General features: G+C 34.4%; 7 protein-coding genes across 9 annotated transcripts in view; 4 read left to right on the top strand and 3 right to left on the bottom strand.

Moving 5' to 3' along the window:
- The window catches only part of LOC142633903 (hyperosmolality-gated Ca2+ permeable channel 1.2-like), a 9,214-nt gene extending 6,191 nt beyond the window's left edge, over window positions 1–3,023 (top strand). For both annotated transcript variants that reach the window (XM_075808164.1, XM_075808165.1), the window contains exons 11-12: window positions 706–939; window positions 2,353–3,023. In XM_075808164.1, the coding sequence (XP_075664279.1) occupies window positions 706–939; window positions 2,353–2,622 (504 nt within the window). In that variant the 3' untranslated portion in view covers window positions 2,623–3,023. The remainder of the gene's footprint in view (window positions 1–705; window positions 940–2,352) is intronic.
- A 9,695-nt stretch (window positions 3,024–12,718) lies between these two features.
- On the top strand, window positions 12,719–19,006 carry LOC142634484 (lysine-specific demethylase JMJ29-like). Of its 2 annotated transcripts, none has more exons than XM_075808775.1 (13): window positions 12,719–12,941; window positions 13,879–14,379; window positions 14,517–14,629; window positions 14,723–14,822; window positions 14,919–15,051; window positions 15,128–15,191; window positions 15,287–15,986; window positions 16,402–16,731; window positions 17,429–17,836; window positions 17,911–17,983; window positions 18,063–18,148; window positions 18,257–18,376; window positions 18,588–19,006. In XM_075808775.1, the coding sequence occupies exons 2-13, from the start codon at window positions 13,885–13,887 to the stop codon at window positions 18,660–18,662; spliced, it is 2,697 nt and encodes an 898-aa protein (XP_075664890.1). In that variant the 5' UTR covers window positions 12,719–12,941; window positions 13,879–13,884; the 3' UTR covers window positions 18,663–19,006. The 2 variants fall into 2 exon arrangements, with proteins under 2 accessions (XP_075664890.1, XP_075664891.1); XM_075808776.1 differs by lacking the exon at window positions 12,719–12,941 and adding an exon at window positions 13,150–13,287.
- Window positions 19,007–20,879: 1,873 nt separating this feature from the next.
- On the top strand, window positions 20,880–30,414 carry LOC142634483 (leucine--tRNA ligase, chloroplastic/mitochondrial). Its single transcript, XM_075808774.1, has 20 exons — window positions 20,880–21,381; window positions 21,810–21,954; window positions 22,070–22,126; window positions 22,730–22,849; window positions 22,930–23,034; window positions 23,158–23,381; window positions 23,529–23,595; window positions 23,680–23,834; window positions 24,065–24,329; window positions 24,450–24,644; window positions 25,453–25,532; window positions 25,817–25,879; window positions 26,014–26,095; window positions 26,400–26,477; window positions 26,549–26,650; window positions 26,779–26,951; window positions 27,100–27,277; window positions 28,128–28,205; window positions 28,548–28,679; window positions 29,719–30,414. Exons 1-20 carry the CDS (start codon window positions 20,996–20,998, stop codon window positions 29,959–29,961), a joined length of 2,928 nt encoding a protein of 975 aa, XP_075664889.1. The 5' UTR covers window positions 20,880–20,995; the 3' UTR covers window positions 29,962–30,414.
- An 888-nt stretch (window positions 30,415–31,302) lies between these two features.
- LOC142633446 (glycosyltransferase BC10-like) lies at window positions 31,303–36,490 on the top strand. The gene is made up of 11 exons (XM_075807687.1): window positions 31,303–31,487; window positions 31,602–31,906; window positions 32,004–32,120; window positions 32,692–32,792; window positions 32,977–33,048; window positions 33,192–33,273; window positions 33,467–33,547; window positions 34,265–34,306; window positions 34,877–34,936; window positions 35,182–35,328; window positions 35,889–36,490. Exons 2-11 carry the CDS (start codon window positions 31,625–31,627, stop codon window positions 36,051–36,053), a joined length of 1,149 nt encoding a protein of 382 aa, XP_075663802.1. The 5' UTR covers window positions 31,303–31,487; window positions 31,602–31,624; the 3' UTR covers window positions 36,054–36,490.
- Window positions 36,491–38,262: 1,772 nt separating this feature from the next.
- LOC142633447 (peroxidase 29-like) lies at window positions 38,263–41,582 on the bottom strand. Its single transcript, XM_075807688.1, has 3 exons — window positions 41,334–41,582; window positions 39,401–39,758; window positions 38,263–38,886 (listed from the first exon to the last, which is right to left on the bottom strand). Exons 1-3 carry the CDS (start codon window positions 41,544–41,546, stop codon window positions 38,483–38,485), a joined length of 975 nt encoding a protein of 324 aa, XP_075663803.1. The 5' UTR covers window positions 41,547–41,582; the 3' UTR covers window positions 38,263–38,482.
- A 5,740-nt stretch (window positions 41,583–47,322) lies between these two features.
- Window positions 47,323–50,125, bottom strand: LOC142636393 (pentatricopeptide repeat-containing protein At4g04370). Its single transcript, XM_075810601.1, has one exon. The coding sequence runs from the start codon at window positions 49,999–50,001 to the stop codon at window positions 47,746–47,748; it is 2,256 nt and encodes a 751-aa protein (XP_075666716.1). The 5' UTR covers window positions 50,002–50,125; the 3' UTR covers window positions 47,323–47,745.
- A 635-nt stretch (window positions 50,126–50,760) lies between these two features.
- Window positions 50,761–55,226, bottom strand: LOC142636394 (uncharacterized). Its single transcript, XM_075810603.1, has 7 exons — window positions 54,919–55,226; window positions 54,627–54,693; window positions 54,487–54,533; window positions 54,063–54,150; window positions 52,953–53,086; window positions 52,765–52,863; window positions 50,761–51,217 (listed from the first exon to the last, which is right to left on the bottom strand). Exons 1-7 carry the CDS (start codon window positions 55,147–55,149, stop codon window positions 51,137–51,139), a joined length of 747 nt encoding a protein of 248 aa, XP_075666718.1. The 5' UTR covers window positions 55,150–55,226; the 3' UTR covers window positions 50,761–51,136.
- Window positions 55,227–70,994: the final 15,768 nt, after the last annotated feature.

Genomic DNA, 70,994 nt, shown 5'->3' on the forward strand with positions numbered 1-70,994 from the left:
TGCTGCCCATTTGTGTAGAACACTAGTTAAATGTGTAATACTTGTGCCTTTTTAGGTTGAAACAAGTAAAACACAAAACCTTTTTTTTACCCAAAATTTGGGACTAAGGCTTTGTTTATTGTTATTGTTGTAGTAGAAGTTACTCATTTAACTAGCTAAACTTAAACCTATGGGAGAGCAACCAAAGTTTGTATCCAAAGGAAATTTTTCTATAGAAGAGTTTGTCTCTGAGAAAATAAGAAAAATAATAGAAATAAATTGTAATTTTAACCTTGTCTTTTTTTTTTCATATTGTTTTTTTTTCCCTCTTGCCAACAATGAACTAGCTTCACCTAATTTTATGTCTTAACCATAAAAGGCATACATGTGGACTCATCTTCTCAACATCTTTTACGTATAGCACATATGGTGTGTGCTTATAGATAAAAATTATCAGATGACAATATCTGATATATGCATTCCTGGTTATGAGAATTAGGTTTTCTCTTGAAATTCAGTTCTTCCTAGATGTGTTTTTTTTCTTTAATTACTTCCCTTCATGACAAATTTATTTTGTTTGTTAGATCTCAACGGCTTTGCTTATGTGTGTTGAGTGTGGGCATGTTCGTGTGTGTGAGGGTATTCAGTATTTAGCATAGAAATATATAATGTTAGTAAGATACCTTTCTTTCTGCCATATCTTACATCTTACTTTTGAAAATGCAGATCATAAATGTTTATAACCAAGAGTATGAGAGTGCTGCGGCATTTTGGCCTGATGTCCATGGGCGTGTTATAAGTGCGTTGGTCATTTCACAAGTGCTTCTAATGGGATTGATGAGCACAAAAAAAGCTGCCCTGACAACCCCATTTCTCATTGCACTTCCAATTCTAACCATATGGTTCAATAGGTTCTGCAAAGGCCGATATGAAGCAGCATTTGTTATATATCCACTAGAGGTTTGTTGAACTTACAAGTTGCAAAGTCGATGTTGTATTATTATTTAAAATTATTGCATGCATTCTGACAGAAACTCCTTGGCATGCCTGTCTTCATTGTGGTGATTAACATTCTTCTTTCCCCAATATATGATAGTTATGTCTATAATTAAGTCTTATACTTGGATAGATATGGTGAGTGTCATGCTTTGGTCTTTGATATGGAAGATACCTATGTCTGTGTGAATGCATCTGTTAGTGGATGTTTATTTGTATATCATCTTAGTCGTATGTGACTATTACTAATTAAATTTATTTGGTATTGTTTTAGTTAAACATGCAATTTTATATGATTGAGGTGTACTTTGGGTTGAAGCTGAATATGTTTTAAGCTATGGAGCAATAATCTAGTATTAAATTTGTGGAACCTTATAGAGGCAGCCCTCGTTGCTGCTAAATCCGATTCCACTGTGTCTTGAATCTTTACTCTTTTCTCTAAGGAATTATACATCTTCACTCAACGAGGTAATGCTCAAATTCTCTTGGGTAGATTAGATATGTTATGACCTAGATTCTGAAGATCTCTGGTTTTTTTATGTAGCATAGACCATGAGTATGCTTAATCATGAAAAAAAATTCTTATAAACATGGCTTTCATCTGGTGTGAGGCTTTAAATGCATAAAGCTGTCTTGTGGGAGTGAGCATTGAGGCATAAACCCACTTTCTGGAAGCTTTGAGTCTGATATTCAATATGTATTAGTCTGATTAATTCACGTTTCATGTCAAGAGTTTATTGATTAGCACCATGTTCTCTAGGCTTATAACATCACAACCTTAACAAAACATGATTATATCCTGGTTCTAGCTTTAGATGGACTTAGAGATTTAGTGGCTGTTTCTATTAGCCAGGGGAAATATGCTTCAGAACAAAAATTGAACTTTGTATCAGTCTACATTTTTTTATAAGATTTATAAAAATAGAGAAATGGGTATAGAACCTGAGACCTCTACCCCCATTAAGGCTTTGTATCAGTCTACATTATCTAGAATACTAGTGTGGCAATGGGCTTGAGTCTGTTAGTATTTATTGTATTAGTATGACAATGCGATGTGAAATGCAATGACCATATTTCTTGTTCCAAACCCCCCCCCCTCCTTTTTTTATAGTTCTTGAATAATATATAATCTTCATCTATGTTTTATATTGGCCATTATTGTTCCTTGATTCTTTGTACTCATTTCAGGTTTCCTTTAACACTATCTGTTACTTAACCAAAAAAAAAAAAGTGATATTGGTCATTATTGTCAAACAGAAAGCAAATTTTTCAGTTCTATTTATTTCTCCTCACACTTGATTTCAGCTCTCATTTATCTCTCTCTCACATTTAGGGATTTCACATCATTTTAATCATTATTTCATGCTGTGCGTTTAGGAAGCAATGAGGAAAGATACTTTAGAACGGGCAAAGGAACCAAACCTGAACTTGAAAGGCTTTCTTCAAAATGCATATGTACATCCAGTTTTTAAAGCTAGTGAAGACGAAGAAGATGATGAAATTAATGATGACAAATGGGAGAATGAGAGTGTGATTGTGCCCACAAAACGCCAGTCCCGAAGGAATACACCAGCTCCCAGCAAAATTAGTGGTGCATCTTCCCCCCCATCTCTGCCTGAGGCTGTTCAAGAGCTTCCACAGCCCTAAATTAGGCTGGAAACTTGGCATCTTACTGTTCGTTTCACCTTCACAGAACTGTACTAATGGGCAGGCTGGCACCGTAAATTAAAGAACAAGAATAGTGTATACAAACACAGAGAGACAGGAGGTCACGACAACCTTTAAGAACTCCAGCAAGAAAGCAAGTTGTCGTTGCAAGGTGGGCATGAAATGACTAGAGTGCACGCTGGTGAAATGTAGAAATTTTGTGTGTATTATTCCTAAACCGGCCTGTTAATTGTTGGATCCTCTATTTGATAATTCTATTGTGAATCCCTGTATTTTTATAGGCCTAAGTTAAACTTCATGTGGGAATTTTATCACAAAACATTTTTGTGTAAATAGTGTGAATAATCCGAATGAGAGATACAGTTTCATCTTCCAAGCTACATTAACTGTCAATGCTCCTTATCCAACAACTCTTACATGCGTCTTGGACCACCTTTGTATATATATCTATGTCTTATGTTCTGTTATTTTATGGTTAGTTGTATTCATGTATTGAAGTAGCCAAACTTGAGTCATTTTACTTCTAGGTTGACGAAGTTCTTGTCAAAAACACTTGGGCACTATCCAAGCGGTCTCAAAGTCAAAGGACGCGTCCTTATATTATTAGATTGAGCTGAAATTGTAACCCCTTAAAACAACAGCTTTTGAATCATCCCTAAAAGGAAAAGGGAAACCTAACATTTGCACCACAATTTAATTTAAAAAACGAAAAAGACCGGTATAAAATTTCACTCTCAATTCACTAAATAACATTATATACATCTTCATAGAAAGAATTATATACTAAATTCTAAATACAAAACAAGCATCGCTTTTTATTTGTCGCACAACATGAAATGGAAAGATTCATCTACCTGTAGGTATTTCAAATGATAACCATTTTGCGTTTAATGTTTAATATACGGAGGTTGAAGGTATCCTTATCTCTGTATTTTGGGAGTTTGTTTTTATCATGTAAAACTTGTTATCATGTAGAGAGACCCATATATTAACAAAAATCCCTTCGTTTTTTTTTTTTTTTGCCTTTCTAGGTGGCTGAAGATGTGGGATCAATATAACATTATATAACCCACCAGGAATTGAGAAACCAATTAAAGGAATGGCTATTAGCATCAACCAAAATCTTATCATCCAAACAAAAATTTTCATAAAAGAACAAAAGAATCATGTATTAAAATAATAATAAGAATAATTCAATCAAAAGATGAAATGCAAAGAACAATTCCATTAAAAAGGGGCATATAAACAAATACCTATAATCTATTGTGATTAAAGTATGAGATATATGCATATACACATTTTACATTGAGAGCTTACCTTGCACATTGGGTTTTCAATTGTAGCATCATGTGAAAGAGGCCAAATAACTTTCTCAGATGGAGTTGACTTAGATGGAGTTTTTTTTTTTTTTTTTTTTGAGAATGAAACTTTATTAACTTAAGGAAGCCAAAAGAGCTTGTACAAAATGCTGAATGTGTGGTGGAACATCCTCCATCCACACTAAAAGAGTTGATTAGACAATATGACGAAAAGAAATTATTTTTTTGGGTCATTACAATGTATTATCATTTTTTAGTTTAATCAATTTAAATGTGTATGTTATAAATGTTGGGCTATGTGAAGCCTAGTTGTTTTTAATTTGGATTATGACCCGTTCTGTATAAAAGTATTATGGTTTTTAATGGAAGATTTTATGAGGCTTAGTCTATGAAGTGAAAACATGAAGGGAAATTTTTTGGCCCATTTTTAGCCCATTGCAAATCCTTTATATATGATATAAAATACAGTTGTTTCAGATTAGGATTTTGTGTGTTGTGGTGAGAGAGAAAAACTTTACTACCGCATCTTATATTTTTTCTTGAAAATAGTGAAATTACTGCAATTCTATGAACCTAAACAAATTGCTGAATCACATAAATATGATCATGTGTAATTATTTTCTTTGACACATTTTTTTCTCTATTTTTGCATCTCACATAATTGGAAATTTCATAAATATTCCCTATAATAAACACAGGCTACTTTGATTTATTTAATTAGCTTGCATAAGTGATGAATAAATTAGTCTATATTCAAAATTTATAATTAATATATATACCCTTTATATATGTATTAGTTAGGGTGGCACGTGCAAGGTATGTGCTATCTCTTAAGTGAGAAAATTAAGATAAAATTTCTATTTAAAACTATATACATATATAAAAAATGTATGTCATACAAAGTTAATCTCATTTGTATAAGAATTTTGATAGTTAATCACACATAAAGTTATAGTAGCTATTTAACATATGAATGTTTATTTTACTATAATAGTTTCTTAGTACTGATTTGCTAAAAGTAATATTCACTCATTAAAAACTTCTAAGAATGATAACAAATATCATCATCTTCCAATAATAAGCAATTGATTTTTGCTAAGACATTGTCACATATTTAAATTTTTGTCATGAATGATGTCATATGCTACAATTGAAACTCTTCATCAAATACCTTCAACCATACATAATGAAAAATTTGTCATTCATACTTTCTTTTTTATCATTCTACATGAGTCTAGGTGCAATGTTTAGCTTACTTATTTTTTAATGAACACACATTTTAGGGCAAAAAAAAAAAGATAAAAAAAGGTATGTGTCATCGAATTTTCCATTAGATAAATTATAAATTTCGAAGGATTAAACCTAGAAAATCAATGTTCTCTAGGTAATAAATAAAATGACTTATATCACAATTTCAATTCCTCAGTGTGTTATCATGTAGCGTAGAAACTTTCCCCAACTGACCCCAAAAGAATAGTTAGATGCATTTAAGCGTTGAGCTAAGTGCTCTACAACTTACTTGCTCTTTATCACCATATCATCAATGTACACCTCCACGTTCCTCCCAATTTGTGACTCAAATATCCGTGTTACCATTTTTCGATATGTGGATTTGCATTCTTAAGGCCAAAGGGCATCACACGATAATGGTAATTTTCAGTGGGAGTGCGAAAAGCAGTTTTTTCCTGATCAAATAATGCTAAAAGAATCTAATGATATTCTTGGAAGGCATCCAAGAAACTCATCTGAGGACGTCCAACTGTGGCATCCACTAGTTGATCAATCTGAGGAACGGGGAAGGGGTCCTTCAGACAAACTTTATTCAAATCCGTGAAGTTCACACACACACGCCACTTCCCGTTCTTCTTCTTTACCACCAAGGTATTAGCCAACCAGTCAGGGTAAAAGATTTATTTGATTGCCCCTGCTTGCTTAAGTTTATACACTTCTACCCTTATTGCCTCAGTAAGCTTTTTTGATAAACGCCGAAGAGGTTGCTTTCGTGGAATCGCCTCTGGACTCACGTTCAACAGATAACATATAAACTTAGGATCTATCTCGTATGTCATAAATACTCCAAGCAAAAACATCAATATTATCTTCCAAAAATTTCACCAACACTGCCTTTTCCAAGGACGACAATTGAGACCTCACTTGAAAGTATTTTTCTTCATCCTGTCCAATCACAACCCTTTCAAGTTCCTCAGACAACACTCCATGTGACTCGGTCACAAGTCCCACTTTGGGACCTTCTAGTTGCTATTAGATTCGCTCCTCTTCCACCACAACAAGATCCACATGATGTTGTGTAATGGCTGCCACCAGATATTGCCTAACCATTGCTTGGCTACCAACTAGTTCCTCTACTCTTCCTCGTGTAGGATACTTGACTTTCAGATGCAGAGTTGAGGACACTGTACCCATAGCATAAAGCCATGGTTTGGCCAAAATAGCTATGTAAGGGGAATAGGCCATAACTACAATGAAACTAACCTGCACCTTCTCGTCTCTAGCAAGCACAGGTAACCTTATCATCCCACAAGGGACTACCATCCTCCCATCAAAGCCCACCAACAACGAGTCATATTTTTCTAGGTCCTCAGGCCTTAGGTTTAACCCTTTATATAGGTCAGGGTATATGATCTTCGCTCCACTTCCCTAGTCTACCAGTACCTTTTTTACATCATACCCACCAATCCTTATGGTAACTACTAAGGCATCATCATGCGGTTGGAATGTTCCCACCTTGTCCTCCTCTGAAAAACCCAAAGTGGGGGTGGCACCATCTTGGCCTTTTTGAGAGCCTGACTCCTATCATTAGAATCGGGGTCCACAACCACATACATGACCCCTAAATAGGTCCCAACATCGCCCCTAGGCTTAGCAAAAATCACATTAATTGTGCCTAAAGCTGGTCGAGAGCTACACCCCTTTAATACTTGGCTCTTGAATGCCCGATCTAACCTGTTGGCTGGTGCAAGAACTGACTTAGTTTTCCAACCTTCACCAGTAGACCCAGGTAATCTCACAAAATCTTGCAATCATTTGTTGTGTGCCTATTTTCCTGATAATAATGGCAGTAAAGGCTCTAGTTCCTTCTAGACGGATCCCCACCCATCCTATTGGGACACTTAAAGTATAGTTCATTTTTTTATCTTCTCCAATATCTGATAGACTAGCTCTTTAAACAATGAGTTAACCACCTGAGCCCCCGTTGATGATGTCTGATTGGGGAAGTCCCTTGTAGGACGGTTATTATGATATCTTGATCCTTTTTCTCTGGGAACACTTTAGCTTTACCCTTTCCCTGGGTCTAATCTTCCTCCACTCATTTATACTTATCATTGTGATCCATAAGCTAGCGCATACTGAGGGCAAGCTTCATGGTTAGTGACTTCCTCAACTCATACTATGTCGGGAGCCTTACCTTGAAAGCTGACACGTCCTCGAAATCTCCATCTATTTCATTGTGTCATTCCCCCTGTTATGGTGAGATGACCCTTGCTCGCACTTGTACTTTACCTTTTTTCGGTTTATCTTGATGTGAAGATGCTGAGAAGGATTCACTAGGTGGGGTTCTAGACCTCGGGCGGTATGAGCAATCTCTACTCCCTTCTGATCCATCGCTTGATGAGGGTGATGTATTCCTCCTACCACGCTCCCTACGTCGCAGTTTCTTGCGCAGGTGACCTATCTCACGCTGCAACTTTCGCATCCCATAATCGTGTGAAACTTGGCTCCCTGACCTTGAATGACCCTTCTCAGTGTGCTCCGTATGGTATGATTCTACCACAACACTTGGTGTATGGTGCCTATCTCTTCTCTGTTCCAGATTAACAAACGGATTCTCCCTCTATGAAGCAACAGATTCTTCACTATTCTGCTCTGGGTTAGCCATGAATTATCAAAATAAAGCCACAACAAAACTTTGTTCCCACAAACGACACCAATTGTAAGAGCATGAAATCTTGGTTGCCCAAGCCCACTTAGAATAGTGAGATTGATGTTTCCAAACCCGGCCCAAATCAATAGATATTTGTAAAGAGAATGGGGTGAACAAGTTTGGGCTTCACCCGAGGACACAAATAGAGAAGGAGGAATCAGAAGTCTAAGATTTAAATGGATAAATGGATCTTGACAAGCTTACTCGAGGACAATGTTCTTGGTTGTTACATACACTATTCACTCACTTTCTCTCAATTACTGTTCTAGCTTTGATACTTTTTCCTTGATTCTTTCTGGATCCATTTTATCTGAGAGTCTATTTCCTTTATATACTTCACGGCTTCTTGCATCCTAGCCCTCCATCTTTAATCCTCATAAATCTCCTTAGGACACTTGTCCCATTAGACTTCTGGTGAAGGTGGTGGAGGGAGCTACTGATCTATGGATCTACTATTCAGGTCATTTTCTCATTAATGTTGTTGATAAAGTTGTTGTCAGCCATTTAATGCAGAGGAACATGTGAGACTTTACAAGAAACCTCCAACAAATATTTTGTTTAACCCTTAATGCACCCACTTTCACCTCCTATACTTCCCAAGGACGCTTTGTCACTTCATATTCTCTCCTCGGGCTATAGATGCTTCTTTGTGAGGAACAACTGAAAGCTACAATGGTGCTTTCAATCTTTAGTCCTCGAGTCCCCACAGATGTCATATGCTACAATTGAAATTCTTAATCAAATACCTTTAACCATACATAATGAAAATTTTGTCATTCATACTTTCTTCTTTATCATTCTACATGATTCTAGGTGCAATGTTTAGCTTACTCACTTTTTAATGAACACCCATTTTAGGCAAAAAAAGAAAAAAAGAAAAAAAAAAAAGAGATAACAAAAGGCATGTGTCATCGAATTTTTCATTAGATAAATCATAAGTTTCAAAGGATTAAACCTAGAAAATCAATGTTCTTTAGGTAATAAATAAAATGACTTATATCACAATTTCAACTTTCTAAGTATTATTACTATCTAAAACTCGAAATATGTGAAAAAAAAAATTTTGGATGTTAAAATTTGGTTTGAGTATTTTAGACACTACACAATGGAATATTTTAAAAATCATAAGTTTTCATTAAGGTTTATTTGAGAGAATAACAATATGACATATTTGTTATTTTCCAAAATGTTAATGGAAAAATTTCTTGCTTTTAAAGTTTAAAGAGGAATTATGAACTACTCCAAATATAAAGGATGAAAAGTGTTTTTTATCCTAAGATTTTGATTTTGATTTTTTATTTTTTTGTGTGTGTGTGTGTAAAACTGTGTTCAAAATTCTGCGTAAAAATAAAAATACAAAAATTCAACTCAAGAAAAATGGATGCGAAATAGTGAATTTTGGCTTAGCAAAGTTGACTAAACCAAAAAGAATTTCTAGAAAAACAATAGCATGGTACAACATTTTCATAATAACAATAATACATTTATAATTTTGTTATATTTTATTTTGAATTGTAAAGAATTGACACTTTAGCAGTTGTGAATATAATATGACGACAACAAGATGTCTTAACATTTTCACAAAAGAAATCTTATATCTACAATATTTTTACAACAAATCATAAGTAGTAAGTTGTTGCAAGTTGTTATTGATTGGCAAAAAAATAATTTCATTGGCAAGTTTGAATTAGAACCAATAACAATTTACCATCTACGATTTGTTATGAAAGTGTTGCGAGAAATGTTATGGATGTAGTATTTCTTTTTTCACAATACTTTTATTTTTAGTTATGGTTGGTTCCAATATGATATTTTATTTTAACTTATAAGGAATTAACACATGAACAATTGTAAAAATATTGTGATAATTTCTTATTTTAACATATTATTATTTTATACATAAAGGGTTGAGTCAATTGACTAGTTAATATTACCAAAAAAATAAAGAAGGCCAGTGAACACTAAATAATGCCAATTGAACAAACCAAAAAAGCATTATAGCTACTGTAGATTTGCGCATTCGCATTTTATATATACAAATATATATAGTTTTTTTTATGAATTTTATTAAGTGTTATGTATCTTAGAAAAATAAAAAATTGATTCATGTTTTGACAATTATGTCGGTAAAAGAGAAGTGATTTTTTTTTAAAGATAATAAAAATGAATTTATAGTAACTAAATAACTTTTTTCTTTTGAAAATTTAGTAATAATTATATATAAGAGGACATTTTTTTTTTTGAGAAACACGTGCGCGCGCGCGCACACACACATATATATATATATATATATATAGGAGGACATTTGATTTTACCATGATGATAATTTAAAGATATGATATTTAATTTTATGTCAAAGTGGCTATTGATGCCTTGATATGGTAATAATAATCTATTAACATCAAAAGTACCTCAAAAAAAAAAAATGTCAAAGTCAATTTTTCTTTAAATTTTTTTTCCTTTTTAACATTTTTATGTCATCAGCTGCGTTTAGTTTGATGAGAACAAAACGCATGGGGATTCTAAAAACAAACACTGTAGATAACCTTTCTTTTTTAAGGAACTGTAGATAGCTATTAAGTGGAAAACCAGGGGCGCTCACAAAACAAAATACACTAATGCTTTATTATTATTTATTTATTGCAAAGGTCACACGCATTTTAAGGAAAATTCTCAATAATATAACTCTTATACTACCATATTTGCACCTCAAAATCCTACCATTATTTTTTGAATAAATGTAATCACACACATGACACAACTTGTTACAAATCTTGATTCTCAAAAACACTTGTTACAAATCTTTTTTAACAATTTGTTAAATGGGCAGATCTTGAAAGATAAAAGATTTAAAAAAAAAACCCATTACCGTATTATCAAATTTATGTAAAAGTGATTTTTCTTTTTGTGTATATGTCAACGAATCATTAAATAGTTTCTCAAAAAAAAAAAAAAAACTAATCATTAAATCACTTTTAATGGTTTTTTTTATTTTTTTATTTATGGCAAAAGTCACACACCCATTTTAAGGTAGATTCTTACCATATTTGCACCTAAAAATTTAATTATATCATTATTTTATGATACATGCTATTTTTCTAACTAACAAGACTAATTTACATTGCTCATTTAGGCAAAAGTCTCTTGTATGCACTGGGCACATATGACTTTTGCCTCAGTGATAAATAAGCCCCACAATTCAAATCATTTAGGCAGTAATGGAATTATTATACAATTACTAAATAAATCAAGAATTCAAAATTATCCCCACTAAAGTTTGAACTTTTTGAAGGGAATTCTTCCTTAATTGTTTTAGTATATTTTAGTAGTACTTTAAAATTCAACCCCATGGTCCACAACCCATAGCTTTCTGCCTTGCAAAATTTAGCTGTTTTTGCAGAAGCACTGTGTGTCTGTGACCACTGACTCCAATCCAAAACTGCAAATTCCATTTCCATGTGCTATTTAGTTCACAGTTTTTTTTTTTTATTAATTTTATTTTTGATTTGAAGAAGCTATTTCCGAGGTGGACGAGGACATATAGTAATAAAGTCTGGGCAATTTGTCATCATCAGCATGGCAATCAGATCAGAAGGAAAGCAAGTGGGGTCCATTATATCCTCCCTTCATATCAACGCCAACTTTTTATTATTTTTATTTTTTTTGTGGGAGTAAAAAAATGTAAAGTAAAGTAGATGAAAATAAATAATATACTATGATGTTTTTTTTGAGATGTAAAATAAAATTTTTACTTGAATACCGCTCTTGTCTCTTGTATTTTACAAATATTTATAATTGTGAGGTGTTTATCGTATCAATAATGTGTGGTGCTAATACCATAATATTTTAAAAATTATATATAAATTAAATAAACCAAATAAAAATAGAAATACTCTTTAGTTGACAAAAAAATTATATATATGATACATCTTAAATGAATAAGTATTAAGTATTACCAAATAAAAATTTATTTAGAGATTTGGTAGAAATTACTCACCTAATTGATTATAATTTATTATGAAAATATCAAAACAATTTAATTTAGAATCTAACATAGTTTTCCATTAAAAAAAACACACATCTCTTATGTAGTGGTTATCTATATATCAAAAAAAAAAAAAAAACACTCATTTTCTTGAGTTATTCTACCACCACAAAAAATTATATCAATAATAATTTAAGTTAGAAACTAACATAGTTTCCCATTAAAAAAACACACACTTATCTTATGTTAAGATTATTATGCAACCACTTCCTATAAAAAAAATAAAACTCATTTCTTTGAGTTCTTCTAAATCAAAAATAAATTTATAATTTTTGTCACAATTCTCTTACACATTAAATTATAATTGGTTGTTTATTACTTTCACACAGACAACTATTTTTTATCCACAAATTATAATTAGGGACAAGTGGAAATTGTGGCAAAACTTTACATATATTTTTTTTATCCACAACTTATCTTTTTGCATTTCTTTTGCTTCCCCTCCATGTCAAGCTAAGCACACACTTTTCACACTTTATCTTGAAATATTCATTTTTTATTATACTATGTTACCATCTACCAGACTACTAATACTACTCCTGCTAGTAGTATGATACAAGGAAAAAGACTCTTTCCTTTCCAACAAAGGATAAAACTTTCACTAAAAAACTTGAGTAAAAAAACAACTAACACCAAACCAAACCAAACCAAACCAAACCAAAACAGCAAAAAAGTGTCATTTTAACCCAATTCCCAATTTCCAATTCCCAATCTCACATGCACACACACACTCCTATATATACCCACCCTCTCATTTGCAAAAGTTTCAGTCCCTCGCTTTTTCTTTTTACCATTAAAAATCATGGCCCTCAAGTAATTTTAGAACCCTTTTTATTATATTTTACTTTTACACACCCAACCCAAGAAAAACAAAAAAACCCAAACAAACAAAACAACAAAAAGAAAATAGAATCGTTTTCCTCGTTTGATTCGCACCGACCCAAATTTCATGCTTTTATACATTGCTTTCCTTTGCCTCTTCAATAATCAGGTCAGTAATTCAATACCCATTTTTTCTTTTTAGAAAAGAATTTATCTTTACTATTTTTTTTATTTATTGTTTATCAGTAATATTTATGTCTCTGTTTTTTTTGTGTGGAAATTTTGAGAATCTGAATTCTGGGTTTTATTTTGTAGCTGAAATTGTGATGGGTTTCAAGCTCTAATCAAAATTTTTTGATCCAGTGATTTTTTTTTTTCTGAGTTGGGGTCAACCATGATTACTGTGGCTGTGTTCTCTGCTGCGTTGACTTCAAAGAATTCTTGGCAATGGCAATGGCAATGATGTTTGATCGCTGATATCATATTGGGTTTTGCATGTTTGTCATTTTTGCTTGGTGGGTTTTTGATTTCTATGTGGTTGGAATGGTTTTTGGAAAATGTTTTGTGGGATTCTTGTTTTTGTTCTTTTTAAAGAGCATTGTCATAATTTCCATGTGATTCTGTGAATTTTTGTTTCTGAAAGTGATTTTTTATTGATAGTGCGTGAATATGTGTCTTTCTGTAGCTAAAAATTAAAAGATTTATTGACAAAGGTATGAGTTCCTGTTGCATTGAATTTTGTGGGCCGTGAATTAAAAAGTAGTGAAAATCTTAGAGTTCTTGAGTTCATGTTGCATTGAGTTGTGTAGTTCTAGAATGTGGTAATTTTTGTTGCTTGGTTCCATAAGAGTTTGTGAAAATTGTTTCTGAATGTAGAATCTTGATTGTGAGATCTCTTGTGCTGTTAATATTTTTTGGACTGAGAATGAAAAATTTATGGACTGCTTTGAGGTTTGAGTTTTTTAGAATGTGGGAATCGTTGTAGTTTTGTTCCTTATGGTTTCTATTTGATTGAGATTAATTATTGTTAATTGCTTGAAACTGTGATAGAACTGGGAGTTAGATGCCAATAAACTAAGAACCAATTGTTCCTGTTCTTTCTGCAGTGAGCAATGGAGATTTTGTGTACAAAACGGTTGGGCCAATATCCAAACAATTATCAGAGAGTCTCTAATTTTCAAAAGGTTTCCAAGGTTGAGAAGAAGGAAAGGGTTCAAGAAAAACTTGAAAGTGAAAGTAATAGATCAAAATCAGAAAAGGAAGAGGATGGCCATGCTCTGTCATCAGAGATGAGAACAAAACTTTCATCCAAGAAAGTACAGAATATTCATGATGTTGAGTTCTCACGTGATCAAAGCACTCCAAAGAAGCGCCGTAGTGCCTCAAACAAGAAAAGACGTTCTGAAGATGATTGTTTTAGTGACGAGTTTGAAGAAGATGAAGAAACATTGTTTCTTGTTAAGGCGAAATCACGGAAAAGAATTAGGAATTCGGATAGTGTGATGACTGAAAAATATTCAGATGATGCAAGTGAGAAAAATTATGAGTCAAGGAATGGTAATGTGTGTACTGGAAGCAAGGAGAGATGCAGTCCAATAAATGTGAAGGTAGCTTCTTTTTCGCTATGCCTTTTTCATAGTAGACCTATATGTATCTTCATATTCCAATTCCATTGAAGGAATTAGTTCTTTTAATTTTTTTTCTTCATTCATTGCAAAGTATTCATAATTATTGTGGTCAACAGGGTAATGGAGAAGATCGCTTAAAATGCCATCAGTGTATGAAGAAAAAGTTTGTTGTTGTTCCTTGCACTAAGTGTAAGAAGAAAATGTATTGCATCCAGTGTATCAAGCAATGGTATGGTATTTCTTGTACATTCAACTTTTCTTTAGAGATGTTCTTTTTTCCCCCTGTTTTACTTCATCATTCTTGCTCTTTGTGTGTATATAGGTACCCCCACTTAGAAGAAGAAGAAGTTTCGATGCTTTGCCCATTTTGCCGTAGAAACTGCAACTGTAATGTGTGCTTGCACTCAAGTGGGATTATTAAGGTTTGTCTTTGATTTTATTTTATTTTTTTATCTCACTGTTTTAAATTTCTTCAAAATGCTTTCTCTGATTAGATTTTTAATCTTTCTAACCTTCAGACTTCAAAGAGGGACATACCTAGTCATGAAAAGATTCACCATCTCCAGTATTTGATTTGTTCTTTGCTTCCGTATTTGAAACAAATTTGTGAAGAACAAACTAAGGAAATGGAGATTGAGGCTAATATTCAAGGTATGTATAATTAACCTTTGGGTTTGAGTTTTCTGTTTGAATTGTAGGCATTGCTTACGGAAAATATTTGTGGTAGGGAAATCATATTCTGATATTGAAGTACAACAAACCATTTGTTATAATGATGAGCGTATCTTTTGGTAAGAAACTATTCTTTATGAAATTCTATAATTCTATGAGGTGCTAATTGCAATGTTTGTTTTAAATGCTTTCTTTTTTTTTGGCCTTGGAGCAGCGATCATTGTGCAACTTCAATTGTAGACCTTCATCGAAGCTGCCCAACATGTTCTTATGAACTCTGTCTCAGTTGCTGTGAAGAAATTCGAAAGGAAAGTCTTACAAGCCGTGGCAAAATGAAGTTTCAATACATCAACAATGGCTATGATTACATGCATGGTGGAGATCCTCTACCTGAATCATGTCTTTTAAAAACTTCAAAGGAACATGTTAAGTCCTTTATCAAATGGAGTGCCAATGGTGATGGAAGTGTTACTTGTGCTCCAAAGGAAATTGGTGGGTGTGGTGAATGTGTATTGGAGCTCAGGCGTATCCTTCCACTGGGGTGGATTTCAAGTTTAGAAATCAAAGCAGGAAATTTATTGGAGATGTTTAGAGCTCAACCTACAAATTTTAAGCATAAAGGTACTCGAAAGAGTATGAAGATTTTCAGAAGAGCAGCTTCTAGAGTAGATTGTGATGACAATGACTTGTACTGTCCATCTTCAAGGGACAGTCTTCTAGAAGAAGAGCGTTTGCACTTCCAACAGTGCTGGACTAATGGTGAACCAGTTATTGTTCGTGATGTTCTTGAACAGACAGCTGGTTTAAGCTGGGAGCCAATGGTCATCTGGCGTGCGTTATGTGAAAGTGTGGATTTGGATATCAGCTCAAAAATGTCAGAAGTGAAGGCCATTGATTGCCTGGCTGGTTGTGAGGTTTAGTTACCTTTTCCCTTTCTGCACTTCTATATTTCTCAGCCAAAGACTGTCTGTCAGTATCGCTTGTTTGATTTCATTTGTTAAATCATATAATCTTCTTTTCTTTCTCCATGTAGTATTTGTAGGATTTTTTTGGTTTTATAGTTCTTGAGTGTGGAATTTATTCTGTCTTTTGTTTTGTTCTAACATACATCTTTCTCTCTCTCTTTCTCTCTCTCTCTCTCACACACACACACACACACACCCCAATCACACAAGCACCCATTATACCACTTTCTTATGTTTTTAAAATCCATTTTCTTCTGGACTTTTAATTGAAGCATTATTTTCTTTGCTCAAATATATTATTATCCTACTAGGTTATGCCTGCTCAATTTTGTACTTCCATTGTTGATTTTGTTAAAATATGCAGGTGGAGATTAGGACCCGTGAATTTTTTCAAGGCTATATTGAAGGTAGAACATACTATAACTTTTGGCCTGAGATGCTCAAGCTAAAGGACTGGCCCCCCTCTAATAAGTTCGAGGATTTTTTGCCCCGTCATTGTGATGAATTTATCCGTGCATTGCCATTTCAAGAGTACACAGATCCTAGGTCAGGCCTCCTTAACTTAGCTGTCAAGTTGCCTCCTGGTGTGTTGAAACCAGACCTGGGTCCAAAAACATATATTGGTTATGGGCTCGCAGAGGAGCTTGGAAGAGGGGACTCTGTAACTAAGCTTCATTGTGATATGTCAGATGCGGTATGTTATAACAAAATGACTTGTAACACGTGACATTGTGCACCATATGAGGTTATAGATTTTTTCTTAAATGAGGAGAAATTGTTTCTCTTTGTTTCCATTTCAAACTGTCATAGACTTTGGGATATGAAAAGTGCAATTTAGTTATATTTTGGAGTCAAGGAACAGTTTTTGTTGGCTTTTTGCGCATGCACAAATATTTTCAAAACTATCAATATTTTTCCTTGCTAATTTTTTCCTTTTAACAATTTTGAATGTGGCTATTGAAATTAATATTTAGAATTCTTTTTAAAAATATATTGAAACTCTGTTATAAGGCTTGCTTAGCTGTAACGTTTGTAAACAGAGTAACTTAAAATTAAAAAATGCAGTGTATTTGGTGAAGACTGTAATCATTGGTCAATTTTGATTTAAAACTTCCTAACAATGTCCGAACATGTGAATATTGGGCTCTTAGAAACATTATAGATGTGAACAATCATTTTGCAAGTGTCCTTTTTGGCCATGTTGTCAATAATTTTGTTTTTTTTAAGTTAATGGTCCAAATTGTGTTAGTCGATAATTTTTTATACTTTACAATTGCTGCATGTGATAAAATGCAATTTCCTTATAGAAATGGGATGTGGAAAAACTTTCCCATTTTTTTTTTTCTGTACTAAAAAAGCAACATTGTTACATGTTTTTTTGATTAATGCAGGTGAATATTTTGACACATACAGCAGAAGTAGTGTTGAGCGACAAGCAGCGCTCAGCAATTGCAACCTTAAAAGAAAGGCACAGGGCCCAAGATTGGAAGGAACGTCTAGATCGAGAGGAGTTAAGCTGTCCAACTGAAAAACTTGTTCATAGCAATGGTGAGGACATGGAGGTCCTAGAAATTGCAGATATGAGCAAGCATCCATCTGATATTGATGGTAAAATCGAGATGTCAAAAAGTGACATAGAAGGGGCTACTTGTCCTGGTTTCTCCACAGAACAAGAAACAGAAGAAATAGGCAGTGCTTTATGGGACATTTTTCGGAGGGAAGATGTTCCTCAATTAGAGGCATATCTTAGAAAGCATGCAAACGAATTTAGGCACACCTATTGTTCACCTGTTGAACAGGTAACTTATTAGCAAGTTAAGCTTCTGATTAGCCATATCTCATGCGCAGTCTCTGATAGATAATGCTTTTTTAGGTTGTTCACCCAATTCATGACCAATCCTTTTATTTAACTTCGGAGCACAAAAGGAAGCTAAAAGAAGAATTTGGTAAGTATATTATAAAAACGCAATGATGTTTTTGTGATACCCTTGCATGATTATTTACACAAATGCTTCACATTTGTAGGTGTTGAACCGTGGACGTTTGTGCAAAGGCTAGGAGAAGCAGTATTTATACCTGCTGGATGCCCGCACCAAGTTAGGAATCTCAAGGTAATAAATTCGTTACATTATCAGTCTTAATCTTCAGTCGGGTTACATTTCTCTAACCCAATATGTTCTATTGTATGGTGCTAATTATTCTATTCCCACCTGTCACAGTCATGTACAAAAGTTGCTGTTGACTTTGTCTCTCCTGAAAATGTCCACGAGTGCCTCCGATTAACTGAGGAGTTCCGACAACTTCCTATTAACCACAAGGCTAGAGAAGATAAACTTGAGGTAATGGGTCTTTTCCATGATAACATCCCCCCACCCTTTTTTTTTGTTTCCATCACTATTTTAGTGATAGTTCATAGTTGTGTGTGGATTTACATAAAAATTTATTTTCTTTGTTTCATCTTGTATACCTTGGTCTCTAGTCTATGTATTACATTCCTTCATTCTACTCTAATTCTAACCATTTTTCCGGTGTGATCTTTTGGTGGAACAGATCAAGAAAATGATCATCTATGCGGTTGACCAAGCTATTACTGATTTAGAAGCCTTGGTACCAACCCATAATTAAGTATTTTGGAAGCTGCCCTAACTCAGCATTGGAGGAACTAAATAATTAGGTTCTTTTGTAGATATAGTAAATAGGGAGCTGCCCCAACTCAGACTTATCCAATTCCACCAAGCCATAATAAAGTATTTTGGAAGCTGTCCCAACTCAGACTTGGTGGAACTAAATAGAAAATAGGAAGCTAGGTGCAGTTTTTTGCCTGCAAACATTGCATGGTTGGCATGAGATGGAAGTGCCTTTTTGGAGTAGGGGCTTGACCTTCATGGGTGGAGGTACATTGTAATAAGTGGGACAATTACTTGATGAAATTTATTTTGAGGTTTATAGAAAATACTCTCTCTCTCAAATGTTGTTGCAGCCATTGTCAAGTTCCAGGGTAAATTATAAAACTTTCACTAAGAAATGTAATCTATAATAGGGCAATGTTCCATCCGGGTCTATGGGATCTACCCAAATCTTGACATATAATGAAAGTTATTGTGGTAATAGTTAAAAAGTGACCTGATGAATAAGGACAATTTGAAAATTAATAAATTATCTATCGAGAGAAATTGGATTCAAATCTTGTGCTCACTGCTCAATTGTTGTGAGTTTAAAAATAAATAAAGATGCCCTTTGTGAATTAAAATGTGGAAGTCCTCTACCTTCATACTTTGATTCGTGTGAGCAATTTAGATCTATAAATGCTCCTACAATTTAATGTAAAAGTGAGTTTAAACTATCATAGCTTATATATGTAATAAATTTGATGTCTTTTACGTACTAAAAGTAGATTAATTTAGCAACAAAAAAAAACTTGAAATAGATTAAAGGGTGATTGGAGTTATTTGGAGGATAGCTGCGGCTAACTTTTTTGTCATTTTTTTAGCAAGAAAAAAGGGAAGAAATAAACTATCAACATCGTTATCTTTAAGTGAATTTCTATATTTTAAAACATATTTTTCCTTATATTTTTACTTCCATTTTACCTTTCTTTTTCCTCTAAAATCAATGGCTAGAATTCTTTATAATTTATCGGCTCGAATTGTATTTTAGATTGATATCATAGCCTTTAAAAGACTTAAAATAATTTTGGGCCAGCAAAAGTCTTGAAAAGGTAGGCTTGGGCCAGTTAAGGGATTTTTTTTTTTGAGAAACCCAGTTAAGGGAATTAAATCCAGTAAAATTTGTGGATTGTACTATATGACCAATTTTAACAAATCACTTGTCATTTATTTTAGATTCAAAGTAGGCCAAATTAGTACTCATTTTGAAGTCCTAGATGCTTATTTTTAAAATGAAATTAATCTAAATTGAAATTCAGCATTATATATTATGAAATACAAGCAAAAGAGTGAAGACATGTCATTTCTCAACCTATATTTTGTGAGAGACATGCAAAAGAGTAAAGATATGTCATTTTTAGCAGCATTTTTGAGTTTTGATGGCTTTTATTTAGAGCCTATCTGGTTTAAGCAATTTTCATCACCCATTACTCACTTTTGATGGGTCTCATGCTTAAGAAGCATGTTTGGCCAAGTTTTTATTTTTAGTTCTTATGACCTATAACTCAACAAAATGAGTGATGAATGAGTGAAAATGAAAACAAAAAAAAAGTGTTTCTGGGTGATGAGATATGAGTTTTGATGGCAATATTGTAAATACACTCAAGTCGTGGGATCCATTATCTTTGTATTGTTTAATTCGTGCCAACCCATTCACTACACCTAACGACTCTCTCCTTTCTCCATACTAGACTCACTCTTCTTTGTTTTTAAAGTAACTTTAAAAAAAAGACTCTTACTCCTTCAATAACTAAACTATTAAACGTTCTTCATAGATTGAGGACTTGAGTTAATTATAAGCTAATACCTAGTGGTATATTTATAGCAAAAAGTCTATGGAAACAACATAATTTCATTGAGTTTATGGTGAATTGACATATTAGCTTCTTGTGAAATTATTGTTCATTGAATAAATGTACTCATAAAGGTATACAAAATTAAGCACACTAAGTATATTTCACTCAGAAAAGCATCCAAACCCAAATCCCACCCCCCCCCCCCCCCCTAAAAAAAAAAGGAAAAGAAAAAAAAAAGTGAAAAATGGGTTGGGGAGAGCCCAATCCTTACATTCTAAAGACCCACATGTTAAATTCACTAGTTAAGTCCAATCTCCATCCTTGGACTTGGACCCAAAACTTCAATCAATAAGACCAGTGCAGCCAATCAGTTTTAAACCGCCAGAATTACATTATCTCATAATTCCATTCCTTCAATCCTAGGCCACTCTTGCAACTCTCAAACACACTCCCCAAAATCTTGTTCTTCTTCTTCTTTTCAAAGTGTTAATGCGAAATGAACAAGCATTTACTAGAGACTCATATACAAATCCAACCACTTCCACCACGCTCACACACGTTTCACTTTCCCACACAATTACAAACACTTCAGTCTAGAAAATCCTTCACCACCAAGAAAAGCTCTTTTTGTCTCAGCTTGTGTAACAACAAGACGAATAGCTTCTTCTTCAGCCATGTAAGTGTTGTCAGAAGCTCGGTGACTTGGGGAGTGAATGAAGTGGAAGAAGATAAGCAGCTTGTGGTGAAAAAGGCTTACCCTTTTCTCGAAATCGAGCCAAAGTGGCAGCGTTATTGGGAAGAGAATCGAACTTTTCGAACCCCAGATGAAATTGATACTTCCAAGCCTAAGTTCTATGTTCTTGACATGTTCCCATATCCCAGGTCTCTCTCTTTTTTTTCTTTCTCAAATGTTATTTCTTTTTTTGAAGCGCAAGTAATTATGAATGTGAAAGAACAAAGACCCAGTTTTTTATTTACTCTATGTTTGTAGTTTTGATAGATAAAAGTGTGCTAGGATTAGGCATTTGGGATTGTTTGCCAATTTGGGTTATTTGATTTTTTATGTGTCTGAAATTATTTATGGGATTAAGCATGTAAAACTGTATATCTATTGTGCAATTTGATCAATGAAATTTTCACTGCTTGAGGCTTCTATAGTAACTATGCTGAGAATAAGCGATAGATTGACTGAGAATTTTGACTTAATTTGATTTTTATTGACTGATTGTTTGTAATTTCGATAATGTAAGTTTTGTGAGTTGGGTGGTTGTGACTGAGGTTCCTGTGCTCATTTTCATCAACTTATGCAGTGGAGCTGGTTTACATGTTGGCCATCCACTGGGGTATACTGCCACTGACATTCTTGCTAGATTCAAACGCATGCAGGGTTACAATGTTTTGCATCCAATGGGATGGGATGCATTTGGATTGCCTGCAGAGCAATATGCAATTCAGGTTTAGTTTTCTATTATGATATATATATATATATATATTTCTCACTGGATTGAGTTTATCAGTTTATGTGGTGCTTATGCACATTTTTTTATTGGTTACTACATGTGTCCAACAGACCGGAACTCACCCAAATATCACAACATTTAGGAATATCAACCGCTTTCGGTCTCAGGTGATGTAATGTTCTGTTTCTTAGTAACTCTAATGTCTAAAGCGTGTATTTGGTAATGAATAGAGATATTAGTAATTGGTAATTTATAGCTCAATGTTGGTTATGGGGCATTGAATTCTATTGAGATTCTTTCAAGTTCTAAGAGTTAGTTACTGGTCTGGAATTACTTGAGTGTGACTCAAAGACAAACTTCAAAACTTGTATACATAAATTTGATATTTTAATGATGGTACCATGTTATGTTAAAGCTAGGTGCGATATGGACATTTGTTAATCTGATCTGATTTTTAGCAGTAGTGGTTCAGCATGATGTTTAATTATTGGAGGATTTATAATACTTTGTATTCAATTGCACTTCAATCAACAGAGAGGGGGGGGGGGTGTTACTGTTAGTGGTCTTTAGTGTAGCCTGGGGTAGAAGAAATTCATTGGACTTGGAGTTTTCAACAGAATTTAGAGGCATGATAGTCTATGCTTGCACTTTTAAATTTTGATGCTAGTATTTTGGTTTTCATTTAATCATTCAGTCTCACATATAGCATTTCTCTTAGTTCTGGCAGATGGTGTGAAGTTTTTTCTGTTTGCATCTTATTTGCTTTACAGCTTAAATCATTAGGGTTTTCATATGATTGGGATCGTGAATTTTCTACGATAGAACCAGAATATTACAAATGGACACAGTGGATCTTTCTCCAGTTGTTAAAGAGAGGATTGGCATATCAGGTAAAATAAAATCTTGCTGGCGTTATTTTTTTCAATCCAATTATAAAAGAGATCTAATAATGTACTTAGTATATGTTCAGGCTGAAGTGCCAGTCAATTGGTGTCCTGCTCTTGGCACTGTCTTGGCGAATGAGGAGGTGATAGATGGTGTTAGTGAGCGGGGGGGCCATCCAGTTATTAGAAAGGTAAGCTGTTCTAATGCATCTATCTTTTATAAGCCATGAGTCTGTTTTATAAAAATTCTTCTCTTATTTGCAGTTTTTGAATGGTTTTATAATTTTACAGTGTCATTGTTTATTACCAAGCAGCCAATGAGGCAATGGATGCTCAAGATTACTGCATATGCTGATCGTCTTCTTGAAGATTTAGATGACTTAGACTGGCCTGAAAGTGTGAAGGACATGCAAAGAAATTGGATAGGGAGGTCTGACGGGGCCGAGATGGAATTTTATGTTCTTGACAGTGATGGACAGGAAAGAAATATAAAGATTACAGTTTTTACTACAAGGCCTGATACCATCTTTGGGGCTACGTAATCCTCTTACTCCTTTTTCTTGTTGCCTGTATTTCATGACTTTCATGCATTGGGTATAACTATAGAGGAATTTTTTTATTTTTAATTTTTTTATCATAACTGTCCCTAGATTAGGATTCATTCTTGTCAGTGGTTTGTTTGCAGCTACTTAGTTGTGGCACCGGAGCATACTTTGTTGCCATCACTGGTATCCATGGCCCAGAGCAAATATGTACGTGATTATGTTTCTTTCCCTAATTTGACTCAAAAGATTTCTTTACCATGGCTAATTAGAAGACAACAATATTGAGCACAGGTGGAGGAATATATAGATCTGGCCTCAAGGAAGAGTGACCTTGAAAGGACTGAACTTCAGAAGGAAAAAACTGGGGTTTTTAGTGGTTGTTATGCAAGAAATCCTGCTAATGGGGAAGCTATTCCTATATGGGTTGCTGATTATGTCCTTGGGAGGTGTGTTTGCCTCATACTTCATCTCTTCCCTTATTGACAGCAATTCATCTGTTGGCAGATGCATGTACGCTGATGTTGCTACTTTTACCCATATTTATTGTATATTATGATATAGACTATTTGATTATATGTCCTGTTATGCAAATATATTTAATGGAATAGTTAACATTTTTTGGACAGTTTTTTTTTTATAATATGATTGCAATGCTAATGTTTCGTTATTGGTGCAGTTATGGAACAGGAGCAATAATGGCTGTACCTGCTCATGACACTCGTGACTATGAGTTTGCTTTGAAGTATGACATTCCAATTCGTTGGGTTGTGACACCGGAGGATGAAAGTCTCACTGATTCTAGATCTGCTTTTCCGGGTCAAGGCTTGATTATAAATTCATCAAATTCAATGTTGGGGCTTGACATTAATGGCTTGTCCAGCAAAGAAGCTGCTTCTAAAGTCATTGAGTGGGCTGATAAAACTGGAAATGGGAAGAAAAAGGTGCCTTTCTCAGTTAATCTGAAGTTTAAAGATAGGTCTGAGGGGGGGTGGGGGTGGTTTATAATACCTTTTATATATGTATGATATAGTTTGCATTATCTCAAACTTGTCTTTCTTTAGGTAAACTACAAGTTGAGGGACTGGCTTTTTGCTCGGCAACGTTATTGGGGGGAACCTATCCCAGTCATTTTCTTGGATGAAACTGGTGAGACTATTCCACTTCCTGAAACTGAACTGCCTCTTACCCTACCAGAATTGGATGATTTCACTCCCACCGGAACAGGGGAACCACCACTATCAAAAGCAGCGTCTTGGGTATTTTCAACTCTCTCTCTCTCTCTCCCTCATATACTCTGTATATATGATTTGGTGTGTTTATATTTCAACATATTTATGGTTCTGGTGATGTACATAATAATCTTATTGTTAATCATAAGCAAAGTTAAAATCTATTTAAACCTCAAAATTCCGGGTGCATTTTTTGTAGGTTTATAATATATTTCTCTAAAAAAAAAAATGCCTATTAAATTTATTTTATTCTTAAGCATTAATGAAATATCAGAGTAGTTTAATTGGTAATCCTGCCTTAGGCTTTGATACAGGCTGTAAATAGTTGGGATGGGAATAGGAAGGCATTAGTTTAACTTTTGTTCAACTAAAAGACTAAACAATAATCCTACCAGATGCACGATTTTGTTAATTTGGATGCTGAAAAATAGAGCTAAAAAATGAAAGCTTGTCAAGGTTTTCATTGGGACGCTTTTAGGATTTCAACCTTCATATCAATTGCCAGCAATGGCTAGGGACCCATGGAAACATTAATATGAGTTGCTGTGAAACTGTGTTAATTCACATCTACAGAAGCACAATACTTACAAACTCCTGAAACATGTATCCAAGTATAATCCGCCTAATGTCACTGCCAAATATCTGATAATGGAAGCCCTTACACAGATTTTGGAGTTGTGAATGAATTGCTAAGGTAGCTATGTGTTGTTTAATCTTTGAGATAGTTCTGATTGGTCTCTTCTCAGTTTCTCTAATTTATTTTTGAGTGGCACTTTGACCAGTCCTTTAGCATTCCTTAACATTTGACGTCTTCACTTTTGTGAATGATTTGCAGGTAAAAACAATGGATCCTTCATCCGGAAAACCTGCTACGCGAGAAACAAGCACCATGCCACAATGGGCTGGTTCTTGTTGGTAATGTTTTGCTTATGATGTTCAGTAGTTTGAATTTTGATTGGTTGATACTCATTTTTAGCTCTTTCTTTTTTGTCAATGGTTATAATGTTTAATAGGGTCTGAATTTTAGTTAGAACTGTTAGAGTTAGGATGATTGTGGGGTGAGATTGAATGAAAGTATTATTGTTGTTATCTTTTCAGTATTTTTTGTGAGTCATATGCAGGACCTTTTTACTTACTCAAATTCAAATATAAAATTCTTTGGACAGTTGGGATCTTATACTTTTATTACCCATGTCCAGGTACTATTTGAGATTTATGGATCCTAGTAATTCAAAAGAATTGGTGGATAAGGAAAAAGAAAGGTAAGAGTGGTTTTTACCAACAAAATGTGTATTTCTCTTAATGTATTTTTCTCCACATGATTAATCTGTGGCATTTTAATTTTTTAGCTTAACATGATTGTTTCTTAGCTTTTGAAGCATATACTCATCTGCAGGTATTGGAGCCCTGTTGATGTGTACGTTGGTGGTGCTGAACATGCTGTTCTTCATTTACTTTATTCCAGGTTCTGGCACAAGGTTTGTGAGCATGCTATTATTCAACTTCCCTTTGGCACAAGCCTTGTGATCCACTGGATATTGCACCTGTTTCTGGAACTGCCAAGTCTGTTATCATCTATTAAAATCATTCTTGCGGTTGGAGTCTAGGTTCTTTTCTGATAGTTTTCATTAGCTTGACAAATCCAAATGGAGCTAGGGGTTGTTGGAACTGAGTGATGCTACCTGATAGTCAAATGTCACCCCCCCCCCCCTCCCCAACACCCCCTCTTTTTTTTTGTTGCAATACTTAAAATCGAATCTTATTCACATTTTTCTATCTCAGGTTCTCTATGACATTGGTGTTGTGTCCACCAAGGAACCCTTCCAATGTGTCATAAACCAGGGAATCATCCTTGGAGAAGTATGTGTAGTTTCTTAAGCATAATAAAGCAGTTCTCCATCATTACATGTTACTAATAATTCAGGTTGCAGGTACAATATATGGCTTTCCGAGATTCAGATGGAAATTTTATATCTGCGGACTCTGCTGATATGTTGGGTGAAGCTAATCAAGAAAGAATTCCTGAGGAGAAAGTATGTTCTGGGTGCTTCTAAAAGTCTTTTTTCATCTGAATGCATTCCTTCACTTCTAGTAAAGGGATGAAGCTGTCATCTGGCATCGCTCTCTCCTCCCTTTTGACAAAATCATAATTCTTTCGTAGGTTGTGAAATCTGGGGATTCTTTTGTCCTGAAAGACAATCCAAAAATTCGTTTGGTTGCTCGTGCTCACAAAATGAGTAAAAGTAGGGGCAATGTTGTGAATCCTGATGACGTTGTTTCTGAGTATGGTGCGGATTCTCTTCGCCTGTATGAAATGTTCATGGGACCTTTAAGGTAGGTTTCGTTTGAGTGTTTTGTTTTTATCTTATCTGGAACAGAATTTTCTGATCTCTCTGTCAATTTAAGCCATGCTTCTAAATAAAGAGCACTGACAAAAATATTCTCGTTTCTTACGTAATGTTGCTCTTTATTGTGCTTCTAGGGACTCAAAAACTTGGAATACTAGTGGTATTGAAGGTGTTCATCGATTTTTAGGAAGAACTTGGAGACTGATTGCTGGTTCACCTTCACCTGATGGTACATTCAGGGATGGCACAGTGGCAATTGATGAAGAACCTACTCTGGAACAACTTCGTTCCCTCCATAAATGCATTGCTAAGGTCACATCTCAACTTCTGTGATTATAGTTTTTCTTTGTAATATGTGTTTTGGTTGCTCCTCTCCTTTATAAGTTTTCTTTTGGACATGATTCATTTCAATCTGTACAACTACTTTGGACACTTGTTAATCACTTAATTTTAGATGTAGTTTGACTTTGAAGAATGCATCCGCACAACCATATTTTACTTGTATTGTATTAAGTAAAATATGGTCTTACTATATATTTGCTGCATAGACTTGGATATGGTCTTACCTGTGGGCAACTATCATGTGCTATGGCATAGGATGGGTAAGATAAATTTGTACTCTGACATGAAACAAAGCTGTTATAAAAGAGTGCATGTTAACAGTGTTCTTTATTTTTAAAGGAGAATACTAGAGTTACATAAAGCAGATGTCTTTGGCAGTTGGTATCTCTCAAGTGAGAGCCATATGGCATTTGTCATATACGTGATATGTCTGTATGGGATGGGTAGCATGCACATCCGGGGTATTACTACCAGTAATAAACCATGGTTGTTAGTATACTAGTACATGTTGTGGATGCCTGATTGCTTCAATTTTTTTTCCCAAAAAGGGCTAGCGTGCAAATGTATGCATGATTTTGTAGGGCTTAAGGTGCATAATAAAGTGTTTGAAGCTTGTAAATAGATAACCAAATAGCCTACCATCTTGGTAATGTTAATTCATCATTCATGATCATTGATGCAGTAAGACTTCTTTCTACCAGAATTCAAGAGGGTTCTGAGTTTGACACTAGTCTAAAATTGGTGCAATATTTTAAAAAAGTTTCTGGCATCTATACATTTAAGAATCCTCTAACCAATGAGTATTGATTCTGAGTTGCAGGTAACAGAGGAAATTGAAGGGACACGGTTCAACACTGGAATTTCTGCAATGATGGAGTTCATTAATGCAGCATATAAGGTTTTTTCTGTGAAAGTTTTAGAACTAACTCGTAAATTTTCATTTTGGATCAGCTGTTAATTTTCTAACCAAGGCAGAAAGATTTATTTGAACTTTCTGCTTATAGTTTGAAGATACTTCATTTTTTTGGGGGTCAAATACTTTAGTGGATTACGAATGTCAATGAGCATAGGGAGAAAATTTTTAATTCATTGTCTCATTAGAAGCAACACTTTGCAATATTACTTCTCATGATCTTGTTGATGGTTGGAAGAATACACCCCCACCCCCCAATTTTAGTTCTGTCTCAATTTCTTGTTCTCTTATTGGTCTGATCATTTTTTTTTTCTTTCATATTTTTAGTGGGATAAACATCCAAGATCAATATTTGAAGCATTTGTTTTGTTGCTTTCACCATATGCACCTCACATGGCAGAGGAGCTTTGGTTACGTCTAGGACACTCAACATCAGTCGCATATGAACCTTTCCCTAAGGTATTATTTTGTTATCTTTTAAAATTATTTGGAGTTTTGAGTGGCTTATTAATTTAATTTTCCAATATCTTCTAATTCTTAATGGCCTTCAGGATACTTTCTGATTAGCCAATATTCGTATATTGTGGAATAGAATTATCGGTTTTGAGTATTTAGGTATTCTCATGATTATATTGTATAGCTGTCATATGTGCAGTTCCATGCCTCCACCTAATATTTGTATAGCCATTGCCATTCCTTCAGCAACTTCTTTCAAGCTTGATGCATAGAGAACTTAAGATAATCTGTCTGGAAGTTGTCAAATATATATATTTTTTGGGAGACATCTGGCCATGATGATTAATTTTTATCAAAGTGTTGCAATAAACTATTATGATATAGTTGAAAAAATATGCTCCATTTGGGAATAATTTAAATGAACTTTGAGCTTAAGGCAGTTGACTTTTATTTTGAATCTTTGAGTTCCCTGACATCCAAAAGGTTAAAAGTGATTTAGTGATCCCAATGACCATCAATATTTGACTCCCTTCAAACTTTGTCTATAGTGTGGGCTGATTTAACCCACTTGCATAACGCCCCAATAACCATTGATTTTCTTTATTTTTTAGTTGGACCATTAACTGTTGATTTATCATAACTGAACAACTATTGGTAATGTAGGTAAAGGGGAATATTGGAATATAGGGGGGCACATGTACATATATATGCACACACAAACACAGCCACAAACATACTTGAACCCATATATGCATGTGAAAGTGAGGAAGTCATATGGCTTTGCAGTTTATTCTCTGGTGAAAATTATGTCAGCAGAATATATAATGACTTTTGGACAACAGATGAAGTAGCACCTAGATGCTCAAATCTGATCCTCTAGAATGACCTAGATTTGAGCTCTTGTGGCCCAAATGATGAGGGGAAATGAGTGTTCTTTATATCTTGCTAGCCTGTGATGTGGAGACACTAGTAGCATGAAGTGCAATTCGGAACTTTTTTTTTTTTTTTAATGATGACCAATATATTGATATTTCTTTTGCAGGCTGACCCTGCTTACTTAAAGGATTCGACTATCGTCTTACCAGTTCAGATCAATGGCAAGACAAGGGGTACCATCCAGGTTGAAGAAGCATGTACAGAGGAGGATGCTTTCAAGTTAGCGTCGAAGGATGAAAAACTCTCAAAATATTTGGCTGGGAAGTCAATCAAAAAGAGAATTTATGTCCCCGGCAAGATCTTGAATGTTATCTTGGACCGTGAAAACATCAAGGTTGGTGCCCGATAGCCCTCTTCAACTCCTTGTAGGGGTTGGTGATGCTTATTCATTTCAACCTGGAAGAAGCAGCCATGACTTCACACTTTCCCACCAACTTTGTATCTTGCCCTGCAATGCAAATGCTCTATGACCTTGCATTAATGCCTGGAAATTTACAGCGAGCAATGGGTGTTTGTGCACCAATTCATGAATATATGATGATAGATGTAATCTTGTTGGTTAGGCAGTCGCACCTTTTCATCCTGTATTGCAGTTGGTTTCTTTTCCAGTTGATACAGGTTTTGTGGGTGGGTTTTTGGTTGAGCTTTGCAAATCGATTATGGTTGTCCACTAAGTTTCTTTGCTGTCATTCATGCTTTTGTATTTATTTATAATGGTCATCAGCCAAACAAGTATGGATGCTCTCATTCTCAGGGTAATTTTTATATGGTTTATAAAATCTATATGGTATGATTAGCATCAGTGATGGCGTGCTGGCCGGGCAACCCATTAAAACACAGAATATAAAAATATATATAGGGCAAGTCCCTCTCCCTCCTTTGGAGCATTCGGATCAATAAAAAGTCCCACAGTGTGAACCGTATTAGAGAAAGGTCTTGGTCAATATCTTCTGAATTCCCCATATGAAATTATTTTTAGGTAGTTGAAGGACAGGTTGACCACACACCAAACACCCTTATTAGAACTTGGAAAGGTCACCTAATAACATCAAACTCACTTATTACTGCTCTATATTACATTTTGTTTTGTTATATATATATATGGTTCATTCTGAAAATGGGATTTTTTTTTTTTTTTAAGCTCAATTTTGAATTTTAAGATGTTTTATGAAAAGAACCTTTATTCTTGGTCAAAATAATCAAGCTCCCATCAACAGCCTTTGATTTTTCCTTCACTTTGATGCATCTCAGCAAAATACAACTTCTGCATCATTGTCTTCTACCAAACCCCAAAGAGAATGAGAAAAAACCCCCCAAAAAAAAAAAATCAGGAAAAAAAAGAAAAAGAAAATGAAAAGATCTACTTTGCTGTCACATTACTAAAAAATTAAATTAAAAAAAAAAGAAAAGGAAAAGAAGAAGAAAAGAATTGAATTGATACGTATAATTGGGTGTTGACGTTGTTGTCCTTGTTTTTACATTATTAGGCGGTGGCATGAGCATGTGGTTAACTCAAATGGTAGACTCGTTAAAGACTTTTATTTATGGGCCCACATATTATCAGGGGTCCCATACGCTCCGTATATCTCTCCTAATCAAACAAAAGTTTGAAACTGCTCTACAACTACAACTACACGACACCTGTTGCTATCTCTCACTATTTAAAACACTTTCCGTTCTCAATTTCTATTTTTCCAAACTCTTCCATTCCTCTCCACTTTTTTTATCAACAAAATTACAACCTCCAAACTCCGATTGATTTTCACACGGAACAGTCAACAAATAGAGATTAGAAAGAAGTCTCCAAGTCTTAAGAGTTAAAAGACTCTCTCAAGTGAAGTCTCAACTCCATCCATGCACCACCGCTCCTTCAATGTATCTCTCTCTCTTGACTTGAGCTTTAATTGTATTTAATAATTGAAATCTGATTCTGTTTTGTTTTGTTTTGTTTTGTTTTGGGGATTTGTTTGTTCTTAATTCTTAATTAAGGATTAGGAGGTGGAGGAGAAACTATGACGACGAAGAAGGGCGCAGCAGCAATAGTGTGGTGGAGACACGTAGTAATAAGGTGGTGGAGCTGTAAGTGTCAGTGGAAGCTGAAGCTGCTGCTTTTCCTCTGCGTGGCGCTCACCCTCTTCGCTCTCTTCACCTTCCACTCCACACATTCGCCTCCCGATATCTCCTCTTCTCCTCACCGACTTCGCCTTCAATTCCACGGCGTCCCCAAGATCGCCTTCCTTTTTCTCGCCCGTCGCAATCTCCCTCTCGATTTTCTCTGGGACTCTTTCCTCGAGGTTTCTTTTCTTCTTTCTATTTTATGAATGAATGAATGAATTTTCCTATGCTTTAACTCTTGGCTTGGCTCGGCTCGGCTCTGTGGAAAATTCACAGAATGCTGACGTGGCGAACTTCTCGATCTATGTTCACTCGGCTCCCGGGTTCGCCTTCAATGAGTCCACATCCAGGTCCACTTTCTTTCGCGATCGACAATTGAAGAATAGCATTCAGGTCTTTATTCATATTTCTTAATTTTATTCTATTTTTTAGCTTCTGTTTGGTTCCTGAGAAAACCGAGGAATGAAAATGAAAGCAAATAAAAAGAATTTCGTTACTTTCAGGTTCTGTAGAGTGGATTTAAAAAAAAAAAAAAATTATTGTTAGTCTTGGGTAATGACAAATCCACCTACTCATTTTCTCGGAAATGAAGTAAATTTTTCATTATTTATTTAAATGTCTCTGTTTGATTGCTTAGTAAACATACATGTAGTTTAAATTTATGTGCTTCATTGCGTAGTTCTCCACATAGAATATAAAAAGCGGGAAAATTTACTTACATTATGCTTTTTTAGTTTCTAAAACAAGTTTGGATCTTTTTCTAGGTGTAACTTCTTCTTAAAGCAAAATAAGCTCCTCCAGACACTTGGAAAATTTTGAACTAAATTTTTTAATTTCTCTTGTTTTCTAGCATATTGTAGGAAGCTGAATGAAGTGATAATGAGTTTTGTTTTTTAGCTTCTGTTTGGTAATTTGATGTGCTTGACATGAATGTGAATTGGGTTTGGGTGATTGGGAATTGCAGGTGGGATGGGGAGAATCAAGTATGATCCAGGCAGAGAGGTTGCTATTTGATGCAGCGCTTGAGGATCCAGCAAATCAGAGATTTATTTTATTATCTGATAGGTCAGAGTTCACTTATATCATATGAATTTGCATATATTTCCGTCATTTTGGGGGCTTCCTAATGTTTAGAAAAAACAGCATGTGACTAGATTATAAAGATTGGCTGTTTTTATTATTTTGTTGAAGACTCGAGAGTGTTTTGGCTCCTAATTGACATCTGAGTTTCGCTTTCTCTATATTGCAGTTGTGTTCCTTTGTACAACTTTAGTTATATATACAACTACGTGATGGCTTCTCCAAAGAGTTTTGTGGACAGGTAGATGGACGGCTTTGATTGTTGAGGCGCAAAGCACTGATTCTTTTTAGATGGTTCAGTATCAATAGAAAGTTTTTTTTTTTCTTTTTCTTAAACCCTCTTGTCAATTGAAGAAATGTTAAGTCTTTTATTCCTCGTTGTAGCTTTCTTGATAAGAAGGAGAATCGCTACAACTCAAAGATGTCACCTGTGATACCAAAGGAGAAATGGCGAAAAGGGTCCCAGGTTATTTATCTTTCATTTCAATTGCTGATTTAAATGTATTGAGGTCTCATTTTTTAAAATAAATACTTGTTCAGATCTCAGTATCATTATCATCATCCCCATTGTCATCAAAACATTATTTGACTGAGGATCAAGATTATCACTACTTATTCATAATCTACCTTTTAACTTGATTTTGATTTTGGGATTTCAGTGGATCACTTTAGTTCGAAGCCATGCAGAAGTAATTGTAGACGATGAGGCGATTCTTTCAGCATTTAAGAAATTTTGCAAGGTATGTAATTGCGTGCTTTATATGAAGTTTATCCATGATAGAGCATCTATATCATGATACTTTTGTTCTTCTTCGAGAGAAGGTTTTTTTTTTTTTTGGGGTGGGGTAGGCTCAGTTTTAATTTTAAAACTGTATATGCACCAGGTTTTGTGGAGCCTTAGTACAATGTGGTGCTCAAAACTTCAAACGAGATTCTATGTGATCAGTCATAAGAAAATTAAGGGTTTTTTTAGCAAACTTACACAGGTTTTGAAAGCTACATCTGCATAAACTTTTTGTCCACCATTGAAACTTTTTTTTTAATCAATTTTTTTTGCTAATCAACAAATGAAGATATGTACCTTTACTATTTTGCAAGCATGATGGTGTTTTTTATATGTATTTTGTTGTCTTTGCTATTCTTTTTTTTCTTTGCTCATGATTGCTAAGTTACAAGCATACCCAGTGGGGCTTGCACGTGTAACCCCACGATTCACACCCTTTTTATGGGATGTACAAATGTCATTTGATCTAGAGCCATTGGTGTGTATTTGCATGCTTTTGAGCTTGTTTCTTGGTAGTCATCAGAAAATATGAATAGAAAATTTTAAGTTGACAGATAGTAGTCCAAAGCTGGAATTTCAGTTTGGTTAATCACACAACAACTTGTTTTTCTGCTCTGAAATTTCGGTTTGGTAAATCATGCATCAACTTATTTAACTGCTTCTCATTTTGCAGCGACGTCCGCCTGTAGATGCCAAAAAGGGAAAACTGAATATTGTAAGTGATCCTTGATTGCCAATTTTTGCTGATAGATGAAGAAGAATCAGAAGATAGCTTCCTTACCAATCAATTAAATTAATATTATATTTTGTAATTTTTTAAAAAATACTTACAAAAAAAAGCAAGTCTTTTTTCCTCCCAGATTTCTAGTTTAAGTAAATAAATTTGAGGTTAATGTCTACATAATAGAGTTTATATGTAATTAAAAAATAAATAGAGTTTATATGCAACCAGATTTGACCGGTACTGTAAAGAGCATCGTGTTCATTAAGTTAGGAAATCCAGTTACAAGCACATACTTTTTTGAAAATACTGATATACTTGGATGTTTGTGCTCCTTTTTGTATTTTTTCTTTCTCTTCTACTAAGAAAAATGGATGTGCCTGGAATAAATAAAGTGATATACATATAAAATGCAAAAACAGAAAGAAAGTTGCAAATCTCATATAATGTGGCCTATTTCAGATGTTGCAACAGTTCCCTTTATCTTATATTAGAGAATTATATCTGTTACACCTTTAACTAAATCATAATTTGTTCTGATCTTGGCCTAAATACTAAATGCAGAAACTTCAGAAGCAACATAACTGTATTCCAGATGAGCATTATGTGCAGACATTGTTAGCGGTATGTCATAGATTTACCTTTTATCCATGTTACATGTTTGCAGCATATTGTGGTAGCTATCTTTCAGCCACTGTTGTCATTGTTATTCATCAATTCTTATCTAATAATCTCTCTCCATCTGTTACTTAATATTGACTGCTTCATTTATTGTGGTGCTCTTTGTTGATTGGTTTTCCACTAGTATCATGATTTCCTGGTGGGATCACTATTATTCATTTTTCTTCTTCTTTATGCTTCTCCGTTAGATGAGTGATCTTGAAGGTGAACTTGAACGAAGAACATTAACCTATACCGTATGGAACCAGTCTGCTACAAAAATGGAGCATAAAGGGTGGCATCCTTTTACATTCAATTTTGCAAATGCTGGTGCGAAACAAATCAAGGAAATTAAGGTAGTCATTTTGCCCCACTTCCTCTGATTGTTGATCTTGTATATTTAACAATGGATAGAAGGATGTACAAAGTGTGATTTTTCTCGTCTAAAATTTTCATCCTTTGGATTTATGGTATAGTACTCTTTGTTTTAAGCTTTGGGTCTTTGGGACTGCTTCATGGCACAAAATCATGGTGCACTTGGGGATCATTGGAAGTGAAAATGGGTTTCTTGAATGGAGATGGATAATGCCCTGCAAATGATGTTATGATGAAAATATATTTTCCTCTTCTTTAAGTAAATGAAAAAAACATTAAAGGAAAATGTGAAAAAGTTGTTGATTAACAATGATGCCCGTAACCTTCATTTCTCCTGCTTTGTAATAATGGGATTCTACTACAAAACTGTTATCTTTTACTTTTATTAATCCATACTTTAAACATGTTATATCACTATATTGGTCTTTATTTTATTGTAAGCTGTAATGCATGCTGTGTGTAAATTATGGCTCTTTTTAATATAAATTTCCATTTCCTCTGCCCTCTTTTGTTGTTTAACGTGTCTGTTTTAATTCAACAGGACATCAACCATGTATACTATGAGACCGAATTTCGAACAGAATGGTGTCGTAGTAATTCTGCCCTTGTTCCCTGCTTTTTGTTTGCTAGGAAATTTTCTCAGGGAGCTGCCATGCGCCTCTTGAGTGATGGAGTGGTTGGTCGCGCTGATACCTCTGAAGTCTGAACTGCTAGGCTCACCCCCATAATTTATGGCTTATCTTCTTACAGCCCTTTAACAATCTAGTGACGCGTTTAAACCTATAATTTGGGGAGCAAGTGGAATGCCTGCTAAAGGTTTACAGAATACATTACACACTGGGCCAATATTAATACTAGCTAGAGACTTGAGAAAAAGAATCGTACCTGCGGCTGTAAAGTTACTTCCAGAGAAGAAGAGTTGTAGGAACAAATAGTTCGTAGGGGCTTCAATACATCACGCTGATGCTTACTGAGAGGTCTTTTTGAGTAGTTTTAACTTAATTGCATTACTATAGCAGTATGACCCATTACATTTTTTATAAGGTTATAAATTTGTAGTTCAGAAAATTGTTCATATCTAAATGTTTTTTTTTTTTTTACATGTTGGCTGATGAAAATGCTCAAAACAGCAATTCTGAGTTACATTCGACCATAGGCAGGAGTAGAGTAATTGTGTATGGCCTAGTTTGAAGCAGTTATGCATGGTCAAAAGGCCTCACCTCGCATTAACTTAGCATCAGCTGCATAACATTCTTTTCCTTTAGGCTTACCTACAATAATTTGGTGTATGACAAATTTTATTACAGGAATTGCTTCATTCATGTTAAATTCAGCAGGCTACTCATATTGGTTACATACAACTATCAAATATTGTTGCTTGAAGTTCTAATATACTAGCCACATAAGAGGACAATAAATAAAAATTAAAGACAGTGGAGCAAATATTTAGAAAATGACATTAATGTGGCGTTTGGTACGGTGTAATGTTTTAGGATTCTTAGGAATGTTTAAAGATTCTCATGTTTGGTTGCAAATCACGCAAAGGAATCAGATGGCAAGGGAATCTGGATTCCCCTCTCAGTGGGAATGTGAATTCCCTTTAAAACAGGTGGAAATTCAGATTCCCAAGTTTAAAGGAAATTGTATTTTTTATAAATTGACAATTTTAACAATTTTTCATTATCATTTAAGCAATTAAGATAAAATATAAAACAAATTATTATGGATTAAACTCTTTTAAAATTATTATTAAGAATAAAAACATTTGAAAATTTAAATAATTATTTTTGTATTGTACCTGTCATTTTGAAATGTTAGACTATAATTTTAATGAATTTTTCATAATTAATAATTTATATTTGGTTTTTCATAATTTATTTAGAGGAAGATTTTTTTTTTTTTTAACGACTTGATAGTTCACATTCAAATCTAAGGATAGAATAGGAAAAATAAATAATTCATTTAAGATTCCTGGGAATAAATTAAACATTATCATCTTACATTTTCAGGAATTTTAAGATATTCCCAATAAAACTAAATATAGGAATAGCTACATTCCTAAGAATCTAGATGCCAAAAGTAATGTGGATTCTCCTGTATCAAGCGCCACATAATTTTTAGCAAATTTCTTTAATCTATCAAAACAATTTATCCTATTTGAATTCATGCTTTTGGATGATCAAAATACTCTCAAATTAAATATTTAAAAAGTTTAAATAATAGGGTTAGACATGTATAATTACTAATTTTAGATAAATTTGAAAAATTGTTGTTCCATCTAGTTTCTTTCTCAAGTTCATTATATTTTTCTTATCAATAAAGTTTGTATTACCTATAAATTTTTTTTATATAAAGAAAATAGAATAGTTTTCTTAGATAGTTTCAAAAGCTCTCTCTCTCTCTCTCACATTACTACGGATTTTTTTTTAGAGTCAGAAAATAATTACTATTGTTTTGAATACAAAAAAAAAAAGTTTCTTAAAAAAAAAAAAAACCTCCTACCAAAATACTGTTAATGTCTCTGTAAACAAATATTTAAAACTATAATCCCTTGTCCATATCCCTTAAAATTAAATTTGAGGTTTATGTGCTCAAAGGTTTTTTTTTTTTTTTAATATCAAATTTCCGTTAATTTTCAATTTGAAGTTTAATGTTTTATGAACTACTAATATAGTCAGGACTCAAGAGAATGATAAAACTAGCACAAAAAAATGAATACCAAAACCATTATTTTGGATGTGCATGGATAAGTTCATTTTTTGGTCCTAGCCTTATCATATGAGAATATGATGAGGCTAAGACCAAAAAACGTAACTATTATTTTGGATGTGATTGGATGTGTTCATTTTTTTGTCCGCTAGGAAAAACAACGTACATTTGTTATGAATTCCATCACTCATGGAAAAACAACCAACTTTGAATACCTCTTTTATTTGATCAAAGCATATGAAATACTACAAGGATACCCCTTTCATGTAATCAAAGCACATGAAATACTAAGCCCTCACTTCAATTATTGAAGTATCGATTTTTGTTTTAAAATTTTTATTAATATAATTTTCTATATATTTTTTTTTGTGAAATATTGGAGGAAATTAAAAGGCCTTGAGCACACGCATAGCAGTTGCGATGACGCTAGTTTATATTTATACGGTTGCATTGCCTCCTCACCTCACCTTTCCCTTTAGTTAGAACATTGGTTGAAGAAAGCTTGACAAACGCAGAAGAGAAGACTTGGAAGAAATAGTTCTGATCAATGGCGAAGTGTCTAACAATGGGTGCAGTTCGCGGATCTGTGGAGATGCTTGAATCAATAGTAAACAAGCCTTTACCCATTAGAACATCTCTGTAATACTGGTTATCAAATATCGTGGGGGTTATGTCGTTTGGAACGAATGTGAAGTTTGTTAAAGGAACTCTTGTAGGACATTTAAGTCTTAAGTAGCCCTCATATCCATATTGCGTATGACCATTAGGCTGTGGATCGTACAATCTACTAGCAATGTTCATGCAGTGTCCAACACCCAGTGTATGTGCACCTGCAAAGAACAGTTTTAAGTTAAAAAAAAAAAAAAAGATAAACTTAAATTATAGTGGACATTTTCAACTTCTAGTGGTACATTCTGTTGGATGTTTCTTTAGTCACTTTAACAAAAGTAGTAAACCAATCACTGTGGACAAGATTTAATCAATCTTATTTAAAATTCCTATGTTCAAAGTCTATTTACGAGGAAGACATTATGCTAGTCTGTGTATTCATTAAAAAAAAAAAAAAAAATTCTATATATGTAGTTTCTTTTATGTTGATATTTGTACCAAATAATTTCACAGTTTTTTTTTTAAAATTTTTTTTATTTACGTTAGTAAGTTATAATTGGAACAATATCACTTTTTTTCTTTTCATGTGATAATAACTGACACTACTTTTATTAATACTAATCACAACATGTTATCTTGTCACTGATAAAAAGAAATTGTGAAAATTTGTGTTTTCTAAACTTATTGTTCTTTTAAACACACTAGTAGGAGTTATTAAATTATTTAGTCCATTACCGATGATGGCGATTGACTCCTCAAGATTCATCCCTTTAGAGGCGAAAGTATGAATTAATTCATGGACTTTAATCCCTTGTGGGGGAAGACTTGCATCAGCCTGTTGGTAATTAGAAGTGGTGGAGTCCTTTCTTCCAAGAGGGATCTGAATATGGGGTCCTCCTGAGAATGACACTGATTCCTTGGCAGCTAAAGCAATGATATCTGCACAAGACACCTTCCCTGGACACTCCTTTTCCAATATTGATTTTATGTAGCCAATCGATTCCCGCTTTCTGATATCAAAGTTTTTTGAAGAAACCATTTCGGGTTTGTGTTTTGAATTGTCTGAATTGAGCAGGATTGATGCATCGCACCCCTGTATATCATAGCAATTGAAACTCAGTTTGTGTGAGAGAGAATGTACCTTCATGCAAGTACAATCTCTGTAGGCCTAGAAGCTAACAGAGAGAAGAAGAAAGATAATGAAATGAACCATGTCCATGGAAAGATAAGCTAGATTATTCTTAAGTACATGTAAGAAAGTAATCTTTACTTATAAGTTAGGTGTCTTGTTATTAGTTTCTCTTTTTGACTCACGCACCTCGTGAAATTGAAAGGTTTTCAGGCTTGTAACGTTTGTTTAAAAGGTTCTAGATATTTCAGGAAAAGATTAATTCATGCCTTTAAAAGAAGGCATATACAATTGATGTTGAAGAGGTAACCCAAAATTTTCATACTTAATTTTGATTTAAGTGATGAACTTAAGTCAAGTGATGATTTAAATGATGAACTTAATTACAAAAGCAGGGAAGAATATTATAAAATTATTTTCTTCATTCGTTTCATTTCCATTCCATTCCATTTCCTCCTCCCAAATGAGGGCTTAGGGTTTATGACTTTGTAGTAATTAGGTTTCGTAATTCTCTCCATTTTCTATCTTTTGGTAGATTTCTTCTGTTTCTAACCTAATTTTGTGTTTCACACGTATCTGGTCTAGGTTTTTCTATATAGGTTGGAGGCTATAACAATACATAGGTATCAAGATTGTTATCAATAAAATTCTAAAGAATATGGGTTAATTAGGTATTTTTTAACTAGTAATAGAACTGTTCATGTTTACATTTGTGAAGATATGGACTAATTGTAGAAACCTACCGGCTAGAGTTAGATATGTTTATAGAGAAGCTAACTTTTGTGTGGATCAGCTAGCATTGTAGGGAATCAGGGAAGGGCTAGCAATATATGTACCACATTTATACTGAGCCACACTAAGTTTTACTGTATGCCTTACTTTTGGTGGGATATCATGCACCTTGAAACAAATAAACGGTTCTTTGTAAATACTAATTTGATGTAAATAATAATGCCTTGCCATTTTAGAGGGACAAAAAGAATAAGTGGGAGACTGCGAACAAAATTATGGCAAAATAAAAGGAGTAAAACATCTTGAAGTACAAATTTGGTTACATAGGAGTAGGAGTTAAGACAGACAGACACACACACACACACATAGATGCAAATTTAATGCATGTAAAAAGCTTGCGGTGTGTGGCATGTGACTTACTCACGTACAATCCACTGTTGTGAGGTAAATGAGCGAGTAAATGCTGGTCGGTCATGTAGTTAGATTAAATATCTTCTAGGTGTAGAAAGAATTTATTTCAAAGAAAAAAGTAAAAAAAAAGTAAAAAAAAACTAAGATTTGGTCATTGAACTCTATACTTCGAATTCAATTTCATCCATGACCTGTCAATGCCAACTTAATTCTTGAAAATTTTCAAATGGAACAAAAAAATATGACTACCTTGCTTCTTGTAGTTAACTTTGATCATTGATAGTACAAGATTAAAAATTTTAGTGACATAATTTGTATGATTTGGAAAGCCTTAAAAAAAAGAAAAACTAGTGAAAGGGAAAAAAAAAGGAAGAGCAAGTGTAAGTGTAACCTCACCTGGACTTGGCAGTCATGGAACATGAGCCGGAGAAAGGCTGCCGGTGCAGTAGCATCAGTCAAGAAAATGCTTAGCATCTCCCCCTTCACTATGGTTTCTAAGTTTGGACATGAATACTTGTAGTAGTCATAAGCCAGTTTTGCTTCATTTATACCAAATGGGATCCCTATAAGCACTACTGCTAACACAAATAATGGAGAACAGCTTCCCATTTTCTCAACACACAGGACTGAATAGTGGATTTGTATGGTGGCAGAGTAAGTCTCTCAAGGACTAAAAGAGTTTCTTTTATATGGTTTCTTGACTTGGCTTTGCATTGATTAGTGAGAGTTTAAAAAGCATATTGTGAAAACCAGTGGCTTCTTCTGCTTATCCTTCCTCCTAATTGACAGTTGTACTTCATCACATACTCGTCACGCAAAAGTGGGCTCAGGGCCTGCTGTTGTGTTATGGGCAGAGGGGAAAGCAGCCTATTTAGCAATTTTAACAGCAAAAAATAAAATAAAATGAAGTTATAGGTATGTTATTTTTTAAAGAGACTGGTCCATTTAATCCATTGCAGAAGATGTCAAAATTATTTTTTACTTCTTTTAGTTGGTGGGATGGTATCCTTTGTCAGTCAGAACGCATATGTTTGTGCTCATAATGGACTGATTTTTGTAAGTTTGATGGTTCTATGACCCATTAATTTCTGTCTTTATCTATCTGTTTTCAATGAAGTATGTTTTTTCAGCAAATAAACCTGTCGGCATAAGCCAATATTTCACATCAGAGTGCTGATATATTATATAGCGTCAGTGAGATTTGGTCCAGTGATGTTAAAATGCACTGTCAAAACAAGCGTCATGATGGTGCAATCACTATCCAATAGAATGTATTGTCTAAAAGGATGCATATAATTTTCACAATTTTGCTGCATGTTAAGTTGTGAATTTGATGGTCCTGTCTTGGAGACACGCAACTACCTTTTGTTTTGTACAAGCTGGTAGCAATTTTAGGTTGCTGTAATTTGGAGAAAGTGCTACAGGTATATATGTGGTCTAAAATTATTTCTTGTCCACTAAAACTGGTAATAAAATGGCCTTGACAGTATAGTAGCATCTGTAGTTAAAAACTTAAAATAGATGCTTGTGACTTAGACAATTTTGCCACAAGTATGTGGAGTTTCAACACAATGGTCCTACCCTACGATATGTAGGAAGATGGCTTGCTGTTACTGATTTCCTCGGCTGCTATAGGTATGCTATGTACAATGAGAGGTGGTAATGTGGTATGATCAAAGACAGTAATAATTGGAACAAGACATATAAAGCAATGAGGCATTTCTTTTGCAATAACTACATATTAGAGGCACAATTTACTTGAGAGATCTAATTAACAGATCAGGGAAGAGAATGGATGATAATAAACGATTAAAAAAAATGTATCAAACATCAAATTCTAATGAGCTCCTATTTGAAGCAAACTGCCTCAAACAACCAAGAACAGCAGAAATGATTTTGTGCTTAAATTAGAAGCAACCAATAAGATATAACTCAATAAACTAATAAAAGAATGATTAAGTTGATGGCCATGGATAGGATTAAGACAGAGATTCCTAGTGGATAATGGACACAAGGATAACATTTATGGATTAAAATTCCATATATACCAGGCTAATATCTTTTAATCATGACCACATAGCTTAATGGGGGGTTCTTGATGGAGCTTAATGGGAGGTTTTTGACGGAGGTTAGGGGGAGGTTCTTGAAGGAGCTTAATGGGAGGTTCTTGATGGAGCTTAGAGGGAGGTTTTTGAGGGAGCTTAATGGGAGCTTCTGTCCATCCTCGATTACGAGCCCTGAGTTCCCACATTGCAGTGATTTTCTTCTGTGCAGCCAGTTTTGCTTCAGCCTTCTCCCTTGTCCCCTCACAGGTCTCCATTCCCATATTGCACTTGTCTGCCTCCTTTTGATATTGGGAAGACCTTTTCTTAGCCTCTAAGAGGGCCCTATCAACACGCCGCTGGTTTTCTTGAGCTTCAGCTTCCCTAAGCTTCAGTTCCTCTGACAACAGATCCGTATCCATTTCTTCACTCTTCCCAGGCTCATGCTTCATACAATCTAAGGAAATATCAATTCAAGATTGAGATAATGCCACAATTTAAGGAATAATATGCTGTACAAAAAAATTTAATCTGCTCAATAAGCTTAATTGCAGTATCATTTACTAAAACAAAGGTGTCAAGTGCCAAGATGCCAATCTAAAACAAAATGAGATTTCAGATATGAAGTAGCAACAATTTTAACCACTTTTTTTTACCAATACCATGCATATTTCATTGTATGCAGAACATTATTATTGGGCATGAATGCTACATGACTATGCAGAATAATGTTATTAGGCCATGAATGCTGAGGCATTATTGAAACTTTCACTAATGCAGACCATGTTAACATAGGCAGAAAGTGGAGTAACTAGATAAATTTTGCCTATGAATCAGACGATTCTTATGTTAACTGCATAATACAAATATATATATATATATATATATATATATATATATATATATATAATACTTTAATAAGAAAACGAACAGCAAGCAAACTCTCTCATGCTACTGAACAAAAGTGGTTTAGTTGTCGGCTGGCTTCATTATCATCTCTCTAGGATGTTTCAGAGCTTGAGGCCTTGCGCTTGATCCAAAGTTACATCGTAAAATAGTCTAAAAGCAACAGATTTAACCATAATTAACGGTGAAAAATATAATGCCATTAACATATGCTTTAACTTCAAGATCCTAATTTATTGATGACAACATAAATATTTTACAATAAAGTTATCAGTCCTAACTTAAGTCCTAGTTTAGTCAATTATACCTCAAAAACATTTATAGATATACATTGGCCAAAAAAAAAAAAAAACACTTACTTGTAAGGGTCTTGTTGCTCCATCCTGTAGAAAAACCAGATATATACAGGACATTAGTAAGCATGCACTTTAACTAGCGTAGTTTGTTTAGAAGACAAAAGATATTTCATAATCAATGTCTCTGTCAAATATCCAACATTTGCACTAAATGGTTACGAACAAGTTTAGTAAATTCTAAACAAAAATAATTTCTTATATAAGATTTAGAAAGATAATCATATAAATTCCATTAATATAAATAATTTATACAAAACTATAGATAATTAATATATACATTTATTTTATTGACTAATTCAATGAACTAATATTTTGATATAAATGTAAATTCTGTTTAAGTGGAAGCCTAAATAAAATAAAAAATTCAAAGAATGTATCACATTGTATAGTCTCATATTCTTTCACATGAGCTAAACTATCATTGCTCTATTAAGTTACACACACGAGCTCACCCTCTATTGCCATTTGAGCATGATTTCATTAGTATTCCACTAAAATTAAATATAAAATTAGAATTAACTATCCATAAATTTTCTCCATAAAACTTTTAATTTCATCCTGAAAAGATTTTAACAAACGTAAATTTAACTTAATTTTGAACACAAAATATAAAAAGAAATATATAAAAAAATTTCATTTTCATTTATTTTTTTAAATATCATGCGGATTCATGCCCATAAAGAGGACCACCACTTTTTAAATTGGGTCCCAAAAATGAATATTGGCAACCATGTCAATAGGCCCACAATATCTCAGATATAATAAAAACTTGAAAGGCAGTTAGTTATAAAGTTAGTTATAAAAAAAACAAATAAATAAAAGAAAGGAAATAAAAGAAGTAACCTTCGTGGAGAGAGAGAAGAAGATGAGAAGAGCAATCACAGAAACAAGGACGGCAGACGGGGGCGGTAGACACGGCGGCGGCGGTGGTGGAGAGTGATTCGGAGAGGTGGTAATACAAAGGTGGGCCCACTATGTAGCCCACTAAAAACAGGCCACATAGGCCCATCCCAATCTTCAACCATCTTTCATTTCGGCCTTGGAACCAATTATTATAATTATTATAATAATAATAATAATAATTAAAATAATTCATTATCACTGACTCTGACTCTGACATCTCTCTCTATAATAAAAAAACACACACACACAATGTATAGTATTTCTGTGAAGTGAAGAGAAGGAGAATGTTGATGAGTAAAAGAGTGAGTGATAAGAAAGTTTAGAGAAGGAGTTTAAGATTAAAGGAAAGCACCGCATGATCAGTTTGAACTTTGAGGTACGGATATCCTTAAACCTTGATGGATAATTATTGATGATGATGATGGGTTCCATTTAGAACTCTTTTTGGGAAGAAATCAAAGGATTTTTTTTTACAGTTTAATTTTTTTTTTTGATGTGTTTTACAGTTTAATATTAAACTTAACTGTGAAACAGAAACAATGTCGGTTTTTTTCCCCCTTCCTTTTTGGTTTCTTATAAATTTGGGTAGATTATATTGTAAATCCTATTTTTAAGGACTAATTTAAACGGTTACAGATTTAATCTTATAATTTAAGTCCACAATATTTTCACAAAATTTTAAAAACAAATTATAAGTAGAAATTTTTTTACTTATTCTAATTTGAACCACAATAAAAATTATTTTTTTGCCATTATTAACAACCAACAACTATTTGCCACTTATGATTTTATATATATATATATTTTGATTATTATGATTTTATAATTACTTTTGACTATTATGATTTTATAATCTATACTATTATTTTTGGATTCTGATTTTTTTAATTAAAAAATACTCTTATACCCTATGTTTAAGTAGAGATAAAATTACAAGATAATTTGGTAAAAATACAATTCTAACTCCCACTAAAACATTGCTTAAAAAATAGGACCGCTTTCTTGTTAATTTTCAAATTACTTTATCTACATATAAATTAAAATTTCAAAATAAAAATTATATATATAAAATAAAAAAAACACAATTTTTGTGTTTTTTTTTTCCTACAAAATATGACCACTAAAAAAAATCTCATTGCATGCGCTTTGCGCGTGCGATGAAGTTAATTTTTTATAAAATTGTTGTGAAAATATTGTAAACATAATATTTTTTTATAATTTCACTAGTTTTGAATTAAATCTTATATTTAATAGTAATAATTAAAAAAAATCTGTAAATTTTAATTTTTTAATATAAAATAGAAATTTTATTCTAGTCTAATCTAAGTGTATATGTGTGTAAAACTCCTTTCTAGAGTGACCATTACACCAAGGATATGCGGCAGTGCAAATTTTAGTTTGGAATGTAGATTAATAAGTCATCGGCCTTAAATTTTCATAGTCTAATTTAATACTTTAAAATAAAAGATTTAATTTGAAATAGGATTTAAAATGAAATTAGTCCTACAATATATATATATATATATATTTATTTATCTTTCTAGAGACTTGAACTCTAATCCTTATCCTTCATACATTTTAAGCATTTATATTTATGAAGTGACTATTGTATCAAGGACGCGTAATAGTATATTTAAGGTGTTTAAAAGGGAGATAATATTAATTGAACTAAACCTTTAATAAGAATATACGGAAAAAAAGAAAAGAAAAAAAAAGAGTCAACAAACATTGCCAACAACATCTACATTGTGCAAATGTAAAATATCCATTGGAAGAATAGACAACGATAGAAAAGCTTGGTCTTTGACATTAGATTGTCATGACTTATAAAAATTCTTTTGAGATTTTAAAATGCTTGTAAAGGCTTGGACAAGATTGCTGTTGCAAATTGTCCAGTGTTTGCATCAGACAACGCAAAATAGAAAAATAACTAAATTTACACATTCAAACTCCAAAATCACCCACATAAGTCAAGTTAAAGTTGTATAAATGTAGTAACCGTGTAAATATACATTGATTAGTTCTATTATTAATTGTAACATGAACAGTTCTATTATTAGTTAAAAAAAATGCTTGAAAGAACGTCTTGATCAAATCGTCCATACAAAGAATTGAAAGCTTTTTAACTTTTATTATTAAATAAAAAAAAAGAAGAAAAAACAAAAACAAAAACCAGAGAATAGAAAGTATTTGGCTACTCTATCAGAAAAAGAAAAACAGAATGAAAGAGTTTTGCAAAGTTAAATAAATATGAGGAACGTGGTGGGCATATCATGGCATCCATTCCTGCGCGATCCTGTTAAGATGATTTTGTGTTTCCATGTACCCAATGGTTGAGCATCTTAGTTTGACTTTATTTTTTGTAGAACTGTCATCTATAAGAATATAATGAACACTGTAACAATCCCATTCCCATGTAATTGTACAACACTCCTATAAGCACAAACAATTGAAGTCCGCAATTATTGTGCAGACAAGTTTCCGTAAAAATTGGAATTCCAGGTTCCATGTCCATTGACAAAACAGGCATCCCAAACACATTGGCTGAAGGGAGTTTTCTTTTAAGAAACCCACTGCCTGACTGCCTGTCTTACCAACATTTTAGGATATACAATGGACTTGGCTGGTCTTATTGTTAATGTCCATTTTCCTCATTTCCCAGCTCAAAGTTTTCAATACTGACACCATATCTTCAGATTGAGGATGTGAATTGTGATCTGAAAAAAAGGTTGTAATGGCCCCATGAAGTTCAATGAAACTCCATCCAGGGAGTTTCTTCAAGCCAAGAGACCTCATTTGGGTCCACACCTCACCCACTCCATCCCATCTATTCATTGAAGCATAGCTGTGTGCCAATTGCACATAATTTCCTGCATTTGCAGGCCTCAACATGAGAATATCTCTGGCAATTACATCACCAAGTTCATCATTGCCATTAACCCGACAAGCATCAAGCAGTATGCCTAACACATCAATTGTGGGTTCTTGAAACATCCTCCTGTAGAAGTTATACGCTTCCTCTACCCTCCCAGCACGACTGAGTAGATCAACAATGCATGCACGGTGTTCAAGGTTTGGTGCAATACCAAAGTCTTCTGTCATAGACTGGAATATACTCAAACCATGTTGGACAAGCCCATTATGGCTACAGGTGGAGAGAACTGACAGGAAAATAACATGGTTTGGTTCAATTCCAGTGCGTAGAAACTCTGAATACATCCTCAAAGCAGTCTCCCCTTTACCATGACAACCATATCCTGAAATTATTATGCTCCAAGAAACCAGATCATGTTGTGCCATCCCATCAAAACACTTCTGGGCAGTATCTAAATCACCACATTTAGAATACATATCAACCAAAGCTGTGTCCACCAAGATGCATGGTCTAAGGCAACTTCTAATTACAAAGTTGTGGATCCACTTCCCCTGATTGAGTGCCCCAGTGGAAGCGCAACCTTGGAGAAGGGAGACAACAGTTATTGAATCAGGTCTTTGAAGGGTTGTCCTCATTTCATTGAAGAGGGACAAGGCTTCAAATATATGGCCATTTTGAGCATGCCCAGCAACTATTGCATTCCAAGAAACCAAATCTCTTTTGGCCATCCTATCAAAAACAGCACAACTTTGATCCAAATGACTGCACTTAGAATACATATTAACAAGAGAGTTTTGAGCAGGGATGTCTAATGTCATTCCTTGCCTTAATATGTAACCATGAATTGAGGTCCCCAGATCATAAGAAGCCTGTTGTGCACAAGCTGCAAGAGCACTAGCTATTGTAGCAGTAGATGGCTTCACTCTTGATTTTAACATTTCAAAGAAAACTGTAAGTGCCTCATCTGCACAATCATTTTGCACAAGCCCTGAGATCATTGCAGTCCACAACACTACATCTTTATCTGTGGTCTGTTCAAATATCCGAAATGCACTGTCAATGTTCCCACATTTCAAATACATAGCTATAAGTGATGTTTCAACATGTGCATCCAAGTAAAATCCAGATTTTAAAACCTTCCCATGCACCAACTTTCCCCATTTAAGATTGCTTTGCGTTGCAGTCACAGACACCAAAGACCCAAATGTCTGCTGGTCAGGCTCCATACCTTCAATTCTCATTCTATCTAAAAGCTGCAAAACTTCACTAATATCCCCAATCTGGGCATAGCCCGATATCAAAGAATTCCATGAAATCATGTCCCTATAATCCATAAATTTAAAAAGGTCTTTAACATCCTCAATGCTTCCGCATTTACCATATACATTCAATATAGAATTAGCCAAAGCTGTATCGGACTCAAAACCATACAAAACTGTACAACCATGCAAGCACTGCACATGGTTAAGCTCTGGAGCTCCAGAGAGCATGCTTAACAATGTAACCGAACTGGGTCGAATTCCTTGGCGCTGCATCTCATTATACACAGAAAACACCGTATTAGCATCACCCAGGCGTGAATAACATCCAATAATTGCAGTCCAAGGAACAACATTTCTATCAGGCATTATGTCAAATACTTTCTGAGCATTACCTACGCACCTGAATTTTGCATAGAAGTTGATCAAAGAAGACGCAATATAAGAATCAGAGGAATACCCATTAACAATGACAAGTTGATGGAACGAGAGGCCATGTGAAAACAGTTCCAGAGAGGTACAGGCTTTGAGGAGACTGGGGAAGGTAAAGGCATCTGGAGGAGTATTTGTGTTGAGCATAGAGGAATAGGTGAGAAATACTTCATGGTGGGCGCCCTGGGATGAGAGTTGGTTGATGATAGCGTTGAATGACTTGGTAGTGGTGGGTTGAAATGGTGGAAGTTGTTTTAAGGGGTTTAGGGAAGAGGATTTTAGCATGTTCATAACTCATGTTAGAAGGCATGAAGAACGGAAGAAAGTTGACTTGAAGCTATTGAATGCATGGGGAAGCAGAAAGACACGTGAAACAAAGAAATTTGGTTTCAGCTCCGATGAGGTAATTCACTAATTTGTGACTTTTCCCTTATTGGTGCAAGAGCTCTCATTCACTTAGATTAAGAGTTAGAAAAAAGTAACTTTTAATTTTAATTTTTGAATAAATTAAATGAAAAAAAGTAAAAATATTTTATGACTAAAGATGTGATTACTTTCAATCTTAACCATGGGATAAATAAAATGAAAAAAAAAAAAAAAAGTGAAAATTGTAAAAAAATTTATGTTAGAAATGAGGGTAATTGGTGTTGGTGCAACACTCTAGCAATTGCCTAGTGGTGCCTATTGGGCAGATTCCTATTGTGTTTGAAAACATACGAGATGACAGTCCTAAATCCTAATGGCTTGCAATTTTTAGACGGTCCTTTTTGTTATTTGGTCAGAATAGCAGGTAATCAGTTGCAAATAATTTGATTCTGTCAGAGTGATTCATGGTAATATTGGTTGTGGCGTTGGTATTGTTACAAACGTTGGACTTATTGGGGTTACTTGAGGGTTGAGGCCCCATAAAAATTCTTAAAATTAGGTTCCTATGTGATTAATTTCACAAGTTGTGTCTTTGTTCATTTTAAGGTTTTCTCAAGAAACACAGAACTTATTCTCTGATCACAATCTGTTTCAATGGCAAACAATGATGAAAGAAATAAACCCTTTTCTTCTGAATAAATACTGATTTATTGAAGAAGGCAAAAGAAGCTGGAGAAATGACCATCTCTGGCTTTGGCTTCAGCATCAAGCTTTGGCACTGGTGTTACAATTGCTCTCTCAATGTTTATTGAACAGCACTCATAAATTTCACGGTAACAGTTGCACTCTGAATGTTTATTGAACAGCACGCACATGCTCATAAGGAGTATTTATTCTGGTTGAATTGATCCATTCGAGTAAGAATCACAAATCCGACCAGCAAATACCGTAGAATTCTTAGTACACCAAGCCAATATTAATGTGTAAAAACGTTACAAGAATAAGCCCACAATTCTATGGCCTAATGCACATAATTCCATAAATTTTCGGGTTTGAACAGCTAATTTGATTGCTTTTTTGGATATTCCCTTGCTCCAAATATTGTTGATCCAATTCTCACGTTTGTACTACCCATTTCAATCTGCAAAACAATCAAGTTTTCAAGCCATGAGTCTATTCCTCCGGTATTACAGTGTACATGTATAAGATTAGACACACAAAGTAATTGCACATAATGATACGACTTCAAGTTAAAATGTTCATTTCCATGTATCAACATAGTTTTAGAACCATTTAACTTGTAGAAAATTGATAAATGAGGCAGCAAGTAAACATGATAGCAGGATTGTAATTGTTTAAAGTTTATGCTTTCTTAGTCCAATTCTCTATAAATAGCTCAATTCAATTTCTTGATACTCTAAATTCTCAGCCTAATAAAAGAAAATTAATGAACATTGTAGAGAGGGAAAATTCCCGACCTATCATAAGCTGACACATCATACTACCAAGTTCACAAAATACAACAAATTACAAAGCGCCACGTACTGCTGCTAGGTTTTGCTATCACTATTCAGAAACCAATAGAAATTTGCCAAGTGTCATTAAAATAAAGGCATGAAACTGCATCAGCAGGTGTAAGCGATGACACAAGCAGCCCTGCATGTGTAAGTGATGACACAAACAGCCTTGCACGTGTAAGCAATGACACAAGCAATCCAGTACGTGTAAGCGATGACATAAGCGGACCAATCAGGCTGTGACATGTGTCACCAATCAGACTCCGCCACGTGTCACTCACCCACCCCTAAACTCCTATAAATAGAAGCCTTCCTAAGACATTCAAGAAGACAGACAGAGGACAGAAGGAAGAAGATATCTTGAGTTCAGAAATCCAGAAGCCCTGCCGGAATCAAACCCCGAAGCCTCCAAGAACTCCAAGAACTTCAACCTCGAATATAGACAACATTCGAAGCAAAGTCATCTAAATTAATTGTCTAGATCTTAAAGGTCACTGGAATCAAGCTCAAAAGCCTCCAGAAACCTCAACAAACCACAAATTGGTGAAGCTCTACGGATTCAAGCCTCCAAAGCCCCGAAGAACTTCCACCACAAACCTTCAAACACGAAGAACAATCGAAGAGGAATCATCCAAATCATATTCCTAAATCTCAAAGTTCACTGGAATCAAGCTCAAAAGCCTTCAAGAACCTCAACACATTATAAATCAACGAAGCTCTACGGAATCAAGCCTTTAAAGCACTAAAGAACTTCCACCACAAACCTTTAAAGACGAAGAACGCACGAAGAACACGAAGAACGCGAAGAACACAAAGAAAAAAGGATTTCTAACAAGCTCATAACTAGAGATTCATTGTAATTCCGTTTTAAAGATCTTCAATCCATTCTTCAGCTAAATTGAAGTACATTCGGTGTTCGAATCAAAATCACATTACCACAATTCCAATCAACAAATCTTTCAAGGAGATCGAATCAGAGGATCACTCTTTTGTAATTACAGAGAATTGTACCACATATTCATCAATACAAATTCGCATTTGTGAAACTATTTTACTTGTTTGATTTATTTCAAACTAAGAAATTTAGTCGTCTACAAACATCAAAACATAAAAATCAGAAATCGGTTATGAAATATAGTCTTATGAAGAACAGAAGCAGAAGTGTCTTTACTGCTTGCTCAAAGTCTGCAGACATGCCCATTGACAGCTCACATTGCTCTTCTGGAATTCCTAGTGCTTTGCAAACCTCAGTTCTGCAGTTTGATAATGCCTAAAACAACAGACAGATTTTAGGAAATTCAGGAAGCACAAGGAAAAACACTTTGATCATAGAACCATGCATAATGTGGAGATTGTTACCTTGAAGTTTTCTGGGGTCGAAGAATAATCCAGCATACCAATTGTCATTAGGCCACAGAACTCAAGGTTTGGGCAGCCCAAACTAACATGCTTTGCAAGTTCCACACACCCAGAGGGCTCAACCCCAAATTTTGCTGCAACAAAATGACACAAAATGAATGACTGGGATTGTTCTATAAAAGCCTGGCATTGATTAGTGATGACTCACATTGTTTGAAAAACAAAATTATTCCAGAGGAGCTCAGAATCTCGTGTAGACAATAAACCACCATGACTCTCAAACGTATATCCCACCAAAATTAGGCAAGGGTGGCTAAGATTGTTAGTTGGTATAATTTTTTAAGTAATTCACATCCATATAATGGTTACTGATTTAATGGAACAAAGAGGTTATGTGAAAATGAAGTTTTCAAGAGAAACCATTGAACACTTCAACTCTGAGGTTTCATGGAAAAGCAAATGAAATTCAGTTGCAAATTGAAATTCTCTGTACGAGAAACTTCATTAAGTCATGTAGAATAAAATAACCCACAATTCCAGGGGATTGGGGGGCTGCATATGTGAAATTAACTTGAAACAGATACACAAGAGTTTGTGTGATAATTGAATGCTTAAAACAACATGTCTCACAGAGAGAATGGATGTATTAACCTTCATCACCAAATCACAAATGCAAAAAGACAAATGAGGAACACCAATGGATAAAACAGGTACTAAAACTTCACATGAAAAAAATAGGGGAAAAAATAAAACCATAGCTCATTTTCAATAAATAATATTACCATGCAGATTACAGACCAATACTACTCAACCAGGTTAACAATAAAACATATAGACAAGGAATCACAAACCTAGAAATTAATCCAACTGCTGATTGATACTATGATTTTCAAAAGAAAAAAATGTTGTATAATATAACCAAATCATTTGTTATAGCATGTCATTCTACTGTTCAAGCAGCCATAAAAGGTCAGATTTTGGAATTTAAGTCAGACTAGTCAAATCCTCAAGAAACAGGTAAATTTATCATGTGCTGTAGATAACGAATTAAAAAAAGAAAAAAAAACGTAAATATAAGTTTAACAAAATCAGCAAACATAGTCAACTTACATTCTTCTCCACTGGTATTTACTTGGACCAAGACCTTCAAAGGCTTTCTCCCAATGCTTGCAACCACTCGATCAAGTTGATTTGCAATCTGCAAAACACATAAAGTGTAGAAAATCAGAAAGAAACCAACCAACTTTTACGTATACAACACCACCAACAACAAAGCCTTAATCCCAATATGTTGGGCACGGTTATAGATCCTCAACGGACAAATCAGAGTCAGCCTCATGTTTTTTTTTTTTTTGCCATTCTATCCAGTCCAAACCAACTTTGAAGTATGTGTGTGTGTGTTTTCTTAAAATTTTTCATTTTTGGTTCACTTTATACGTTTCCATCCTATAGAAAAATGGTGTCATCTTGTGTATGCTTCAGCTGAGAAACTCAGAAAGCCATCAAAAAAACAAAAAACAAAAAAAGTAATTACCTTCTCATCATCTACACTCTCTACCATTGCAAGGTTTGGGACACCAGCTGCACAAATATTACACCATGCCTCATAAACAATTAGTTCTACTTACTCCCCTCAACCAAAACGATACCTTTTATTCAGAAAGAGAAGCATACCCAAAAGAGCCTTAGCTTTATTGCTCTGCAAATTCCCAATGAAATGCCACTCTATATCTTCTGGAAGCTGAAATCACCCAACAATTACCAAATTAACTACTTTCAACAAAACCCACCACAAAAAAGACCCAAAAAAACAGAAGCAATTCACAATTTTCACCATTTGGAACCTTTAAAGAAACCAAAAAAAAAAAGAGATTAATTCATTGGTGGCACAAAACTAAGAGATTAATTCATTCATTCCCATTCACATAACAGAAACTGTAAATAATAAGAGAGAGAGAAAAGAAACCTGAGGAGCTTTATCGATTAGCTCTTGAACGTAGTTTTCGCCGAAACAACGGTGTCCGACATCATAGACTTGGCGGATGAGAGAGACAGGTTTGGTCTTGCTGACAGCCACGACTCGAACCTGGTGGGGCCCACGGCGGCCGGACCGCTCGGCGGCTTGTTGGACACGTTGGATTACGGACTGGAAAGCTGCTGCTGCCACGCCGTCCATGGCGGCCGAGGTGGTGGCCATGGCAGAACTCACTCTGTTCAGTATTAGAATTAGAGAACTAAAAAGGAGAAAATGGAACGGGAGGTGGAATAATAAAAAGAATAGATGTTAAACTTTTCTCATGTATTTTCACTGTTTGAAGGTGAATTTTAACAAATTAATTAGATTGTATTTTTTAATCATCTTTCATGTCTGAAAATTTTTAAGAACATAAAAATTCAATAATTATGTCAGGATTATCATTAAGTAATATTTTAATTTTAATTTTTTGTAATATTTAATTATGCATTAAAATAAATTTATTGATCTTTATTGTAATTACGATTTGATTTGAATGAAAAAAATTTGATATAATATATGTTAAAGACATAAAAAAATATACAATTTATTTATAAGATTTTTAAAATACATATTCATGTTATTTTTTGTGAAGTTACCTTTATTTTCTTTTATAAGAATTTTTTTTAGGGATTTTTTTTTATAGGAAGTTGAATCAAAAGAATTTATACATTTTTGTTGGCATTTTTTTTTCTTAATAATACTATTATGAGAATTATTTCGTAAAGTTATACCATTTGAAAGTTATTTGAGAATATAGTTTATTTATTTATTTATTTTTTTTAAAACTCTTTTGTTAAAAAGATGACGTTGTTCGAGTGTAACTTGTTTCTTAAGCTGCGTTTGGTTCAATGTAAATCGAATTCCGAGCGTAAAATGAATGCAGGGGAAAATGAATTCCCGTAAGGAAAATAAAATTCAGGTGTTTGGTCTTACAATGGAAAATACTTTGAAAATTGATTTTCGGTGTTTGGTAACATTCTAAAAATGCTATTTTCCTACCAATTTTTCACATTTTCTCAATATCCAAACAAATTTTATTAAGAAAATTTCAATAAATACCTTTAAAGAAACAAAAATCTGTTCAAAACAATTCATTAAACTAAAAAATTTGTTCAAACTGAGAGAGGGAGGAAGAGAGATCGATTGAAAATTGAGACTCAGAGAGAGGAAGGTCATGGGTCATGGGCGACGAGATCGAGACGGCGAGATCGGTCATGGGCGATGAGATTGAGATGACGAGATCGGTGGCGCCGATGAGCTTTGGGTCAAGAACGAGAACGACGGCGCCGATGAGCTTTGGGTCAAGAACGAGAACGGTTTTGGGTGGTGACGATCTAGATGGCGGCGCCGGTGCTGGGGTACGATCTCGGTGGGACGATCTCGGCGGCGCGAACTAGACGGTGCCGGTACTGGGGTGCGATCTCGATGGTGATGCGATCTCGGTGGGACGATCTCGACGGCGCGAACTAGACGGCGCCGGTACTGGGGTGCGACCTCGATGGTGATGCGATCTCGGTGGGACGATCTCGGCGGCGCGAACTAGACGGCGCCGGTACTGGGGTGCGGCCTCTCTTCTTTCTTTCTCTCTCTCTCTCTCTCTCTCTCTCTCTCTCTCTCTCTCTCTCTCTGAGCGTCTGTGAGCCCGGAAATGATTTGAAGGTAAAATACAACCTGCATTCATTTTCCGGGTCAAAGGCTCCTTTTTACGGTCAAAGTAAATTGCTTTCCGGAAAATTCTATGTTTCATGCGCAACCAAACACACGAAAATGGGTAAAAGTATTTCTTGAAATCATTTGAAGTCCAAACAAACGCAGCCTTAATGTTGACAAAGCTATAATATGATGCGGCGTATGGTTAAAGTGAAACTTGCCTCTTAAAAGTGACAAGTTTGACTTCTAGAATTTAGAACTTGAACATATTAGCTAGACTTAAGATAAAATTATGGGATAAAGTTGGTACCAAATTGGTTAATCCATGGAAATGCATGCAAAGTTAGGCTAACACATGCGCATGTGTTAGCCTAACTTTGAATGAACCCCAATTAGGACTATTTACATGTCAGTCTAGGTCAGTTTTGAGGTCAAACTGCCACTCAACTTGATCATGTCAAGTTTATGATCATATATTTTTTGTTTTGTTTCAATTACATCTAGATTATAAATTTTTAATTTTTTAGCCTTTGGAAGTTTTAACTGAATTTTTTGGTTCATTTTTTCCTTGTTTATCAAGCTGTAATTCGGTCCTATGGTGAGAGTGACCCAACCCGCAACTCAAAACGTAATTCCCACGAGTGCTATGGTGTCTCACACAATTATTCCCACTCTATTTTTGCAACAAATGGCATAGCGATTCCCACGATAACTCTGGCAATTTAAAGACTAATTTCGAGTCCAATCAAGTTGCTTTAAATGTACTACCTAAGTAAGCTTTTTTATCTTCATAGAATTGACATTACGCTTATCATAGCATATGAACTATTAGAGCATTCCCATCAAAGAATGCAAATATTTTAGTTTTTAACATCTCAAAATTTTACTTTATCTATTTTAATATATCACTTTACAATACAGCCAATATCAAAACTTCTATTTGTTGGGGGCAATTGAGACAGAAGCGAAGGCATTAGAGGCTGGGATGCAGTTTGCTAAGGACATTGGAATTCAAGATATCATTCTGGAAAGTGATTCTTTGTCGCTTATTCACTCATTAATGGGTTTGTCTTCCCTTCCATCTTTAGTGGATTCGGTGGTGCAAGGGTTGTTAGAGTTCAATGGGGAGTTTTGCAAGGTTTCCTTCTCTCATGTATGTCATAAAGGCAATAGACCAGCTCATCTTTTAGCTAAACACGCCAAGGGCATTGTTGATTTTTCTACTTTGTTGTTAGAGAATCCTTGTTTCTTAGAACAAGCTCTTCTCCATAATGTACTTTCTTTTGCTAGTTCTTAATAAAGTTGTTGGTTTCACATCAAAAAAAAAAAAAAACTTCTATTTTTTTAGCACTTCATTTAAATATTCTTTTTATTCTTTTTTATTTTTTTATTTAATATTTATTTATCTCTTCCTATTTGTATCTCTCTCTCTTCTTTAAAGCAGGCAGAGAAGTCATCAAACACCAAACGGTCCAAACCCAACTACCTCTTCTCAACCCAACAAACCCACCAGCCACCACTACCATGGCACCACCACTGGAATATTAAAAAAAAAAATCAGCCACCCCACCCAAAAACCCAAACTACCATTAGCCGCCACACCTAAAACACCATACCTACTACAAAAAAGATTGCTATTAGCAATAGCTAGAGTTTGTCACAACAACACACAAATTAGTATTGTTGACAGTAAAAGGCTGTTGACGTTCGTCGGCAAAAGCCTTGTCGATAATACTATATTACCGACGAGGCCGTCTAACACTCATTTTTGACATGGTGAGCATAGAAAATGGAACTAAATTTTTATTTTGTACTCTAGCATGCAATGAATAGATGAACAAAATGGCCGAGTCAAATTGTCTAATGTTTGATAATGTCATCCAACTCTTTTTCACATTGCTTCATTGAACATCCCATACTGGTGGTGTTTGATGATGTGCAATACTATAAGATGTTGAAGTCCAAGGAAGTTTGGGATCTTTTGTTTTTGGTTTTGCATAGAAAACGAAAGGCAAAACCCACACATACACTTCAAAGGATTAGCCTAACTATTGGACGTAGGGTGAAATAGGTTGCTTAAATTTTTCTTGTAAAAAAAGATGATTAATTAGATTTTGACAAATGTTATTTTGTAATCAAAATGTTAAGTCTTTGGCCAATCAGAAAAGTGGAAGAAGGTAAAGGGTGATGACAGAAATGGAAAATTGGGGATGATGAAATGTCGGTTATTTCAAGGGTAACCACCTTTAAAACAGAGCAAGGATTAAGGAAGAATAGAGAAGAGAAAATTGGTTGATTCTATGCTTGTCCATTCTTATTCAACAATTCTGTTTATATACAATTACAATCAATCATGATCCTACCAAGCACACACTGTCAACCAATAACTATTAACTGACTAACAACCTTCTAACTAACTCCCTTAACTACCTCCACTTATTTAGCACTAACTAACTACTTAACTACTACAATGAAATACAACACCAAGCATTACACCTTGCACATGCATTGCACATGGCTAAGTACGTTACAACTATAGGCACAACTAAGCACACCATTAAGCACAACATAGTCAGTATCCTAACAACACCTCCCTTTCTTTAGAACATCTTGCCCAAAAAATGAGGGAATTGCTGCTGAAGAAGAAACAAATCCTCTCAGGTAGCATCATCTATAGTCCTTCCTTGCCACTGGATGAGATGTTAGGTGATAGTTCTATTTCGAATCTTATGAGACCTGGTTTAAAGAATAGCTACTGGCTTAGGTGTAAGGATACCTTGAGAGTTTATTGATGGCAATAGAGGCATAGACACATTGTGCTGGCCCAACTTAGCCTTTAAAAAGGAGACATGAAACACATGGTGGATTACAAAAATAGCAGGTAGATTTGGCCTATAAGTAACTTCTCCAATTCTCTCAAAGACTTGGAAAGGGCCAAAGAACTTGGGAGAGAGCTTATGAGATGCCTTATAGGCCATTGATTGCTACTTGTATGGTTGTAGTCTAAGGTACACCCAATCACCAATACTGAATGCCTTCTTAAACCTATGGAGGTCACATTGCTGCTTCACTCGAGCTTGTGCATTCACCAAATTCTGTCTAAGCAAAGCAAGGATAAGTTGTCTTTACTGTAAAAGAGAATCCACAACTGCCACTTAGATTGTACTAGGCATGTCATCCATCAAACGAGGAAGAGGGAAACCATACACAGCATCATATGGAGTTAACTTGGTAGCTAAATGGTAATTGGTGTCAAACCAGAATTTAGCTAAATAGAACCAGTATGACCACTCAGTTGGCCTATCTACAGAAAAAGGCCTTAAATACTGCTCTAAACACTTATTCACCACCTCAGTCTGCCTATCAGTTTAGGGATGATATGTTGAAGACATAGCTAGCTTAACTCCTTGTAGTTTGAATAGCTTTGCCCAGAACTTAGTAGTGAACACTGGATCTCTGTCAGAAACAATGGAAGTTGGCATGCCATGCAATTTCATGACATTCTGAGCAACAAAGCAGCCACCTTAGCAACAGAATAGGGATGGGATAATCCAATGAAATCAACATACTTAGTGAGCCTATCCATAACTACCATAACTGTATCCAACCTTTGTGAAGTAGGCAATCCACTGACAAAGTCTATACTAACAGCAGACTAAGGCCTATTAGGAATTGACAGAGGTTGTAATAACCCAGCTGGTTTATAAGTCTCATGCTTCATTTGTTGGCAAACTCCACACTCCCTAATATGCTGTTTCTAGTCTGATTTCATTCCCACCCAAAAGAAGTATTGTTTTAATCTATGGAAAGACTTAAGGAAGCCAGAGTGTCCTCTTAGAGGGCTGTCATGGACCAAATGAGAAACCTTAGGCTTTAGATTGCATTATGGACCCAAATAGACCCTACCTTTATATAAAATCAACCCATTATGCAGGGAAAAGAACCTGGGACATGCTGAATCAGATTACAGCTGCTATAATAACTTCTGCATCTTAGTGGAGAGTTGATAGCTAGCCTTCAATTACTCAATCCAAGAAGGACATGGAAAGGAAATAAAAAACAAGGATGGAGAGTTAACAGAAGGATTTAGAGTTGCTAGATCCCTAGAAGCAGAATCTGACCTCCTAGACAAGGCATCAGCTACCTTGTTCTCACAGCCTTGTTTATACTCCACCACAAACAAATAACCCAACAATTTAGTCAACCATTTCTATTGAGTAGGAGTAGCAATCCTCTGCTCCAAAATATATTTCAAGTTTTGTTGGCCAATTTTTATAACGAGTGGCTTGCCTAAGAGATAGGGTTTCCACTTATGCACTGCAGTGACCAATGCTAACAGTTCTTTCTCATAAATGGTCAATTGCAAGGCCTTGCCCTTGAGAGGTTGACAATGGAATGATTCTGCATCAAAACAGCCCTTAGGCCACTCCCTGATGCATCACACTCAACAGTGAATGAGTGATTATAGTCAGACAAAGCTAGGACAGGAGGTTGACTAACAGTATCCTTGAGTTGTTAAAAAGCTTTTTTAGCTTTAGTAGACTAGACGAAGGCATTCTTTTTCAATAATGCAGTAAATAACTAATGTTGCAGCAGCAACTCTAATACTCTTATGAGATGCTGAAGATGAAGATCTAAGGTAAGACTGAAAACCAGAATGTAATCAACGAAAACTAGCACAAACCTTCTCAAATAAGGCTTGAAAACATCACTTATTAGGGACTGGAGGGTAGATTGAGCATTAGTCAGACCCAATGGCATTACTAAGAACTCATAGTGTCCATCATGTGTCTTAAAGGCAGTTTTAGGGATATCCTCCTCCTTCATACGAATCTGGTGGTAACCAGATCTTAAATCCAACTTAGAGAAGATGGTGGAACCAGTAAACTCATCCACTACTGGTATGGGAAACCTATCCTTTATTGTAGCCTGATTCAAAACCCTATAGTCAATGCACATCCTCTAAGAGCCATCTACCTTCCTCACCAATAATATTGGAGAAGAGAATGGGCTTTGACTAGGGCTAGTTGAACCAACTTCCAACAAATCAGTGAAGATAGAACAATTTCAATTTTTTGGAAGTGAGGATACCTATAAGACCTTTGACAGATTAGGGTAGTCCCCTCCTTCAAAAGAATTTGGTGTTCATGACCTCTACAAGGAGGCGAACCAAAGGGTGTATCAAATACTGAGGCAAACTCAATCAGCAACTTCTCAATCAAGGGATCACATTGTTGCTAGGATGAAGAAGTTCCTGAACCTAATTACACAATTTGCAGAAGAATACCCTTCCTGATAGGCTTTCTAAAGAAATGATCACCCTATTGAAGAGTTAAATCAGTAGGAAGCATACTAAACAATCTAATAGTGGTACCAAGATGTAGAAATTGCATTGACATAGCTAGGAAATCCCATTGAATCAAACCCAAGGTCCTAAGCTATTGAGTGCCTAAGACCAACTCACAATCCCCTAAGGGCAAAGCATTCAAGTCCACTGAAAGGATATAACCTTGTATAACAACTTTAACATCTGAAAAAACCCCCTTGGTCTTAATTGTTGCTCCATTAGCTACCTTAACCTCAAATGAAACAGTAGGGTCTAAAGATAGTTATAATTTGGAAAGTATGGTAGCATCTAGGAAATTATGAGTGCTGTCAGTGTCAATTAAAATGACAACCCAGTGACTATCAATTTTACCATTAATTCTCATCGTACTAGGTGAAGGGCTTCCTAAGAGAGCATAAAGTGTAATTTATGCTTCAACCATTTTTAGGTTTAGACTCAATAGAGTTAGAATAGAGCATATCAGATTTAGGAGACAAGGGCATATTAGTATCATTAAGTTCTATCAAATGCACATTAGAACTGGGTCCTTGAAATGGATAAAGGCCTTCTAACAAGAAAAGTTTAGCAAACTTATAGTTATGCCTAGGTTGAAATTTCTCATCATAATTAAAGTCTTTTCTTCCTTCTCTCCTCCATCTGTGCTGGTGACAGTCTTTGCAAGGGCAGCTTAAACTTGAAGTCTAACTTGACATCAGGCCTTGGTCCAAGAATTGAAGGCTTAGATAATTCTAGTGAATAAGGTCTTTGAATCTTCTTGCTACTCATCAAATACTCTTCTTGAATTTTAGCCAAACCAAAGGCCTCATTGAGATTCTTTGGATTAAGCATTTTCATAGGCAACTTGACTTCATCTTTAAGGCCACTGAAAAAGCAACTCAGTTTATGGTTCTCTAACAAATCCCTAATTCTGATAGAGAGAGCTTCAAATTGCCCCTTGTAGTTTACCACATTACTTGCTTGTCGCAACCTTGTCAATGCCTCCATTGGATCCTCATAGGCAAAAGAACCAAATCTTGCTAACAATGCCCCCACAAAGCTCTCCCAAGCCAAGAACACACCAGTTGCTTCACAATCTTGGAACCAAACTAAACCATCACCATTAATATGGAAAGAAGCCATCAGAAGCCTCTCATTAAGTGAGGTTTGATAAAAATTAAAGTATTAATTAGCTTGTACACCCAGGTTGCAGGGTCATCTCCTTTGAATTGAGGAAACTCAAGCCTCACACTCTTCACCAAACTTGGTATTGGCAAAGTAACAGCTTGAGACATTGGGGTCTTTGGGGATGGTGGTTACTCTCTCTTCTCTTCATCTTCAGTTAGCTTTTGCAAAGCAAGGCTAATGACATTCAATTGCTGGGTATTGGCATTCAATTTTCTTGGAGAGAGAGAGAGAGAGAGAGAGAGAGAGAGAGAGAATATATATACGAGGAGAGAAGATACAATAAAAATGAGTTTTTTTTAAAATTTATTTTTACAACATGCTACAGTACCCTTCTACTAGTAGAATGGTATTGTAGCATGTTGTAAAAATAGTTTGGTTTTGACACATCTAATGAGGGGGTTTTTTTTTTTTTTTGGGTGTGTTTCCTATGACAAATGCTTAAAATTTAGCATTTGGAATTGCTTATGCCAATGCTCTATGACAATGAATGCAATAATGTTTTGAAAAGAAATGTGAATTATATGCAAAATACATTGGAATTGAGAGTGGATTCATGTAGCGAGGTTGTTTTATACTTAATATGAAGTTTTATATATATTTTTTTGTTGCAAAATTGAATTTAGATTATGCTTTCAGATAGGTAATAGACTTACTAATGTTAGACTCCTTTGCATAGTTTTTCCATTGTATCGTCAAGCAAAATAAATATATGTTATTTTTATTTACATGGCTTGGAGACTTGTGATGTAGAACATACAATCATAAATTTATGAGTAACTAAGTATTATTTTACACTATTAGATCTTGATAATGATGACAATAATAAAAATAACAATAAATGGAAAAATAAACAGAACATACACATAAACATAATATTAACACTAATACAATAACACTTGTTGATTGTGAGTTTGCTTCAAGCAATTCCCCCAAGACTCCATACATTAGCTACTAGGTTAATCTACACCATGCATTAAAATAGCAATAACATGTTAATAGGTACATCTTAAGCACTATAAGCTAGGTTTATTTTTAAAATTTTTTTATATATAATTTTTGTTGTAAACTTTCCTAAATTTTCATATTCATGATCGATCTTCAGAATTCCAATTAAAACCCTAAGATTAGGCTTAGAGCTATTTCTTTTACTAAAAGCACTTAAGTGAGTATATTGATTCAATTAGAGAAAGAATGCTTTATATGTGCAAATTATATTAAATACCTCGAGTTATAGACACTCTTATTTATACCTTATCATGCTTCTAGTGAACTTTCGCGTTCAATAATTTTGTAAAATAATCTTCATTAGCTCAAATACTCTACATTTTTTTCCTATATAAAATAGCAACTGTATAATATTTATTCAAATTATAGTACTATAGAAAATGACACAAGGGATTTGACAACTTAACTACACATTGACAAGAAGATAATCTACTACTTCGAATTCTTGCTGACAAGCAAAGAATCTTAAAGTAAAATTCCCGCGAGAATCGATCCTATAATGTTTAAAAACAATGTCAAGTTTAGCATTTTGTATATGTCTTCATCATTTTGAAATTAAGAGTTATCTAAAAAGTCTAAGGTTTTAAAATTCAAAAATTATCTATTAAACCAGCCAAAGCTGCCATAAGTATTATCATGATACTGACATGCATGTTTGTGGTATATACAAAATTGTCTTTGTAAAGAAAAATGTAAATAATTATGTCTATTCCTTGTGTCTTGGTTTTTGGAATTTGTTATATTGGTTTTTAGATTGAACAATTTTTATTATGTCGGTTGTTGGAATTTGTTCCTTATTAATGGTTTAGATTCTTCTTGCGTCTTGGTTTTGATTGCTTAAATTGCATATCTTTTCTTATGTAAATCATTTTAATTGAAATTTGTCTTTCTTATGCAGCAACTTCAACATTTTTAACGATTATTATATTATGTTATGTTGGTTTGTGTTTGTATGTGTATATATATATATATATATATATATATATATATATATATATATATATATATATATATATATAAACATATGTATTCGACATACACATAAACATATATGTATGATCTGCAAAATTCATTGAAATGGAGATAAGGGTGGCTAAGATTGTGAGTTGGTGTGATTTTTTAAGTAAATCACATCCATATAATGGTTAATGATTTAATGGTTCAAAAAGGTTAAGTGAAAGTGTACCTTTCAACAGAAAATATTGAACACTTCAACACTAAGGTTTCTTGGAAATGTGAAGTGCTAGAATTTTATTTGAAAATTGAAATTATATGTATGAAGGTTAATCTCTGTCGCCGAATCACAATTGGTAAAAGACAAATGAGACACACCTATAAATAAAACAGGTACTAGAAACTTCACATGAGAAGGGGGAAAAAAAATCATAACTGATTGTCTCTTGATAATATTACTATATAGATCGCTGACCACTACAACTCTACAACTAAACATAATTAAAGGGTTCACAAACTCAAAATAACCCAAATGCTGATTGGCACTATGATTTGAAAAAAAAAAAAAAAAAATTATACTAGCTTAAATTGTTCTAGCTTGTCATTCTACATTTCTACTATTAAAAAAGCCATAAAAGGTCATAATATTTTGGAACTAAAGTCGCTCTTAGACCAAGATCTTCAATGGCTTTCTTCCGATGCTTGTAACCACGTGATCAAGTTAATTTGCAATTATCTGCAAAACACATCTAGAGTAGGAAATCAGAAAGAAATCAACCAAGTTTTAACTATATAACAACGACAACAAAGCCTTAATACTAAAATGTTACCACCAAAAAAAAAAAAAATGTTGGGTTGACTGTAGATCCTCCACAGTCTAACTAGAATTGGCCATCTGTAGTCTTTTATTTTATTCTATCCTATCCAACAAACTTTTAACTGTGTGTGTGCATTTTCTTAAATTTTTAATTTTTAGTTCACTTTGTAGCTATTTATTCTGTAGAAAAATAGTGTAATCTTGTGTATGATTAAACTTAGAAGCTCAGAAAGCCATTTCTATAAGAGTCCAAGCGTAGTCACCTTTTCAACCCAAAAAAGAAAAGAAAGTATTAACGTTCTTAAGTTCATATCATGTACACTGTCCACCATTGCAAAGTTTGGGACATCAGATGCACAAATATTAAAGCTTAATTAATCACTAAATTTCAATTCCATTCACCTAGCTCTTGCAGCTCTCTCCCAGAAACCTAGGTAGTAGAAAACTTATCTTCCTTCAGGTATGATAATTCTTTTCCTCTCTTTGGGGTGGGGAAACAGTTCCCCCCCCTTATTTTCTACATTTTTAAGCCCTTATTCATGGATTCCATCGTTGAAGACAGGAGACAACTCTCTCTAATTGAGATAGGGGCATCCAGATTTGATCTAGACAAGACGAGAGGCAATAAGGAAGTTATAGTAGCCGTAAAGTTCCTAATAAAGAGAGCCCTCAATATTGATGCTATAGCTAGAACTTTCAGACCTTTGTGATGGACTCGGGTTTTCAAGTTCGTGACATTGGAAATTACACCATTCGATTAATCTTTGAATCAGATATGGATGCTGTGAGGGTACTACTACAAGAGCTTTGGACTTTGGATAAGCATTTGGTTTTCATGCAAAGTTTTGATGATGATTCCCTTATCCGTAGCATGAAGTTCAGCAGTGCATCTTTCCGGGTTCAAATCCATGGTTTACTGATGAAGCAAATGAACATTAAAATAGCGGAAGATCTAGGTAATACACTAGGATGTACTATGTAGTAATCCAATTCCAAGATAAGTCTGAGCTCATGGGAGGTAATTTTATATGGGTTCGAGTGCAAATAGATACCTCCAAACCTTTATGCAGAGGTCGAAAGGTGCATTTAGGAGATAGAAGAGAAGGTTGGGTGTCTTTCGAATATGAAAAGCTCCAATTGAGCAAGTTTTACATAATTGGGATTCTTGAAATCCTTTCCAATCGGAAGCTGATAACTCAAATGCCTGCAACCACACGATCAAGTTGATTTGCAATCTGCAAAAAACGTATAGCGTTGAAAATCAGAAAGAAACCATCCAACTTTTACACCAACAACAAAGCCTTAATCCGAATATGTTGGCCACCGCTATGATCCTCAACAAACAAATCAGAGTTAGCCTCATGTATTATTTTTTTACCATTCTATCCTATCCAAACTAACTTTTAACTATGTGTGTGTTTAGTGTTTTCTGAAATTTTTCATTTTTGGTTCAATTTTTACCTTTTCATTCTATTGAAAGATGGTGTCATCTTGTGTATGCTTCAAATGAGAATCTCAGAAAGCCATCTTTAGCTGAGTCCAAACATAGACCCCTTTCCAACAAAAAAAGAAGAAGAAATTACTGTTCTCATCATCTACACTCTACAATTGCAAGGTTTGGGACACCAGCTGCACAAATATTAAACCATGACTTAATTAACAATTAAGTTCCACTGGCTCTCTTCAACCAAAACGACATCCTTTATAGCCGGTTTGGATGTTTAAAAAATGAGGGAGAGTAGAGTAGAGGGAGAGAGAGTAATTTAAATCTCTTATTTGGAAGTTTTTTAAGGAAGGAGGGGGAGGGATTTGGAAGGGTTTGAGGGGGGTTTCAACTACCTTCAACTCCTCATTTTTAATTCCCCCAAATTGGAGAGATTTGGAGGGAGAGTAGAGTAGATAAATTATTGACCAAATGAATTCTCCAATTTACCCTTTTTAAATTAACAAAATTACAAACCAATTAATCATTGACCAATGTTGCAATTTATTTTCAAATATGGGTAAATTTGTCTATTTAATCATTTCCTCTCCTCTCCATCCCAATTTTAAAAACATCCAAACAAGGGGAAGGGCTAATTACTCCCTTCCCCCTTACTAATTTTAAAAACATCCAAACAAGGTGGAGGGTAATCATTTCACTCTACTCTCCTCTCTCTCTAAACTTCCAAACAGGCCACTATTCAGAATGATCAGCATACCCAAAAGAGTCTTAACCTTATTGCTCTGTAAATTCCGAATAAAATGCCACTCTACTGGAACCTGAAATCACCCATCAATTACCAAAATTAACATCTTTCAACAAAACCCACCAAAAAAAAAAAAAAAAAGACAAAGCAATTCACAACTTTCACCATATGGGACTTTTGAAAAAGCACGAAAAAAAAAGGTACAAAAAATAAAAGACTAATTCATTGGTGGGTCAAAACTAAGCGATTAATTCATTCATTCCCATTCACATAACAGAAAATTGTATATAATAAGAGAGAGAAATGAAAAGAAAAGATACCTGAGGAGCTTTATCGAGTAGCTCTTGAAAGTAGTTTTCGCCGTCACCAACGTTATAGAGTTGGTAGATGAGAGAGACAGGTTTGGTCTTGCTAACAGCCACGGCTCGAACCTGGTGGGGCCCTTGGTGGCCGGACCTCTTGGCGGCTTGTTGGACACGTTGGATTATTGACTGGAAAGCTGCTGTTGCCGCACAGGCGATGGTGGCCGAGGTTGTGGCCACATAAGACTCACTCTTTTCGGACGGAGTAATGCTATGGACACAGAAAATGACAGAATTTTGTGACACTACTCTCTACGTGACTAGTTGTAAGTGGTAGAGATGCGATGATGAATCATGTAGGAACACACTTTTACTACTCATATCTTACCACAAAGTTATGGCCTTTTATGTGTTCATAATATTACTCAAATAATAACTACAAAAGGAGAAAATGAGTGGGGGAATAAAAAGAATATATATTTTAATTTTCTTTTAGGACAAAGATCTTTAAAACTCTCTCTAAATTATTTATTTATTTATTTATTGGAAATCAACTATTAGATTCCATCTTATTGTATTCCCATGTTGGAAAATTTTAAAAAGATAAAAAATCAATGGCTATAGTATCTATTAAATTGTTTAAATTTCAAGTTTTTATAAGCTTAAATTATGCATAAAAATAAGTTTATAGATCATATACTAATTAAAATCGGGATTAAATGAAAAATCTAATAAACATGTTGAGAACAAATATGTAATCCAATTATTAGACTTTCAACATATATAGCCATATTACCTTTGTCTTTTACACACACACACACACACACACATATATATATATTTTGGAAGTCGAATCAAAAGAATTTATACATTTTGGTTGGCATTTTTTCTTAATAATACTATTTTGAGAATATTGTCTTTTTTTGAAACTCTTTAGTTAAGATGATGACGTTGTTCAAGTGGAACTTGTTTTTTAATGTTAACATAGCTAATATGATGCGGCGTATGGTCAAAGCGAAACTTGCCTCCTAAAAGAGAAAAGTTCAACTTCAGAATTTAGAATTTGAACATATTAGCTAGACTTATGATAAAATTATGGGATAAAGTTTATGATAAAATTATGGGATAAAGTTGATGATAAAATTATGGGATAAAGTTGGTTCCAAGTTGGTTAATCTATGGAAATGCATGTGTTAGCCTAACTTTGAATCAACCTCAATTACGACTATCTACAGGTTAGTCTGGGTCAGTTTGAGGTCAAACTGCCATTTGACCTGATCATGTCCAGTTTGGGATCATATGAATTTTTTTTTTTCAATTATATCTAGATTTTGAATCTTTAATTGGGTTTATTTTTTCTTGTTTATCAACTTGTTAAGCTAAATCTTCAGAAAGATTTGTAAATTGCATGATTCTTAGATGGGAAAAATGCTCATACACCTCCTGAACTTTTAATACTGGCCAGAACACCCCCTGAACTTTTTTATTGGTTAATTTAGTTCTTAAACTATATACAACTGTCAATGAGTACCTCTATCAGTTTGGTGTTAAAATACTAACAATTAACTCACGTGAGATTTAAAATATTAACAAATTACTGTCTAGATGAAGTCAAATAAAATGAACAATTATGCAAAAGTTTGACTTTACCTCAAATTTTTTAAAATGAACAATAATAAATTATATATTATAATTTTTAAAATGATAAGATATATATAATATCTAGCAATTCACGTTCAACACTTCAACCCCATATTTCAATAGCTGTCCAGCACTAATATCCATTTATATTTAGAGTTAAAGCCAGGACCCCTTTGGCTTCAATACAATCCAAACCTAAATCTCAAAAACCTAGTCAAGCTCTACCTCCACATCGGCGAAAACACCCCAATAGCCAAATGGGTTCTCTCCAATAAACTCACTTCTTACTCTTTCATCAAGCCCTCTCAGATTGAAGAACAAGGGGATAATGATGACGATGAATTAGAAGAAGAAGAGAAAGAAGGTGAAGATTCTTAGGGTTTTGAATGTTTAAGTCCAAGATTAGAGTCAGGTTACTCTAGAGATTCAATTGAAGACTTCTTTTACGAGTTTTTAAATCTCACGTGTCTCTCATGTTAACCATTAGTTTTTTAACACCAAATTAATGGACATATTGATTTGGTAGTTGTGTCTAGTTTAGGGATTAAATTGGCCAATAAAAAAGTTTAGGGGTGTCTTGGCCAGTATTTGATAATTTAAAGGGTGTATAGATATTTTTCCCTTGTTAGATTGTAGAAACATTGTGTCATGTAGTCATTGGCAACAAGTTGAAGGAGTTGGGGTGATTGAGGCCTAGAAAATCCAGGCAAGTGGAAAGAAAATTTCAATATATGTGATGTTTGTAAGCGTTGGTATTAGGTGGTTTTGATTTTTGGTTGGTTTTTTTTTTCTTTGTGATTCTTTTGGATTTCTTTGTAGTGATAGATTTACCGTATCAACTAAAGAAAAAGATCCTACAATGGTACTTGTCTTTGTGAGTTAATGACTTAAGGGGGGCGTTTTGTTTGTTGTCATGTGTTCTTGATATGATGCACATTATGACTATGTGACTGATA

This window comes from Castanea sativa, chromosome 5 (assembly GCF_040712315.1).
Source record: "Castanea sativa cultivar Marrone di Chiusa Pesio chromosome 5, ASM4071231v1".
Lineage (NCBI taxonomy): Eukaryota > Viridiplantae > Streptophyta > Magnoliopsida > Fagales > Fagaceae > Castanea > Castanea sativa.

Excerpts from the sequence above, each read along its gene's own strand:
- LOC142634484 (XM_075808775.1), top strand. The coding sequence starts at position 13,885 with ATGGAGATTTTGTGTACAAAACGGTTGGGCCAATATCCAAACAATTAT. Across the intron at positions 17,984-18,062 it reads GAAGCTAAAAGAAGAATTTG|GTGTTGAACCGTGGACGTTT; the intron begins GTAAGTATATTA and ends TCACATTTGTAG. Across the intron at positions 18,149-18,256 it reads ACCAAGTTAGGAATCTCAAG|TCATGTACAAAAGTTGCTGT; the intron begins GTAATAAATTCG and ends CACCTGTCACAG.
- LOC142633447 (XM_075807688.1), bottom strand. The coding sequence starts at position 41,546 with ATGGGAAGCTGTTCTCCATTATTTGTGTTAGCAGTAGTGCTTATAGGG. Across the intron at positions 39,759-41,333 it reads TCCATGACTGCCAAGTCCAG|GGGTGCGATGCATCAATCCT; the intron begins GTGAGGTTACAC and ends TATGATATACAG. Across the intron at positions 38,887-39,400 it reads GGAGTCAATCGCCATCATCG|GTGCACATACACTGGGTGTT; the intron begins GTAATGGACTAA and ends TGTTCTTTGCAG.
- LOC142636393 (XM_075810601.1), bottom strand. The coding sequence starts at position 50,001 with ATGAACATGCTAAAATCCTCTTCCCTAAACCCCTTAAAACAACTTCCA.
- LOC142633446 (XM_075807687.1), top strand. The coding sequence starts at position 31,625 with ATGACGACGAAGAAGGGCGCAGCAGCAATAGTGTGGTGGAGACACGTA. Across the intron at positions 31,907-32,003 it reads TCTGGGACTCTTTCCTCGAG|AATGCTGACGTGGCGAACTT; the intron begins GTTTCTTTTCTT and ends GAAAATTCACAG. Across the intron at positions 32,121-32,691 it reads AATTGAAGAATAGCATTCAG|GTGGGATGGGGAGAATCAAG; the intron begins GTCTTTATTCAT and ends TGGGAATTGCAG.
- LOC142636394 (XM_075810603.1), bottom strand. The coding sequence starts at position 55,149 with ATGGCCACCACCTCGGCCGCCATGGACGGCGTGGCAGCAGCAGCTTTC. Across the intron at positions 53,087-54,062 it reads AAATACCAGTGGAGAAGAAT|CAAAATTTGGGGTTGAGCCC; the intron begins GTAAGTTGACTA and ends ATTTTGTTGCAG. Across the intron at positions 51,218-52,764 it reads CTGCAGACTTTGAGCAAGCA|ATTGAAATGGGTAGTACAAA; the intron begins GTAAAGACACTT and ends ATTGTTTTGCAG.
- LOC142634483 (XM_075808774.1), top strand. The coding sequence starts at position 20,996 with ATGAACAAGCATTTACTAGAGACTCATATACAAATCCAACCACTTCCA. Across the intron at positions 26,651-26,778 it reads AAAGAATTCCTGAGGAGAAA|GTTGTGAAATCTGGGGATTC; the intron begins GTATGTTCTGGG and ends ATTCTTTCGTAG. Across the intron at positions 28,206-28,547 it reads TCATTAATGCAGCATATAAG|TGGGATAAACATCCAAGATC; the intron begins GTTTTTTCTGTG and ends TCATATTTTTAG.